Source organism: Euleptes europaea, chromosome 5 (genome assembly GCF_029931775.1).
Source record: "Euleptes europaea isolate rEulEur1 chromosome 5, rEulEur1.hap1, whole genome shotgun sequence".
Taxonomy (NCBI): Eukaryota; Metazoa; Chordata; class Lepidosauria; order Squamata; family Sphaerodactylidae; genus Euleptes; species Euleptes europaea.
This window is the reverse complement of record NC_079316.1, coordinates 9,334,191-9,386,386: the sequence shown is the minus strand read 5'-3', so window position 1 is coordinate 9,386,386 and position 52,196 is coordinate 9,334,191. Positions and strand designations below refer to the sequence as shown.

Genomic DNA, 52,196 nt, shown 5'->3' with positions numbered 1-52,196 from the left:
AGGATGGTGCTGCTGCAACCGTCTTGTCTGTGGGCTTCCTGGAGGCACCTGGTGGGCCACGGTGGGAACAGACTGCCGGGCTTGAAGGACCTTGGTCTGATCCAGCAGGGCTTTTCTTAGGTTACCAAGCTTCCAGCTGCATTCTTGCAGTGTTTGCATAGTACACTAGCATAGCCTTTTCTTGTGATGAGCTAGCTTACTACCTACAGGAAGCTTGTTTTTCTTGTGGGAGTGTTCAGAAATCGCTCCCATCCCCTGTGATGCGCACAACAGCTGTGAGTGGATGGATCACCTGGAAAGGAACAAGATTCACCTGTGCCTTCTTGATCCCCAGCAGCAGGGGGCAGAACAGATCTTGAAAAGTGGGGATGGATGTGTCCTCTGTGCCATTGCAGGCTCTTTACTGAGGGCTTTTCATGGTCAGAGAAAGAAATGAAAGCTCTTCCCATAGCAAAGGCAATGTGCTGCCCCCTGCTGGTTCAGAATCCTTCCTACAGCTGTGGCCTTTAATTCTCGCTAATAACCATTAGGAGCCCCGTGGCGCAGAGTGTTAAGCTGCAGTACTGCAGTCAAAAGCTCTGCTCACGACCTGAGTTCGATCCCGACGGAAGTTGGTTTCAGGTAGCCGGCTCAAGGTGGACTCAGCCTTCCATCCTTCCGAGGTCGGTCAAATGAGGACCCAGCTTGTTGGGGGTAAAGGGAAGATGATTGGGGAAGGCACTGGCAAACCACCCCGCAAACAAAGTCTGCCTTGGAAACGTCAGGATGTGACATCACCCCATGGGTCAGGAATGACCCGGTGCTTGCACAGGGGACCTTTACCTTTAATAACCATCACTTCCTGCTATTTATTTATTTTGCTTCATTTATATCCCTCCATTCTCCCCATTAGGGACCAAAGTGGTTTACGTTGCTGTCCTCTCCTCCTTTTTTTATCCTCACAACAACCCTATGAGGTAGGTTAGACTGAGAAAGGTAAGATTCAGGGAAGGGTGGGGATTTCATCCCAGAATCCCCTCAGTTCTAGTCTGAACAAAATTTGAGTCCAGTAGAGGGTTGCCAGGTCCCTCCTCGCCACCGGCGGGAGGTTTTTGGGGCGGAGCCTGAGGAGGGCGGGGTTTGGGGAGGGGAGGGACTTCAATGCCATAGAGTCCAATTGCCAAAGTGGCAATTTTCTCCAGGTGAACTGGCGTCTATCAGCTGGAGATCAGTTGTAATAGCAGGAGATCTCCAGCTAGTACCTGGAGGTTGGCAACCCTACTCCAGTAGCACCTTAAAGGCCAATAAAATTTCCAGGGATTAAGCTTTCATCAATTTATCCATGAGCTTTGATTCCCAAACCTTATACTCTTGGAAATCTTGTGGGTCTTTAAAGTGCACTTAAAAAAAAAAAACTCTGACGCTCCAACAAAGAAAGGAGGGACCCTTCACTTTAAAGAGACAGCTGCAATATTTGACAAGAATTCACCCCTCAGGTTTGATAAGGAGCACATACATTGTGAAGTTTGGAATATAAATTGGGTGGCCGACTCAGGGTTAGGAAATACCTGCAGATCTGGGGGTGGAGACTGGGAAGAGCAGGGTTTCGGAAGGGGAGAAAGCTCAGTGGAATTTAATGCCATAGAGGTGGTGTGTAGGACTATCAAGCCCAGGGGCTAAATTTTCCTAACTACACCAAGCTGTTTCAGATATATGCGAGTATCCCTTTCCCCTTCCCAAATCCTTTAATCCAGGCACTACTTCAGTTGTGTGTGTGTGTGTGTGTTAAGTGCCATCAAGTTGCTTCCGACTCATGGCGACCCTATGAATCAATGTCCTCTAAAATGTTCTATCCTTAACAGCCTTGCTCGGGTCTTGCAAATTTGAGGTCCCTGGCTTCCTTTATAGAGTCAATCCATCTCTTGTCGGGTCTTCCTCTTTTCCTTCTGCCTTCAACTTTTCCTAGCATGATTGTCTTTTCCAGTGACTCTTGTCTCCCCTAAATGTGACCAAAGTATGACAGCCTCAGTTTAGTCATTTTAGCTTCTATGGTCAGTTCAGGCTTGATTTGATCTATAACCAGTTACCTGCCCAAATTATCTCTCCAGGTGTATAATTCTTTATTCAAATTATTTCTAACCTGGTCTCTCAGCTGACCGATCTCCACTTTCTAGGCAACTTACAACAAACTGTAAATAAATCAAAACCATTACAGCATCAAGAACATAACATGCTCTCCTGTTTGAATAGCAGCAGCAACGATATAGTTCATTAAAGAACGAACAAAAAAAGAGGTTACTTGAAAGAGCAATTAAAAACATCAGGCAATGTATAAGCAGCAACCATTAGGTAGTAGGAACAAAATGTTAAGAGGGTACAAACAGAAAGCACATAAAATCCAGCCTGTAATGTTCAAAACACAAGACACAATGCACTTTCACAACAACCAGGTTCAACAAACACAAGCTTTAATCTGGCTCGGATAACTAGGCTATATTCAGTGCAATTCCAGTCATAGTTCCTCCAGTCTAAACCCATTGAAATCAATGGACTGAAATCTGGGAGACCCAGGTTTGAATCCCCACTCAGCTATGGATAGGGTTGCCAACCTCCAGGTACTATTCAAAAATAGTAAATTCAACTGTAAATTGGTGGTATTCAGAAACACAGATGCAGGCTAATAATTCACTTTTACTTTTTTTACTGTTATATTTCTTAGAAGGTTCCACTATTGTTTCATAGTGCCTTCTCAACCAAAAGAACTAAATATACAGAGTTATATATAACTCTGTATATTTAGTTCTTTTGGTTGAGAAGGCACTATGAAGCAATAGTGCAACCTTATAAGAAATATAACAGTAAAAAAAGTAAAGTGAATTATTAACCACCAGGTACTAGCTGGAGATCTCCTGCTATTACGAGTGATCTCCAGCCAATAGAGATCAGCTCACTTGGAGAAAATGGCCACTTTGGCAATTGGACTCTATGGCATTGAAGTCCCTCCCGTCCCCAAACCCCTTCCTCCTCAGGCTCCACCCCAAAAACCTCCCGCCAATGGCGAAGAGGGACCTGGCAACCCTAGCTTTGGAAACTCGCTGGGTGACCTTGGACTAGGGTTGCCAGGTTTCCTGCTCTGGTGGGAGACCTCCAGCCCAGCAGTCACAGCCCCCCGTGGTGGCAGGGGGAGGGAATGGAGGGAAAATCACCACTGGAATGAACCCAAAAGTGTGGAAAAAACCATAGAGTTTCAGTGGCATCCTGGAGTGACTCCCCAGTGCGATGATGGCATTTCCAGGTTCACGTTGGACATGACATTGTGCCTCAGAGTGATGGCAATTTACATATCCCCACCACCCATTGTCTCCTGCCAGTTGCCAGTGCTAAGCTGGCAATCCTACCTTGGGCCAGTTACTCTTTCTCAGGCCTCACAGGGTTGTTGTGAGGATAGAAGGGAGAAGGAATAATATAAGCCACTTTAGGTCCCCATTGAGGAGATAAGCAGAGTATAAATATCTAAATAAATAAATAAATATATAAATAAATAAATGGGCTGTGATCAAAGTACCTCTGGCCAAATCATCTTTCGCATAGAAATGCTGCCACTGGAGAGCCAACCAGAGTTTTCAGTGATGCAGCACAGAGGGGAACTGAGTAAATATGGCTCTAAAAAGTATATTAAGGGAAACTCAACCCTTCTCCAAGAGGATGATTCCTCAATCTCTGGTTGGATAGGACAAAACAAGGCCTAACAACATGTTACACCTGGTTCCGGGTCTGCCACAGGTCCTGTAGATCAAATGTGTGCTAGTAGTTCTGTGCTGAAATGGAATTCCCTGGCTGGAGGATCTGGTTTCAATGAGGATCACAGCCGGATCACCACATCCATCCCGGTTTCAATCAGGATCACCACATCCTGCCCCAGAAAGGCTTTAAGAGGGGAGTGGACATGTTTATGGAGGAGAGGGGTATCTATGGCTACTATGTCTGTGGACATGATGCATGCCTGTTCTCTACAGTATCAGAGGAGAATACCTATTATATTAGGTGCTGTGGAACACAGGCAGGGTAATGCTGCTGCAGTTGTCTTGCTTGTGGGCTTCCTAGAGGCACCTGGTTGGCCACTGTGTGAACAGACTGCTGGACTTGATGGGCCTGGGTCTGATCCAGCATGGCTTTTCTTATGTTCTTGTGTTCACGTGGAAATAGTGGGTTTAAACTTCTGCAAACACACCGTTTCCATGGCTTGACATGGTCGCAGGGTGTCATTATTTGCCCCACTGAGAAAACTTTCATTGAGCCCATCAGTAGATAGAAGTTTCTCCATCAAGGTAAATTGCAACTCCCCAGGACTCTTTGGTAAGCAGTCGGATCCCTCCTCACTCTAAGAGGTGCCATGAAGGCACGGTGGCCAAAAATTGGCATAATAGCAAGGCGCTGCTCCACACAAAACGGAGGCCTCTCAGAGAGGTTTTGGGATCCATCTTGTGTTTCTAACTTGGGCAGGAAGGCAGTTGGCCGCTGTGCTTTTCCCCTGACCCTAAGGTGTGCCTGGCTGGACAACGGGGCTAGCTAATCTCCATTCCCTCACCTTAAGGTGATTTAGTCAGCACTCTGAGCAGACCAATTATGATCACAACTGCACCCATCTCAGCAGTCAACCAGGATTCAAGAGGATAGCCCAGGCATTCCCGTGGATCCTGATGACTTATCTATCCTTTCCTGTCTTTTTGTTTGGACCCCGGTAAATCAATCCTGCCAGCATGGTGTAGAAGTAAAGAGCAGTGCTTTGCAGCGGTGGACTCTGATCTGGAGAACCGGGTTTGATTTTCCCCACTCCTCTACATGAGCAGCAGAAGGTAATCTGGTGAACCGGGTTGGTTTCCCTGCTCCCACATATGAAGCCAGCTGGGTGACTTGGACTACTCACACTCTCTCAGCCCCACCTACCTCACAGGGTGTCTGTTGTGGGGAGGGGAAGGGAAGGTGATTGTAAGCCGGTTTGATTCGTCCTTAAGTGGTAGAGAAAGTCGGCATATGAAAACCAACTCTTTTTCTTCTTCTTCTACCTCATACCGCCTCAGGATCCATTTGGGGTATAAATATTGGTCCTTTGGCCATTCATAGTATGAGTGTGTCTTGGATGCGTGCATATATTCCCCACTTGCACGTGGGTGCCTTTCTTCACTCCCAGAAATGCTGGCTGTGTCCCTCTTCGGTGCTGCTTTCTCTGGATGTCTCTTCAAGACTGGTAAATATCACCCATCCCTGAAACCCTAGCCAACTTCCACCCTTTTTCTCTTAGTTCTTGTGTGATTTGTGTGTGTGCATGTTCCATGTTTGAGAGTATATTTCTTCTTTTTATTATTATTTAATAAAACCCATTTTGATTGTACAACTGCCTGTTCATTTGAGAGTTTTCCCCAGGACTATCCTGGTATACACAGGTTGTAGATCCCGGTTCCCCCCTCTCGCTAGCTCTGTCTCCTCAGCTAATGCCCCCCACTTAAGTGCAGACTTCCTGTTGTAACACCTTCAGGGAGGGAAGTTGTAGTGGGACAGGGGTTACCTTATCAGTGTTGCACCAACACCATGATGGCACTTCCAGCGCAACCCGGAAGTGACTTCATTGCGTTGGGGTGACACTCTAGCATTCATCCAAAGTTGTGTGTTTAACCATTGAGTCTGGGGCAAATGCTAGAGCATCACCTGATTCATTGACGTCACGGTGTCAACTTGACACTAATACCTCCCTCATTGTCCCCAGTATTTTCCCTCCCCTGCCCAGCCAAGCAGAGGGTGAGAGGTCTCCCTTGTTTCAGATCAGGAAAATGGCAAAAGTGAGAGGCTTAAGACAAGCCCTCCCATACACTGCAGTGCCGAACTTGTGGTATACACAGGATGATACAATTTAAAAAGAATTAAACGTTGGAGGAAGAAGAAGAAGAGTTGGGTTTTATATGCCGACTTTCTCTACCACTTAAGGGAGATTCGAACAGGCTTACAATCACCTTCCCCTCCCCACAACAGACACCCTGTGAGGCTGACGGAGCTGAGAGCTGTGACCAGCCCAAGGTCACCCGGCTGGCTTTGTGTGGTGGAGTGGGGAATCAAACCCGGCTCTCTAGATTAAAGTCCACTGCTCCAAACCACCACTCTTAACCACTACACCACGCTGGCGGGCTGCATCCTGGTGGTGTCTGGAGAGTCGAAACTAAGTTGTGGTTGTTGTGAGATGACTGCTGGAGATGTTGCAGTCAAATTTGGCCACACTGAGAATTAGGTATTTTGAGAAACCAACTGTATAAATTCACAAGCAACTGCTATCAGTTTTTGGGGGAACCTGGAGGATCTTTCTAAGATCCCTTTATAACAGATCAGAATTGGGGGCCTCACACACTGGGGAATTCAGTTTCAGCATAGAACTCCCTGCTCACGTCTGTTCGACAAGATGTGTGGCAGACAAAGGGAAGGCCTGTAAATCAGTGCTGCAAACCCAGGTTGGGAAATTCCTGGAGATTTGGGGCTGAAGCCTGGAGAGGGTGGGGTTTGCAGAGGGGAAGCCAGCCTCCAGGTGGGACCTGCAGATCCCCTGGAATTACAGCTCATCTCCAGACTACAGAGATGAGGAAATGGGTTTTGGGAAAGGTGGACTCTATGGCATTGTACCCCACTGAGGTCCCTGTCCTCCCCAGTCTCCATCCCCAAATCTCCAGGAGTTTCTCAACCTGGATCTGGCAACCCTACCCCCCAACCCCTGCCAGTGGCCGGGGGGACCTGGCAAACCTACCCTTCAAATAAGCCATTTTCTCCAGCAACACTGATCTCTGTAGTCTGGAGATCAGTTGTAACTCCAGGAGATCTCCAGGCCCCACCTGGAGGTTGGCAACCCTCCCGTAAATAGTGGAATGTTCATTTAGGCCCACAGTTACATTACTTGCCAATTTCCTCCTGATTGCAATTCAAGCATCTGGTTCTTATCTTGAAGGCCCTTCACAGCCCAAGGACTGCCTTTCTTGACCCAAACCTGGGCAGCCCCTCAGGACTGCCCAGAATTCTCTTCTGCCATCTGCCACCTCTCTCCTCCGTGAGGAAATGGGTCTTTTCAGCCAATGTGTCGGGTGTACAGAATGACCTCCCAGAGGCTGTATGCCAAGATTCATCTCTGATGACTCACAAAAGTCTATATGAGACCACTTTGAGGCAGAGAGTTTTCGTGGACTGCCAACGTTCTTTGGTTGGGTGTGGGTACAATTCCATTTGTACAACCCATTTTTCTGCTGATCTTGCTCGACGGTTTCATCCTGACTTAACTTCTGGTTATGTTTTTTTTCCCTGTTGTTGCAATAGCAGCCCCCTTAGGCTTTCAGAAAAGTGGAATACACATTTTTAAATTGAGTAAATAAATACCCCTCTCCCAACCCTGTATCTTCCCTTCTGATATGGAATTGTAGTAATGTTCCCTCCTCACATCTCCAAAACAACGTGGATTCCTAGGTCTTCTGAGGTCGATTCTTTCAGTGTGGAACCCCTATTGGGTCCTTTAGGACATAGGGTTGCTAGCTCTGAGCTGAGAAATACCTGCAGATGTTGGGGGTGGAGCCTGAGGAAGGGCAGGGTTTGGGGAGGCGAGGGACATCCGTGGGGTATAATGCCATAGAGTGCACCTTCTGAAGCTCCCATTTTTCTGGGAAAACTGATCTCTGTCAGCTGGAGATCAGCTGTAATCCAGGAGATCTCCAGCTACCACCTGAAGGTTGGCAACCCTATTTAGGACAGGAGTGCCAGAGGAAAAATGATACGCTGTGAGAAGCAAGGAAAAGCAGGCAAAGGGAAGCTGTGGGTGGGGTTGCAGTGCCAAATAAGGTCCTCTGTGGTTTTTGAAGTGCAGTCTAGCGAGGGACTGCACAGAGCTTGTATGGATGGGGATAGACCACGGCCCCTATTACAGGTTCTGTGTTCACTTCCTCCACTCCCTCTGGCAGGCGGAAAGAAAACGCTTTCAGGAGGCATGCAAAGAAAATGAAGAGCTGAGTCCGTGCGAATATCTTCCCCACACATGACCGATCTCCTGCAGAAAGAAGAAAGAAAAAGGCAGTAAGAATCCCATACCACTAGTTCTTGGAAGGCCATTGTCGATGTCACAATTAAGAGTACGCACTGCAGGGTACCTGTGGTGTACAGTTACATCTGAATTGCCTAGATACACCTATTAATGGCACAGCACATGGACACACTGCACAGAGGTCAGACTGGATGCATGCATGCACAGTAAATCAGAAGTGTGATCAAGTCACTTCAAACGTGACCATGTACAATGCATGTGGTGTATACTCTTAATGCATATATTTATTATTAGGGTTGTGCAAAAAATTTTTTTATAAATATCAGGTTTGTTGGGCCTGATTTTTTTTTTGTAAACCCGGAATAAGCCGAATACCCATACCAGTAAAGGGGTATTTCGGCTTTATTTCCATGTTTACCCCACCACCACCACCCGAAACCGGGCCCATTATAGTCTATGGGAAATTTTTTCAAAGCTCCTGTGGAGGCATTTTTGGAGGCAGAGTCACCAAATTGGTAGCATGGCTGCAAGGGACTTTCCTTAGATGGTCACCAAGGTTTGGTGAACTTTGGGACAGGGGCCCCAATTTTATGGGCCAGCAAAAGGGTTCTCCAGGCATTTGCGAGCCAAGCTGCCCATCGATTTTCAGGTTCAGAAGTTCAGCGTTGCCGAGGACTGGCAGAAAGAGCCGATTGGCAGGCTGGCGCCTCAAAGACTGGGGGCTCCCTTCGTATCTAGGGCACATAGCATGAGGCCCATGCAAATTAGCTTCCAAACTGAGGGAAATGACTTAAATGCAAGAAAAATAAGGCACGGAAAACATTTCTTTTGGCGGCAAATGACATCCTATAAACAGTACTTTATAGTCATCAAAAATCTGATTTCAAGAGATGGTCACGGTGCAGGGAAATGAAGCCGCTTCTCAGGGCAACCTTCTTTTTGAAAGCAGGTTTTCATGGGGGGGGGGTTGTGATATTGGAGACAGCCAAAGTCTCAACAATGGGGGCTGTTCTGAAGGAGACTGTTCATTCGCACAGGTGAGGAAGTCTCCTTCGGAAACCTGGTGGTGGGAGCAGCTGTCAAAGCCGATTCTTTTTAGTTGGAGGGTGTATCCCTCTGGACACGACTGGGTAAGTCCCGTATTTTAAATTACCCTTATGCTTGATCCAGCTTAACCCACTGAATGGTGTTGGTTGGTCAGACCAAGTTGGGTCTGATTACACAACCCCTACCATAGTTGGGGCCCTAACAAAACCAATCAAAGACAGAGCGATGAGAGAAAGCACAGAGCTGTGCCTCTGAGCAAAGGCAAATAGCCAACCCCAGTTTTCAGCAATCGCTTATTTGGCTTTGGGCAGATTCCCAGGTTTTGGTATTCTTTCTACCCAAAACCCAAATATTGCCTGGTTTATTTTCGGTTCAGTTTATTTTAAAATAACTGGTTTATTTTTGGTTCGGTTTGCCCTGACCTGGATGGCCCAGGCTAGCCTGATCTCGTCAGATCTCAGAAGCTAAGCAGGGTCAGCCCTGGTTAGTATTTGGATGGGAGACACAGGGGGGGAAACATTGTGGTAAAAGTCTTCGGGAAAACAACAGAGGAAAAATTACCGAAAGACATTTCCAACACCAAACAGAGGAAAAAATGTGCAGAAATCAAAAGTAAAATGTAGCTTTTGACGGCATGAAACGTAAACCATTTGTGCAGAAAAGGCCAAAGGCTGGCATAAAAACCTGCAGTTTAAATCTGCAGGAAGATACACCGGACTTAAACCTGTTTTATATCCAATTGACCACTAGAGGGAGCAACATATGTGTGGAACTGAACCCCCTTCCCTGAAGGTTCTTCCCAAGGAGATTCATCTGTCTCCCTCTATTGTTGTCTTCCACCAGTAGGTTAAGACTTTTTTGTTTTGCTGGGCATTCCCCCTGTAACTTTTATTGACCTTCCTCCTTGGTTGTGTTGTTGTGTGTTTTTGTGTGCACTGCTTATATGTTTATACTGAACTGTTTCTTTTATATATACTTTGTTTTAAATGCTGTTTTTGTGTTGAAAGATGACAGTGCGTTTACCTGCGGCGAATGGGAAGAATTCATCTCTAATGACAAATTTCCCATCGTTATCCAAGAAGTGGTTAGGGTTGAATTTCTCAGGTGTCTCCCATTTCGTGGGATCAAGGAGGACTGAACAAAGATCTGGGAGCACAAGGGTATCCTACGAGGAAGAGAAAAACAGGATCACACAGATATAGGTAGAAAGATCAGATGTGCCTGTAGTTGTGAAGGCAACATGGCTATCAATTCATCCCAAGGTGTGTGGATTATAGCGCTGGGGTTCAAGTGGAGACTCCAATGTGCTCACACTTAGAGTTGCTCTCTGGTTTAGGACATTTCTGGAGATTTGGGGTGTAGGCTGGGGAGGACACAGTTTGGGGATGAGAGGAACATCAGAGGGGTTCACCCACCAAAGCAGGTATTTTCTCTGAGGGAACCGATCTCTGTTGTCTGGAGATCAGATGTAACTATGGGAGATCTCCAGGCACCACTAGGAGGATGGCAACCTATAAATGCTTTCACTTCCACCTACCTGGTGAGCTGTGTTCTGGGTAGAAAGGCATAGTAAAAAGCCTGAATAGAAAATACTGACCTTTATGGACTGATGGTCTGATTCAGGATAAGGCAGCTTCATGTGTTCATGTGTCAGGGATCTGGGAGGAACTTGAAAACCCCTCCCCCTCCCAAACTCTGTGTGCATATCCTTTGGGACTTACACGAAGGTTTAGCCTACCATCCTGATGCATCCAACAAGGACCTAACTACATAGGTTTGCTAACTCCAGGTTGGGAATTTCCTGGAGATATGGGGGTAGAGCCTGAGGAGAGCAGGGTTTGGGGAGGGGAGGGACCTCAGCATGGTATAAAAACATACAGCTCGCCCTCCAAAGCAGCCATTTTCTCCAGGGGGATTGGTCTCTGCCATCTGGAGGTCAATAATCATTCCAGGAGATCTCCAGGACCTAGAAGGTTGATAACCCTGTCCATGCCAACCTATTCTAGGGAAGGACTATGGGGTATGCGAGTTGTATTAAGGAATGCATTTGCTGCCCAACCAAAAGGACAGCTTTAGGGTTGCCAGATACCTCTTTACCATCAATGGAAGGTTTTTGGGGCGGAATCTCAGGAGGGCGGGGTTTGGGGAGGGGAGGGACTTCAAGGCCATCGAGTCCAATTGCCAAAGCGGTCATTTTCTCCAGGGGAACTGATCTCTATCGACTGGAGATCAGTTGGAATAGCAGGAGATCTCAAGGCAGTAACTGCAGGTTGGCAACCCTAGGCAGCATGCTGTTGCGATTCTCAGTGGTACTTACGGAAGAACTTCCTAATTTCTGGCCATTTCTGGTTGAGGACATACGACAACCGTCGGCCTCTTGCATGGAAAAGAGGGGGGGGTGTAAATCGGCCTGTACCTTTGGAATTAAATTGCCAAGGATGTTCACATTCTCTGTACACAGTTTGAGGAGTCCGAATAACTTGACGTTGCTGAAGCGCTGGACCTCGTTCAATACGGCCCGGGTATAGGGCAATGTCTTCCGGTCATCGTAGCAGACTACTTTGAAGGATTCAAGACCATTGTCTAGCTCGTCTTGGACTTTCGCTGACAAAAACAAACAAACACAAAGGGTTGCCATTCAGAGGTGGAAAAGCAGAGGTGTCCAAGCAGCCCGGTTCTCTCAAGTACCTCTCTTTTTCAGGGCTCATGTACACAATACGCCCAAAATTGTTAGATATTGAGGGCCCATGGATTGTGATTGTGGTTAGAAAGAGTCAATTCATAGCACACAATGGGCGAAAACGCATGGTCGCTTTATCCTCCTTTAATCCCTGTTTCAGCCAGGATTCAGCCAGGATTGAACGCATGCGTTTCGCCTAATGTGCGTTCAGTCCTGGCTAAAACAGGGATTAAAGGATAAGGCGACCATGCGTTTTCGCCCAATAAAACAGAGTCAAAGACTTTTTCTTAATCAAACAAAAATCCTTTACTTTCCTAAACAGGGTAGGTTACATGGGATGAAAACAAATAACAATCCTTCTATCTAGTTCCCTATAAAACTTGCTAGAGATTCCAGCAGGTACTATGGCTTAAATCCCTTTGTCTGTGTCCCAGCTCAAGAGAGCTGAAACAGGCATCGTGCATTGGTGAGATTCAAAAAGCAACTGGCTATCCTGCCCTAAACCTTTACAACCTTAACAAAGGAACAGGGCAATAAAGACAATTCTAACTCCGTGACATTCTGCACGTTTGCAATGGCGATTTGCTAGCCAATAGACTACTGACATCTGTTATCTCATCATCATCTTGAGACTATCTAAACGGTTGATATAAACAGTTATACAACTTATATATAAGTTATAACTTATATATAACAAGTTTAACTGCCTTGACAGAAATGGAACTCGCATTGAATCCCCAACAAAAATGTTGGGGTCACAGGTGTGCAAACGGACTCGCAGTCAGGGGAAGTCACATTAAACAGTGCTCGTTCACTCGGCACGGCAAGGGGGAGAAGGAGCTTCCGGCTTCCCTCCCGCCCTGCTTTTGCCAGGGGAAACAGCAAGGGGGGCTTTTCACCCTTTTTCAAATTAAGCCACAGACTCCACTCCTGGAAATGCCCTTCTGTCAATTCCTTTAAGAGGAGCCGGGGGTGGGGGGGGAGAGGAAGAAGAAGAAGAGTTGGTTTTTATCAGTCAAACCGGCTTACAGTCACCTTCCCCTCCCCACAACAGACGCCCTGTGAGGTAGGTGGGGCTGAGAGAGCGCTAAGAAAACTATGACTAGCCCAAGGTCACCCAGCTGCTTTGTGTGCAGGAGTGGGGAAACCAACCCCGTTCACCAGATTAGCCTCCGCCGCTCATGTGGAGGAGTGGGGAATCAAACCCGGTTCTCCAGATCAGAGTCCACCACTCCAAACCACCGCTTGTAACCACTACACCATGCTGGTTTGCCAGTGCCTTCCTCTGCATAGCAACCTTGGTTTTCCTTGGTGGTCTCCCATCCAAATCCTAACCAGGCCAATCCAAATACTAACCAGGGCCAACCCTGCTTAGCTTCCAAGATCTGACGAGATCGGGCTCTACCATGCTGCCTTTCCTCCTATTGTATTGTATTGTGTTACTTAAGTATTGTGTTACTTTAATAAAAATCAAGCAGCACAGAATGACTCGTCTTCTATTACACGTTGTTGCCTGTGTTTTGAGCCTCACCCTTATCATAACTGGAACTCCGTGATAATCCCTTTTTACCCAGAGCCTCACTTCTCCCAATTCCGGAACCAGCCCTAATATTCATGGAAGTATCTGTTTTTTGGGGAGGTCTCCATGAAAGGAAAAGGGACAGGCTATGAAGTCACTCTGAGACACAAAAGCCATTCCAAAGGAAAAAAATTCCCTTGCATCCATCAACTGAAATCATACCCTTTGACACCCCTCAGTTAAAATTGTAGGATTTTGTTCCTTTCCACATCGATAAAGCATAAGCCAGTGCGGTGTAGTGGTTAAGAGTGCCAGACTAGTATCTGGGAGACCTGGGTTTGAATCCCCATTCATGCCATGGAAGCTCGTGGGGCAAACTTGGGCCAGTCACAATCTATTAGCCTAACCTACCTCACAGGGTTATTGTGAGGATAAAATAGAGGCGAGGAGAATTATGTAAGCCGCCTTGGGTCCCCATTTGGGAGAAAGACAGAGCACAAATGAAGTAAATAAAATTTTAAAAAATAAGCATCCTTCATGTGTTCCATACATGCTCGTCTCACCTTGGATATCAGGATGAGCCACCATGAAGAGCAGTGCCCAGGACAGGGTAGCGGCTGTGGTATCCGTGCCCGCGATGAAGAAGTCGGCAACGCTTTGTACCAGGTTGTCGTCATTAAATGTAGAATCGAAGTCGGGTTTCTCCTGTGGGTGGTAGTTGGAAATACAACAGGACAACCCAGGATCATTCAGCTGGTGCCGGCTGAACTGGAGCCATTGACTCTTGCCCTCCAAAAGAATGATTTTTAAAGCTTTGCTGCATGGCATGTTTGCATTGCTTCCCAAGTTTCCAGACAATCCAGGAGCCCCATGGCACAGAGTGGAAAGCTGCAGTACTGCAATCAGAAACTCTTCTTATGACCTGAGTTCAATCCCGACAGAGTTGGGTTCAAGTAACCAGCTCAAGTTTGACTCAGCCTTCCGTCCTTCTGAGGTCAGTAAAATGAGTACCCAGCTTGCTGGGGGTAAAATGTAGATGACTGGGGAAGGCACTGGCAAACCACCCCGTAAATACAGTCTGCGTAGTAAAAGTCAGGATGTGACGTCACCCCATGGGTCAATAATGACCCCATGTTTGTACAGGGAACCTTGCCTTGAGATGACAGACAGTCAGACAGACAGAGAGAGAGAGAGAGAGAGAGATGTGGAAAGGTATAGTATAGCCCGATGACATCAGATCTCGGAAGCTAAACTGGGTTGGTCCTTGGAAGGGAGACCTCCAACGAAGGTAATTGCAAACCACCTCTGCTTAATCACTTGCCTTGAAAACCCCACCACCACCAGGGGTTCACAGTGTAATAAAATATGCATAATTGTCTTGACTGAATTAAAATTACAGGGGCATAATCTGGCCTCTACAGGTATATGCTGAAATCTCCCACCGAGCATAGCCGACAGAAAGGCATTAAATCGGGCTCTTGAAAAGGCCCATCGAAAACTAGAAAATGTAACTGTTGTTAAATAAGGAACACAAGACAAACCTTCCCAGCTCTTTCATGATTTATAATGTCTTGGGAGAACAGCCAACTCATTTTGTAATTCGATATCTATGAGTCGTTGCTTAACCAGAATTTTGCTCTGTTTAAGCCTATAGAGGGAAGTTTATCCATTATCCTTTCGCTCCAAGAGACCTGAAGCTGCCTTATACTGAATCAGACCCTTGATCCATCAAAGTCAGTATTGTCTACTCAGACCAGCAGCGGCTCTCCAGGGTCTCAAGCAGAGGTCTTTCACACCACCTACTCGCCTGGTCCCTTTAACTGGAGATGCGGGGATTGAACCTGGGACCTTCTCCATGCCAAGCAGATGCTCTACCACTGAGCCACAGCCCCTCCCCTAACTTGTGGGTTAGATAGTAGTAAATAGGGTATCAGTCCACCAAGCTGAAGATGAATTTTTAGCCAGTAATTAAATATTATTATCCACGCCCTGATCTCAACTTTTAATAACCCAGCCTCCTGTCGGAGCACCACATTAGACATACACTTTGGAGCCTTAAATAAGGCTCTAAGAAAACTTGGTTGTAGACTCTCTAAAGGTAAAGGTCTCCTGTGCAAGCACCGGGTCATTCCTGACCCATGGGGTGATGTCACATCCCAACGTTTATTAAGCAGACTGTGTTTACGGGGTGGTTTGCCAGTGCCTTCCCCAATCATCTTCCCTTTACCCCCAGCAAGCTGGGTCCTCATTTCACCGACCTCGGAAGGATGGAAGGCTGAGTCGACCTTGAGCCGGCTACCTGAAACCAACTTCCATTGGGATAGAACTCAGATCATGAGCAGAGCTTGGACTGCAGTACTGCAGCTTACCACTCTGCGCCACGGGGCTCTCCAGGGGAGCATAATTAGTATAAGGGCCTAGTTGGGCACCATATATGAGTAGGGTTGCCAGGTCCCTCATCACCACCGGCTGGAGGTTTTTGGGGCAGAGCCTAAGGAGGGCGGCGTTTGGGGAGAGGAGGGACTTCAATGCCATAGAGTCCAATTGCCAAAGCGTCCATTTTCTCCAGGGGAACTGATCTCTATCAGCTGATCAGTTGTATTAGCAGCAGTTCTCCAGCTAATACCTGGAGGTTGGCAACCCTATATATGAGTTGTGCTAAGGATTTGGCCAAGAATAGCTTAATTGGCCAAATCTCCAGGAATTTCCTCACCTGGGGCTGGCAGCTCTACTTACAGGTCTGGGGTCATCTGAATGAATGAGCCCAAGAGCCATGTGAATCTCAGGGCAGCTCAACGATCCAAGTCATGGCCTGGTCCCATTCATGTCCCAATCTTCAGATTCGCATCCAGTCTTAGGGCTTATCCCATATGCCATTCAGTCAGAGACTCCAGATGTACAAGTTACAGGGTGCTCCTCACCCACATCTCCCCAGCTGAAAATCATGGGCTATGGCCAAGTGTTAATCTTTCTCCACCCCCTCACTGGCTACTGCTTGGGGGAGGGGATTTAGGATTGCCAACGAAAGGCTGAGGAATTGCTGGAGATTTGAGGGTTGATCCTGGAAAGGGGAGATTTTGGGGAAGGAGGGACCTTAGCAGGACACAATTCCATAGAGTCCACACTAGGGTTGCCAGGTGCCCGCTAGTGGCGGGCAAACCCCCGGTAATGTGCCCCTCTGCCCACCAACCAACTGAGGGCCAGCGGGCAATCGTGCATGCACATGCCGCCTCGCGAGCAGGCTCCTTGAGAGGTGGCACTTCCGGTTGTAAACTGGAAGTGTCACGTCGGCGCATGCGCACACACAAGAACTGCACAGAAGCCTCCCGCCGAAGGTGAGTGGGGACCTGGCAACCCTAACCCACACACGAACTGGCGACCACCAAATGGCAGCAAAGTAACCATTTTCTCCAGGGGAATTGATCTCTGTCATCTGGAGATCCGCCGTAATCCTGGGAGATCTCCTGGCCCCATCTAGAGGTTGGAAACCCTTGGTAATATGACATCACATCATTTTATTTTTCCAGTTATACATTGTTGGTAATGCCCACAATTCTTCCGCTAGTGTACTGTTCAGGCCTCCAACACTTTCCCTGAAAGTTAGCATCCATCTTACCATGACCATAAAAAGCTGCCAAACTGCTCTTTTTGCAGTGGGGTGCCAGGACATCTCAAAGGAACCAGATCCACATGTTACAAAACAGAAACTTACTATTTTCATATGAGCCAAATAGAAATCAACATAGCCCTTGCGCTCATGGGGAGGCCCGTTCTTCTTATGGTTTTCTACCTCCTTCCGGACAAAGGACCGTATAAATTCACAGGAGTTTATCGCTGTCTGGTGTGGTCCAGGGATGTATCTCATCAGTGAAGGAACCATGTTATATAACTGCAGGAAAGACAAAAGACAATGTATCTGAACTTTAAAGCTTCGGCAATCTAATCCTGAGTCACCACTGAGGGGCTCCCATTTCCATATTATGGTTTAGGATTGATAGGGTTTCCAGGTCCCTCTTTGCCACCAGCCGGAGGTTTTTGGGGTGGAGCCTGAGGAGGGCAGGGTTTGGGGAGGGGAGGGATTTCAATGCCATAGAGTCCAATTGCCAACACAGCCATTTTCTCCAGGTGAACTGATCTCTATCGGCTGGAGATCAGTTGTAATAGCAGGAACTCTCCAGCTAGAACCTGGTGGTTGGCAACCCTAAGGATGGATAATCCCCAGGCTTGGTCTAATAAAGCAGGTAGGCAGTCCCTGGCAACCGGCAGAAGGGTTGTGGGCGAGGGAGAAAACATTTTAAATAATACAACCTTATGTGTTTATTGCAAGATCATAGAGGAAGTGACAAAGGGTAGCTCTAGGAATCACTGGAAACTCTATGGTAAAACCATAGTGTTTCCGGTAATTCCTAGAGCTTTCCTTTGTGACTTCCTTATGAACTTCCAGTAAGCACATGAGGCTGCTTTTGGTCATTGGAGATCTGATTCGCTGTTCAGATTTTTTTTTTTAATTGCTTCAGCAGCAGCTGCCACCACAGCACAAGGATCTTCACTGCATTATTGTGTGTGTATGCAAGAAAATCTTTTAAACCATATGTTCATTTTAAAAGGCATACAGTTGAACAGTGCTTTTGTCTGAAATGTTGAAGACCTGCTATTATGGTTATGCATAACCTCACTCCCTGACATTTTGTGGTTGGCTCTGCCTCCTGCAGCAGCTATTTTGTGGCTGGTCCCACTTTCTGCGGTGGCCATTTTGTAGTTGTGCCCACCACCCTGTACCAGAATTCCAAAGAGGCCTGCAGGCTCAAAAAGATTAGGGACCCCTGACCCATACTATGTACTGAAACCCATCCCACGTATTGAAACATTTGTAATGTCCTGCATTAATGTTTTGCATCACTTTATATTTTATCCTCTATACTCTCTGTGGAAGACTGCATTCCTCCGTTGTTATGTGTACTTGAAAAGCTTTTGCTTCGTGAATTAAAGGGCTTTTCCGCATTCTCTTTTTCTTCATCTCCAAGTTCCTGTTCCGTCGGTGTTTTGGAAAAGTTTTGCATGTGTTTTGCTCCCTCTAGTGGAAGATTCGATATCACACCCAATTTTATCTAGAGTAAAAAGCTGCTGCTTAAATCAGCGGGGAAATGAACTAGGATTAATCTTCTGCTATGTCGAATCAACCACTAGAGGGAGTAAAACACTTGCGGAACTTTAAAAAGAAACACACCAGAGAAACAGGAACTTCCAGACGAGAAAAAAGAGAATGCGGAAAAGGCCAAAGTTGAGGGCGGAGATTCTGATGTCACACTTCATGGCATAGGTAGGCTTCAGTGGACAAAGGACAGATCTCAGCTGCCCCTAACTCGATGGCCTGGCTTGTATTATGCAGCATTGCTTACCTGTTGGAAAAGAAGAGGGGATCGACGACTACTCACCAGAACTCCAGGAGAGCCCCCGAACTTTGTAATGGTATTAATATGTTCCGTCAGCGTGTGCAAGGCTTCATTCTCGATGGGAAAAGGGTGCCCAAACGCAGCAGCGCAAATCATTTTGGAGACAGAATGCAAGATATGCCACGAAGGGTCCATGGGTTCCCCTGCAGACATAACAGCAGTCAGTCATAATCTCATCTTTCATTCCCTTCCTGTTCCCAGGGCATAAGGGGCATATAGGGACATTCACAGATCATCTTAGGGCCAGCGTGGTGTACTGGTTAAGAGCGGTGGTTTGGAGCAGTGTTCTCTGATCTGGAGAACCGGGTTTGATTCCCCCACTCTTCCACATGAGTGGCAGAGGCTAATCTGGTGAACTGGTTTTGTTTCCCCACCCCTACACATGAAGCCAGCTGAGTGACCTTGGGCTAGTCACACTCTCTCAGCCCCACCTATCTCACAGGGTGTCTGTTGTGGGGAGGGGAAAGGAAGGTGATTGTAAGCTGGTTTGATTCTTCCTTAAGTGGTAGAGAAAAACTGGCATATAAAAAAACAACTCTTCTTTTTATTCTTCTTCTTCAGTTCACGCATACAAGGGGAACTTATTTTCATCTGCCAATCTATACTTATGCAGAGGAATGTGTGGAGAAAGCCATGAAGCTGCCTTGGGGAGAAGAAAGACATCAATGCCATAGAGTCCAATTGCCAAAGCAGCCATTTTCTCCAGGCGAACTGATCTCTATCTGATGGCGATCAGTTGTAATAGCAGGAGATCTCCAGCTTGTACCTGGAGGTTTGCAATGCTAGGAGCAGCCTGAGGAGGGTGGGGTTTGGGGAGGGACTTCAATGCCACAGAGTCCAATTGCAAAAGTGGCCATTACCTCCAGAGGAACTGATCTCTATCAGCTGGAGATCAGTTGTTGTAGCAGGAGATCTCCAGCTAGTACCAGGAGGTTGGCGACCCTACTCTGCAGTCACAGCTCAACTCTCCTTTTAAAACTCCCTCCTCTCAGTTTCTAATCAATCAGACGTCAGCTGAAGAGGTCAAGATTAAAGAGGGGAGGGGGAGAAAGAGAGATGGGGGAATATCGCCCTAGTAGAGTAGGGGGAGAAATATGGGGAGTGATTGATGGAGAAGGGGGAGAGAAAGAGAGGTGGGTAAGATTGTCAGGGAAGAGGAGGGGGAGAAAGAGGGTGTGGAAGATTATTTGAGAAGTGGGAGAGGGAAGGGAGCATAGGCAGGGGGTGGTGACAGTATGAGAAAATATATATTATGTAGTAAAATGGTAACATGTAGAAAAAGGAGCAAGAAAAGATTCTTAAGGATGTGTCTCACTGTCAACCAAGATCAAATTTATTCATGCTGTCGTATTCACTATTACTACGTATGGGTGTGAAAGCTGGACAGTGAAGAAAGCTGACAGGAAGAAAATAGGTTGCTTTGAAATGTGATGTTGGAGGAGAGAGTCACAGGTACCGTGGACTGCCAACAAAACAAATCAGTGGGTTATAGATCAAATCAAGTCTGAACTGACCCTAGAAGCGCCAGTCTACGTGGCTGGAGGCAGTCAGAGGCAAGTTGGCTGGAATGGGCTTTTCCCCTCAATCGGCCCTGGAAATGGGATATGATCAGGCGAGGCAAATTATAAAAAAAAGGATACTGGATACGGAGCGCCAAAAAGATCTTGAGAATAGGGCTGTCAATTCGGTTCGGTCCGAACTGAAAATCAACCGAATTTCCTCTGATTCGGTGATTTTCTGTTCGGACGGATCCGAACACAAAACTGGCGGGCAACCGGGGGGGCCGAATTCAGCGAGTTCGGGAGTTCGCGAATAAATTCGGCCAATTCGGCCCCCCTTCAGGGGAGCCCGCTGAAAGGCGCGGGCTGCCCTTTAAACTGATCTGAGCCTCTCAGCTGGGAGGCGCAGGTCAGTTTAAAGGGCAGCCCGCCCCCCTTCAGCGGGCTCTGCTGGAGAGGCACGGGCTGCCCTTTAAACTGACCTGCGCCTCCCAGCTGGGAGGCTCAGATCAGTTTAAAGGGCAGCCCGAGCCTCTCCAGCGGAGCCCGCTGAAGGGGGGCGGGCTGCCCTTTAAACTCATCTGCGCCTCCCGGCCGGGAGGCACAGATGAGTTTAAAGGGCAGCCGCGCCTCTCCAGTGGGCTCCGCTGGAGAGGCGCGGCTGTCATTTAAACTCATCTGCGCCTCCCGGCCGGGAGGCACAGATGAGTTTAAAGGGCAGCCGCGCCTCTCCAGCGGACTCCGCTGGAGAGGCGCGGCTGTCCTTTAAACTCATTTGTGCCTCCCGGCCGGGAGGCACAGATGAATTTAAAGGGCAGCCCGCCCCCCTGCAGCGGAGCCCGCTGAAGGGGGGCGGGCTGCCCTTTAAACTCATCTGAGCCTCCCAGCTGGGAGGCGCAGATGAATTTAAATGACAGCCCGCGCCTCTCCAGCGGAGCCCGCTGAAGGGGGGTGGGCTGCCCTTTAAACTGATCTGCGCCTCCCAGCTGGGAGGCGCAGATCAGTTTAAAGGGCCCCCGCGCGCCTTCAGGGAATCCCTGAAGGCGCGCTTCGGCCGAATTTTCCCCCGAACTCCGGATCCCCCCGAATTACCGGGGATCCGAAGCGGGGGAGTTCGGACTTCGGCACGTACCGAACCCACAAGGGTCAAATTCGGCCGAATCCGAACTGTACCGAATTTTTTTTTTGACAGCCCTACTTGAGAAGGCACCGACTTTTCTTTCAGCAGAACAGTCCAGATTTGTAGCCTCTCCTGCCACCTACCTCTCCCAATTAAAAATCTTCAGATAAAGGAAAGCATTCACCCTTGCTAGATGCCAAGCTCTTCCCTCGGCAGTTTTGGATGGGAGATATAGAAAGGTTCCCTTGGAGGATAGGGTATGTCCCTGTGCTTTAAAGGAAATTGAAACAACGGAGCACGTTCTACTGCGCTGTCCACTATACCAAGAGGTCCGTTCTAAGTTTATCTTCCCCTGGTTTAGTCGGCATCCCAGCCATTCAGGTCCGGGGTATACTAAAATGTTGCTTATAGATGAAAATCCACAGGTTACAGTAGGAACGGCAAAGTTTTGTGCAGTGGCCTGTAGAATCCGCCAGACGCTGCTGAGAACATCGGTATGCCAATAATTTTAATGGGTAGTATATATAGTTTGCAAATTGTGCAAATAACATTTTTACTATTTGTATAAACCTGTGGGTAGAGTGTAATACTAAGGGTTTCAGAGGTAAGTTGTGAAGAGCTGTGCTGGTCTATGAATGTTTTTAATAAAGATTGATTGATTGATTGATTGACCGTAGAGGCTAAAATGACTAAACTGAGACTGTCGTACTTTGGTCACATTATGAGAAGGCAAGAGTCCCTGGAAAAGACAATCCTGCTAGGAAAAGTTGAGGGCAGCAGGAAAAGAGGAAGAACCAACAAGAGATGGATGGACTCTATCAAGGAAGCCGCAGCCCTCAGTTTGCAAGACCTGAGCAAGGCTGTTAAAGATAGGACGTTTTGAAGGACACTAATTCATGAGTTGGAAACAACTTGACGGCACTTATCACACACACATGACTGCTCTCCATACTTACAAACAAACCAACAAACAAGAATTGTGTAGCACCACAAAAATGAACAGATTATAGCAATGGTAATTTATGAAAAAAATAATTGCTGGATTCGGATTTAACAGTTGATTTAATTGTATTAACCAGTTTTCAAACAATCACTGAAAATGGTAGCTGTGCTTATCATGAAGTTTTGAGCGTGGCTTAGAAATGACCCAAATAACAACTCCTGCATTGCATGGCCTTTGCAAATGAATGTTCCCAATTATTTTCCATGTGTGCAGCTGTATCTGCTGACCAAGAATTCACTTCATGCACCTGATGAAATAGGCTCCAGACATTGCAAACTCAAACCACATCAAAAGTATAATTATGAACAGAGTTACACCCTCCAAAGCCCATTAAATTCAGCGGGCTTCAAAGAATGTAACTCCGGTTAGGAATGCACTGGGAATCTGTTATCCTTTAAGGTAGCACACGATTCCTTTTTGGTTTTGCCGCACTCGACTAACATGTCTAGAGTTTGTCGGAACTGATTAGTTTGCACCAAAATGCCACCAGGATTTATTCCAGGAGTTTGTTTTCTAGAGTAGGGCTAAGTCTTGGACGAAAAATACCTCTGTAGATGTACAGAATGCCTTTCCCTCAACACTGAATAACAGCAGCCTAATTTCTCCCCACGCACTTAATAACTCCGGAGCATACTTGAAGATGTAGAGAAAGCAGTGTGTGAGAAGGGTCACTGAATTATATTTTTAAAACCCTCTGTAAAAATGAGGGTAGGGTAACTACATTAATTGTAACTTGCATAAGAATAAAGGGTGTGCATTTGGCTAAAGCTGAACTGAACCCCCCCCCCTGAAAAATATTGATAAGGTATTTTTTGGCGGTGTTTTAACCACAAAAATGGCAGCAGTTAAAGGAAGCCGAAAAGCTGATCCCAAATAATACTGAATCTTTTCGGCATTATTCAGGGCTGCTTTGGCCCCACCACTATTTTTAACCCCCTTTCCCTCCCTAGCTCTCCCCTTCATCTGCTGGCAGGGTCTGCCAGCTCCAAAGTACACATGGACTTCGGAGGCAGCAGCACAGAGCTGATCACTGGGCTCAACTGAGCCCAGGTTCAGCTCTGTGCCACGTTTTTTTCAGGTTTAATAAACCCCCAAATTTTCAAAAATCAGAGGAAAGCCGAAATTGCCATTTGGCTTTTTTCTGATTTTTCAAAAAAAATTCGGGTCTATTAAACTTGAACCTGAAAAAACACCAGGGAGAAAATGGCGCACAGCCCTAATAAGAATAAAAAGCCCTGCTAGAGTGGCAGTGGCTCAGTGGTAGAGCTTCTGCTTGTCATGCAGACTGTCCAAGGCTCAATCCCCCGGTATCGCCACTTAAAAAGTTCAAACAGTAGATGGTCTGAAAGACCTCTGCCTGAGACCCTGGAGAGCTGCTGCTGGTCTGAGTAGACAATACTGACTTTGATGGGGAGGATTGGGGTCACTGGGGATGTGGGGGGAAGGTAGTTGTTAATTTCCTGCATTGTGCAGGGGGTTGGACTAGATGACCCTGGTGGTCCCTTCCAACTCTATAATTCTATGACTCTGTGATTCTATACAGACTGTCCAAGGCTCAATCCCCCACTATCGCCACTTAAAAAGTTCAGGCAGTAGGTGGTGTGAAAGACCTCTGCCTGAGACCCTGGAGAGCTGCTGCCAGCCTGAGGAGACAATACTGACTTTGATGGACTGAGGGTCTGGTTCAGTATAAGACAGCTTCATGGGTTCATGTGTTCATGTGACCATCCAATCCAACATCCTATTTCCCACAGTGGCCAGCTAAATGCTTCCAGGAAGCACACAAGTAGATAGCCTCCTCACAAGTTTCCCCCAAATGACAGGCCTTGAGAGGTATATTTCCTCTGAACATGGTGGTTCTATTTAGCCATCACTGCTATTATCCGCTGACAGACCTGTCCACCTCCACGCATCTGTCTAATCCCTTTTAAAGTCATCCATGACAGCAGCCGTTGCATCTCACGGTAGTTAATTCCATAAAATGATTATGCACCGTGTGATCGAGGACTTCCTTTCCTGAACTTACTACCAATCAAGTTCATTATGGGTGACCAAAGGCTGTAGTATGGAGGCAGAAAAAAATTCTCTTCATTTTCTCTGTATCATGTATCGGTCCCAACCCAATCCAATGACTGTTCCTTCGGCCATTGTCATGAACAGAATCAGGTCAAACAAACCAGGCAGGTGGCTCCTTAAATATGCTGCACTACAACCACCATCAAATATTTGGCAACCTATACAGTAACTTGGTTTTCTGCATCTCTTAATAACCAAGAAATTTTCTCATCCAGCTCCAAGTAATGGGAGAATTAGCTTTGGACTTAAATACGAAAATACAGGAGAATTGAAAACTGTATAAACCTGGTTGGCCACTGTGTGAAAGGGCTGCTGGACTTGATGGACTTGGGTCTGATCCAGCATGACCTTTCTTATGTTCTTATACAGTCTTTAGAATCTATTCTACCTGAACACCAGGTACGTAATCTGTTGGGAAATGGTATACCTTTGTATAGTCCCATTAAATCTGCAGACAGCAATACATTTAACCGTGCTAACATAAATGCCCTTCTACACCTAGCGTGGTGTAGTGGTTAAAATGTCGGACTAGCCAGCATGATGTAGTGGTTAAGAGCAGAAGTTTGGAGCAGTGGACTCTAATCTGGAGAAGAGAGTTGGTTTCCTCACTCCTGCACATGAAGCTAGTTGGGTGACCTTGGGCCAGTCATAGCTCTCTTAGAGCTCTCTCAGCCCCACCTACCTCTCTCAGTCCCACCTCTCTCAGCCCCACCTACTCACCACCTGTCTGTTGTGGGGAGGGGAAGGGAAGGTGATTGTAAGCCAGTTTGAGTCTTCCTTAAGTGGCAGAGAAAGTTGGCATATAAAAACCAACTCTTCTTCTAGCATCTGGGAAACCCAGGTTTGAATCCCCACTCTGCCGTGGAAACTTGCTGGGTGACCTTGGGCCAGTCCCACACTTTCAGCCTCGACCCTGGCAAGTATTTGGATGGGAGACCTCCAAGGAATACCAGGGGCATGACACGGAGGCAGGCAATGGCAAACCACCTCTGAATATCTCTTGCCTTGAATACCCTGCGGGATCGCCATAAGTCAGCTATGACTTGATGGCAAAAAAAACCCTAGAAAAAATATTTTGGCATTTTAATAAGAACACAAGAAAAGCCCTGCTGGATCAGACCAAGGCCCATCAAGTCCAGCAGTCTGTTCACACACTGGCCAACCAGGTGGGGGAATGCCAATAGTAAAAGGAGAACACACTCTACGGGCTCCAATGGTCACGCTTCTGTAATCTAAGCCCTTCAGACGGCATTTTATCAAATTGCTTCATTCCAGTTTTCCTGGGACAACCATCATTTCATTTGTTATATTCAAATATAACAGTTTCCTCTTCACCATCCTGTCCCAACTGGATTTATAAGGACCACTTCTAACTATAGTCTGTTTCACTAATTAGATTTTAAAATATTGATTTTTAAATGACGTGCTCTCTGCCATACTCTAGCCTCCAAAAACATTTTTCCTAGTTCTGCATGCAACACTATGCCAGCGACACATTTTGGGGCTCCCAGAACGCAGCATAAAAAGCTTAACAAAGGGTGGACAATATTTTCTGTTACTGCATTAATCCAAACGTTGGCTGCATGTAATAAATGCCTAGAAGCCTCAGCATTGAAGCCGCAAATTGCGACTGGAGCTTCTTGCCCTCCTTCTTTCCCTGGTCTGGAGACCAAGTCCTATGAGGAAAGGTTGAAGGAGCTGGGTATGTTTAGCCTGAAAAGGAGAAGACTGAGAGGGGATATGATAACCATCTTCAAGTACTTGAAGGGCTGTCATATAGAGGAGGGTGCCAAGTTTTTTTCTGTTGCCCCAGAAGGTCGGACCAGAACTAACGGGTTGACATTAAATCAAAAGAGTTTCCGTCTAGACATTAGGAAGAATTTTCTAACAGTTAGAGTGGTTCCTCAGTGGAAGAGGCTTCCTCGGGAGGTGGTAAGCTCTCCTTCCATGGAGGTTTTTAAGAAGAGGTTAGATGGCCAGCTGTCAGCAATGCTGATTCTGTGACCTTAGGCAGATGATGAGGGAGGGCATCTTGGCCATCTTCTGGTCACTAGGGAAGTGGGGGGGGGGAGGTAGTTGTGAAATCCCTGCATTGTGCAGGGGGTTGGACTTGATGACCCTGGTGGTCCCTTCCAACTCTATGATTCTATGATCCCGCAGAATTAAAAAAAACTTGTAATGGCTGTAGCTGAACTAGAGGCCGTTCTCATTACCAAACTCAGATGCATCTTCCAGGACAGATTAGCCTGAAACATTCCTCCCAGATATCTAAACTACTCAACTCGGTCAATATTATGACCAGCAGTTGACCATTTGTACTTTCTGACCATTGTACTTTCTGTCCCCTCATTTCTATTTAAAAAAGGATAACTTTAGATTTCAAGTAATTAATAACTTTGGAGCGGTAATCTGAGAAGGAATGTAAGAGTCTACGCATTCCCACTACCAATCTTGCAAGCAATGCAGTATCTATGGCTGTTGAAAACAAAACAAAATCAGTTTAATTCGGTTCTGGGTTTAAATGGCCTTTTTTTATTCGGGAAAATCCGAATGCCGAATTCCCCTATGCCGGTATGGGTGGGAATTCAGCTTTAAATTCGGTATTCCCGAATAATTCGGCCATTTAAACACTTTAATGCATTTCACAGTTTTCGCGGCTCCTGTGGGAGCATTTTTGCAGGTAGAGGTTCCACATTTTCAGGGTAGCTATAAGGGACTTTCCTTGCAAGAACCCCCAGGTTTGGTAAAGATTGGGTCAGGGGGTCCGGAGTTACGGGGTCTGGAAGGGGTTGCCCCATCCTCCTCCATTCAAATGCATTGGCAGACTCTTTAATGTGATGTTTGCAATGTATCTGATTGGAGAAGCCGGGCTTTAAAAGATGGGTGGGAAAGTTTGCCCAGTGCCTTCATAGAGATACAATGTGATACACTTTGTCTCTTTGGAGGTGTGGGGTGAACTTACCCACCGTTTAAAGCCCAGCTTCTCCATTCAGATACATTGCAAATATCACATTAAAGAGTCTGAACACAGCCACTTTGCCAATGCATTTGAATGGAGGAGGATGGGGGCGACCCCTTCCAGGCCCCATAACTCTGGACCACCTGACCCAATCTTTACCAATCTTTACCAAACTAGCACGTGCAGAGGAGAGCGAGGATGATCAGGGGCCTGGAGACGAGGATGATCAGGGGCCTGGAGACCAAGCCCTACGAGGAAAGGCTAAGGGAGTTGGGAATGTTTAGTCTGGGGAAGAGGAGGTTGAGGGGGGACATGATTTCTCTCTTGAAGTATTTGAAAGGCTGTCACTTAGAGGAGGGCAGGGAGCTGTTCCTGTTGGCAGTAGAGGATAGGACTCACTATAATGGGTTTAAATTTTGGGCAGAAAGGTACCGGCTGGATATTAGGAAAAATATTTTACAGTAAGAGTTGTTTGACAGTGGAATCTGCTATCTAGGGAGGTGGCGAGCTCCCCCTCACTGGTAGTCTTTAAGCAGAGGCTGGACAAACACTTGTCAGGTATGTTCTAGGCTTATCCTGCACTGAGCAGGGGGTTGGACTAGAGGGCCTCTATGGCCCCTTCCAACTCTATGAATCTATTATTCTAATAGGATGGTAATTATGTGGATCCAAAGGATCACCGTTTTTATAGATTGGCACAAATATCGCACGGGGCCATATCCTAGGCATTATCCTAATCTCATTGATCTGGGTAAAAATAGGTGCCAGAATTTCTGCCCAGAAAAAATTATCTTCATTTTCTTCATATCATGTATTGGTTTATAAGCCTTCATAATTGTGTAAGAGATGAAGGTCAGATTTCCGCACCTTTCACAAGCCAAGCTGTACACACACATACCCATACATGTGAACACGTCTACCAGTATAGTATCCTTGTTTTTCCCCCTCTAATGGGGTAATAGACCAATCCTATCCACAATTTACCTGGGAGTAAGTGCCATTGAATACAGGACATTTGCTTCTGAGTAAGCCTAAGTAGGGCTTGCAACGTGACATAGCTGTCTCTCTGGAATTTATTCCTCTTTGAGCTCCATCGTGTGCATGATTACACAGAAGTAAGCCCCATTAAGTGCCATGGGCTTCCTTTGAAATAAGCCTGAGTACAGTTACAAAAGCAATTTCCTGTTGGCCGAATGCCCACACACACTCTCCTTTTTAGCCTGGGGGAGGTCATAATCAGACAGGAATCTCAGATTCCTTGCTGTCTTCTTTCTGTAGAGAAACGTGGAGCAGCTGTTGTGCAGAACTATGAGCAAAAAGGGTGGTGAAGGGTTCCTCAGGGTAAGGACGGGAGGGAGGCTGTTGTTCTGTGGAGATTTTTGTCTTCATCACGAACCTGTTCTCCCCTTGGGAATGAGCAGGGAGAAAGTCTCTCCCTTGCCTTGTTAAAATCCTTTGCATTCCTCTCAAGGAGACCCTCAGAAAGGGGACGGAGCCTCATAAGAACATAAGAAAAGCCATGCTAGATCAGACCAAGGTCCATCAAGTCCAGCAGTCTGTTCACACAGTGGCCAACCAGGGACCTCTAGGAAGCCCACAAACAAGATGATTGCAGCAGCACCATCCTGCCTGGTTTCCACCGCACCCAAAATAATAGGCATGCTCCTCTGATACTAGAGAGAATAGGCATGCATCAATACTACTATCCATTTTTACTAGTAGCCATGAATAGCTCTCTCCTCTATGAACATGTCCACTGCACTTTTAAAGCCTTCCAAGTTGGCAGCTGTCACCACATCCTGGGGCAGGGAGTTCCACAATTTAGCTATGCGTTATGTGAAGAAGTACTTCCTTTTATCAGTTTTGAATCCCTCACCCTCCAGCTTCAGCAGATGACCCCACGTTCTAGTATTATGAGAGATGGAGAAAAGCTTCTCCCTGTCCACTCTCTCCAGACTATGCACCACACACACACACTGGTTGGACATCAAACAGCCCCCTGCCTTCAGAAAAGCCCCTTTCTCTCTGCTGGAAAAAAGTCTTTGAAGATGCCCAAGTTCCCAACCACCACTAGTCTCCTTCCAAATCTTGGAGACCTCAATGTCCCAACCCACCTCCCCAAGAAGTTGTTTAGTCATTGGGAGCCCCCCTTCTCTAGGGTTGCCAGGTCCCTCTTCACCACCGGCGGGAGATTTTGGGGGCGGAGCAACCAACCCCCATGCCTCGCCACCTGGTTTCCCACCCAGTCTTCTAACAGGTAGGGTTGCCAGGTCACTTAGATTGGTGGGCAATTGCCTGCCAAGCCAGTGCCCGGCTTGGAAGCGGGGATCATGTGCACACACGGCTGCACCAACGCAATCACATCACTTCAGATTTACGCCTGGAAGCGCCGCATGCAGCACTTCCGAATGTAAACTGGAAGTGACACAATCACGTTGGCAAGGTCGTGCATGATCTTTGCCTCACCTCTGCCCCCAAAACCTCCCGCCGGAGCCAATGAGGGACCTGGCAACCCTACTAACAGGAGAGGGTTTATGGAGGGGAGGGACATCAGCAGGGAATCATGCTATAGAGTCCAACCTCCAAAGCAGCCATTTTTTCGGGGAACTGTAGTCTGGAGATCAGTTGTAATTCCAGAAGATCTCCAGATCCCACCCGGAGGTTGGGAACCCTACCACCAAGCATTTCCAGCGGGGGAGGGAGGGGCCATGCCAGTGTGGCAAGAGGGGGAGTAGTGGAAGCGTGGAAGTGTCTCTGGCGGTGCCCCAGGACTCTCTGGGAACACGCACACTTTTGTGGATATTCTGGTGTAAGTTGGAGCTGCGTCACATGCCAAGAATATTTTTCAGTTCCCATCATGGGCTAAAATGAAGCCGTAGAAGTCATCACTCAGAAAAATGAACCCCTTCAGCTGCTGAGTAATGCCGAGTGGGGTAGGAACGGCTGCTGCAGATCACTTTTCACAACTCTTAAAGCTCTTACCTACCCTTTTCATTTGCAAAGGCCTCCACCAGCTGCCGGCCCTCCTCTCCTATTTGATGCTCCAGATCTTTCTTCTCGATCACCAGCTTCTGTAGAATAGCTTGTCCAAAATGTCTCTGCTGCCACCAAGTTTCACCATTGGAAAACATAATACCTGTGGCAATCAAGAAGCAGCTGTATGATATTGATAGGGTTGTCAGCTCAGGGTTGGGAAATACCTGGAGTTCTATGGGGCGGAGCATGAGGAGGACGGGGTTTGGGGAGGGGAGGGACTTCAATGCCATAGAGTCCAACTGCCATAGCAGCCATTTTCTCCAGGGGAACTGATCTCTATCAGCTGGAGATCAGTTGTAATAGCGGGAGATCTCCAGCTAGTACCTGGAGGTTGGAAACCCTGGATATTGGGGATGGTGAAGCTGACAACTAGACCTGGTCCTCAAACCAATTTTATCTGGGTGAAAACCATGACCAGCTTTTATCAAATACCATAACGGTATTTATAAAACAGTATTTATAAAACTCACCAACCCTCGTGTCTACGGGAGGGGGGATCCCCACCCAAAAGCATATGATTGAAAAGGGACAAAAGTATCCTTGACCAAAGCTTACCCTTTTCATTTCCCAGAACCTTAAAAAAGGGGATCAGTGGTCGCCCAGACAGTGCATCAGAATTGCTAACCAGTGCATCTTCCACAGCTTCGTATCCAGACACCACAACCACGGGGGTGTGCCCTACCCACAGGGTGAAAACGTTTCCATAACTGCTAGCGAGCTGCAAATGTGGATCAAAGCAGATAAGACAGATTGACTTTTGATTGAAGAAAGGTTAACAACACAAGCTGTGACATCCATATAAGCCCATCAGCGAAGCTACAGTAAATCTGTGAAAGCCAGTGTGGCATAGTGGTTAAAGTGTTGGACTAGGATCTGGGAAATCTAGGTTCGAATCCCCACTCCGCCATGGAAACTTGCTGGGTGACCTTGGGCCTATCACACACTCTCAGCCTTGGTCCTGGCTAGCATTTGGGTGGGAGACCTCCAAGGAATACCAGGGGTGGGACATGGAGGCAGGCAATGGCAAACCACCTCCAAATGTCTCTTGCCATGAAAACCATACAGGGTCACCATGGCCGTTTATGCATGGGAGTTTTACCTGAGGTTTGCCGCTCGCTGGACCCACACTTTCCAGTTGGGAGTCTATGCACCAGCAGTCTCCAAGCTCAAATCAGGAAGCATTGGAGTCAGTGCCTCTGTAGCGACTTAAAAATCAGTCCCTTCTCTTTCGATTAGTACTCTCATTGGAAGGAAGCCACCCAGAAACAAAGAGGGCTACTCTTACAAATGTAAAGCTGGCATTCCTTTTTGTGGTCCCTTGAGATGATGGGATAATCATGTGGAGGTTTGCTTCTGATCAGTTGTGTGTGACATGCACAAGGCACCGTCAGACTCAAGGATATAATCAACGAACACGGAGAACCTCCTATACCTCATGATCTTTAATCTTTATATAATCTTTAAGCCTTGTTCCACCCCCTCACCATGCCGTCAACGCCCTTATTCCTTGCTGGTGTGGCAAGGAGAATTCTTGTGATACCAAAAGAGGAACAAACAAAATGTGAGAGATCTGGGGGGGGGTGTGTGCAGGGACTCCAGCTGACTGTGGTACCACTCAGAATCTACAGCTGCTACAGACAGGCAGAGGCTTCTGACACCATGCAAGCCGGGGTGTTTTTATTGTTGTTTTGGGTGTCCTGGTCTGGATCCCCTGGAGCTTTTCTGCAAATGGAAGGATTTCCACCTACAGAACGTGACTTTTTCATTTCCCCCCTCCCAGTGGCAGATCGACTATGAAGCAAATGAAGCTAAAGCTTCAGGGCCCCTAATCTCAGAGGGGCCTATGAAATGTGGTGTTGGAGGAGAGTGTCACGGATCCCGTGGACTGCCCAAAAAACAAACCAGTGGGTTATAGATCAGATCAAGCCGGAACTGACCCTAGAAGCTAAAATGACTAAACTGAGGCTATCGTATTTTGGTCACATTATGAGAAGGCAAGAGTCACTAGAAAAGACTGTCATGCTAGGAAAAGTTGAGGGCAGCAGGAAAAGAGGAAGACCCAACAAGAGATGGATTGACTCAATAAAGGAAGCCACAGCCCTCAATTTGCAAGATCTGAGCCAGGCTGTCAAAGATAGGACATTTTGGAGGACGTTGATTCATAGGGTCGCCATGAGTCGGAAGCGACTTGACGGCACTTAACACACACACGCAATCTCAGAGGGGTCTTGAAACAACTTTTTTTTTTAATGAATGGATTTTTCAACAAAATCAATGGAGCTTTCCAAAGTGTTTGTTATTAAAATAAGGCTATTTTAGTGAAGGAATCATAAGCCAATGGATTGAAGTACTTAATATTGACCTTAGAATATGCTCTAATACCCATTTCATATGGCCTCAAAATGTCCCTGTCGTTGGTCAGATTTCAAAATTTTCTCGGGGGTTTGCAGCACCCGAACCACCAGCTGTACGGGCTTGCTGTTTGCCAGAATCTATTCATAGCCTAAATTTTGGCAGCTGGATCCTCAAATCCTTCATTGTTGCACAGCTTAACAGTTCTATAGCTCAGCCCTTAGGCTAGAGCCAATTGGAACCATAAAAAGATATCTGAATTCTCAATTCAGGCTGCATTCGTCTCGCTTGTGCGTTTTAACACCCAAAATCAGATGTTCACCACTTTGTCCTAACGTGAACCAGCTCCCAAGTGTCTTTACTTTGCATGTGTATTGCATTGAATGCAGCTGGATTTTATGTGGCTCAATTTTGCATTCAATTATATAGGTTGACCTGTTGCGATCTGAACTATTTCTAAGGCTTTTCTCCTTTTTGAACTGGAACCTTCACAATTAGGGTTGCCAGGTCCCTCTTTGCCACCGGCAGGAGGTTTTTGGGGTGAAGCCTAAGGAGGGCAAGGTTTGGGGAGGGGAGGGGTTTCAATGCCATAGAGTCCAATTGCCAAAACTTCCATTTTCTCCCAGGGAAATGATCTCTGTCAGCTGGAGATCAATTGTAATAGCGGGAGATCCCCAGCTAGTACCGGGAGGTTGGCACCCCTATTCACAATAGACTCCACCTGTCCCCATTTCCTGGTTATCTCTTTCCTTTTCACTTTCCATCTTTTGACTTTGGGGGCAATTTCAGGGATGCCCCTTTTAAAAAATCCGTGGACGTTGCTGAAGTTCTTGTTCTTAAGGTTGCAGCCCCATTTCTCAAGAGTTCCAGAAGTTAACTCATGGGGTATGGTAGTTCTGTTTTGTTTCTGTTGCACACAGACTTCACGGCATACCTAATGTGAGCCAGCATGGCATAGTAGTTAAGAGCGGCAGACTCTAATCTGGAGAACCAGGTTTGATTCCCCACTCCTCCTCATGAAGTCTGCTGGGTGAACTTGGGCCAGTCACTAGGGTTGACAGGCCCCTCTTTGCCACCGGTGGGAGGTTTTTGGGGCAGAGCCTGAGGAGAGCAGAGTTTGGGTGGGGACTTCAATGCCATAGAGTCCAATTGCCAAAGCGGCAATTTCTCCAGGTGGCCTGATCCCTATCGGCTGGAGATCACTTATAATAGCAGGAGATCTCCAGTTAGTACCTGGAGGTTGGCAACCCTACCAGTCACAGTGCTCCCCAACTCTCTCAGCCCACGCAGAGGCAAGCAATGGCAAACCACCTCTGAACATCTGCCTTGAAAACCCTACAGGGTGGCCAGAAGTCAGCTGTGACTTGACAGCACACACGCATGCACGCGTGCGCACACACACACAGACACAATGCACTTAACCTGAAGTTCCAGATCCTACAGCTGGTATTGCTGGTAAGATATAATACATCAGTTACTTTTTTTCCTAGGGTAACCTTTAATGTTTAATGCCCTCTTTTATACCACATCAGGGCTGGTAATTGCAGGGTAAATTAATTTGTCATTCAGTATGCAGAGAAGAGGCGTCCACAATGTATAGGGCCTGATTTACAGTGAGGTAGCAATGCATGAGGCCAGACCATGCGGTAAAATGCTGAGGAATAGAATAGACCAGGGGGGCTGCAAGACTCATGGGAGGAATCCCATCCTCCCCACATGCATGCTGAGCCCAGGTGTGGCTCTAGGGTTGACAAGTTCCTCTTCGCCACCAGCAGGAGATTTTTGGGGCAGAGCCTGAGGAGGGTGGGGCTTGGGGAGGGGAGGGACTTCAATGACATAGAGTCCAATTGCCAAAGCGGCCATTTTCTCCAGGTGAATTGATCTCTACTGGCTGGAGATCAGTTGTAATAGCAGATCTCCGGCTAGTACTTGGAGGTTGGCAACCTTATGTGGCTCCCTGTCACACACACACACACACACACACACACACTGTTGCCAAGCCTGGCACTGTCCCAGGCCTCCACAGCTGCCTCCAGGCCTAGCCGTGGTAGCAGTGGTATCTGTGGGAGCTGCTCCAGACCTGGAGCAGGAAGCATTTGAATCCCTGCCTCTTTACACACTACTTTGTAATTGGCTGTGAGAGAAACCAAGCTTGCGTGTCCCACACTTTGCCTTGTACATGGGGATTTCACCTGAGCTGAGCTCAGCGGAGAGGGAAGAATTGGGTTAACAGAGGAACGGGAAGTCCCTGGATTTGTGAGGGCTGGCAGCGAGGTCATGTGTGATGGACGGAAAACTCATGCATAACTCCAAGGAACGACCAAGACAGACCGGGGGCAAACGTGAGTGAAAGTATTCATGCATAAATGACCTTAGATATCCGAAGATTGGGCCACACTTGACTATTAGAATATAAGATTGAACCACGTCATTGTATAGTCGGTGGGTCATATTTTGAAATGTTCACCTATATTTAAAAACAAACAAACCTGCAAATAAGAAAAATAGCAATGCAAGCAAAGGGACAAAATAAAAATTCCCTTCCAGCTGAGATAGTTTTGCAATTGCACTGAGATTTTACTGCAAAGGAGTATTTTGAACTGGAATCCACCCCCTTCTGCCTACAGTAGGGCAATCAATTTTACATTGTCAACATTATATGACCACATTCTCCTGAATGTGTAAACCAGGCCCTCAGAAGTGGGTGTGGGAGGGGTAGGAAATCACACCAAGCATCGGAATGACAGAGTTTCAAGGAGTGTCCCAGTTTTGATCAATGAAATGTCGGGGTATATTTTGGACAGAGCTCTGGAATGTGTTTGGCTGTAGAGTTCTGAAAGAACAGTCCCGAATTTTCCAGATAGCACAGCAAGTTGTGAAGGAAAATAGGTCCTTTGCCAAAGCCGGAAGGATTAGCCGCGTACCGTCTGTCATAGTGAAACAAAGAAAATGTATTGTGACCCCTTGAACATAACAGATTTCGTAAAGGGGAGAGGTAATTCCACTTTGCTCTGATCCGGGTGGCCCAGGCTGGCTTCATCTTGCCAGCTCTCAGAAGCTAAGCACGGTGGAGTTCCTACATTTTTGGGACCCTGAAGCTTGATCTGTTATGGGGCCCCCTTCGCAACCAGCAACAATAGGGCAACATCCAACAAGGTCCAAAGGGCCTTGCTGCCCTTGCAAGGACCTCGAGGCCCAAATGGCGGAGAACAGGTGGTGGGGTGGAGTCCTTGAAAATGGGCGATACAGTGAGCCCCTTCCCACTCAATGAGGTCTGGGTAACCACCGTTATCTTCTTCAGTGGGGTTGTCTATGGCAGATGTACTGGTTCATTCTCTCATAGAGAGGTAGAATGTCATCCGAGGGGGCTTGTTAGGGTAAAGAGGTGAAAAACTGATTTTGGGTGTTAAAACGCACAAGCGAGACGAATGCAGCCTGAATTGAGAATTCAGATGTCTTTTTATGGTTCTGATTGGCTCTAACCCAAGGGCTGAACTACAGAACTATTGAGCTGTGTGCCAACGAAGGATTTGAGGATCCAGCTGCCAAAATGTAGGGAATAGGGGCCCTGAAGCTGAAGCTTCATTGGTTTCATAGTAGATCCACCACTGGCTAAGCAGGGTTGGCTTTGGTTAGTACTTGGATGGGCGACCACCAAGGAAGTCCAGGGTGGCTACGCAGAGGCAGGCAATGGCAAACCACCTTTGTTCGTTTCTTGCCTTGAAACCCCTACGGGGGGAGGCATGGTCTAATTATTGTAGAAATGAACTTAAGTGTGATATTAACAAACATATTTTGATCTAATTCAGAGCGGATGTATTGGATACGGATGTTTCTGTTATAATTGAATTAGATAAATAATACAAAGAGAGAAACAACGTAAATTAAAGGATCAGAGGAGGGGAGAGGGGAAGTTAAGAATTATACTTTTTAATATGTGAAATAGAATGTATAATGGTTCTTGTAGGTTATCCGGGCTGTGTAACCGTGGTCTTCCAAGACCACGGTTACACAGCCCGGATAACCTACAAGAACCAATGAACTCTGACCGTGAAAGCCTTCGACAATAGAATGTATAATGATTTGGAAAAAATAAAAAAAAATATTAAAAAGAAAAAAAAAACCCTATGGGGTCGCCGTGAGTCAGCTGCAACTTGACAGCACTTTGCACACAGAGAGGTACTTTGCACATATTCACGTAATTCTTCTGTGTCATAATTTCTTGAATTTCCTGTCTGGATAGGGCTGCCAAGTCCCCCCTGGCCACCAGCAAAGGAGGGCCTTGGCAGAGGACACAAGGGGTTGGATTAGGGTTGCCAGGTCCCTCTTCGGCACCGGTGGGCAGTTTTGGGGGTGGAGCCTAAGGAGGGCGGGGTTTGAAGAGGGGAGGGACTTCAATGCCACAGAGGCCAATCACCAGAGCAAGCCATTTTCTCCAGGGGAACTGATCTCTATCGGCTGGAGATCAGTTGTAATAGCAGGAGATCTCCAGCTAGTACCTGGAGGTTAGGAAAACAGCACAGGAGAATATGTTTACAAGAGTAGCAAAAATCTTATTGAGTGCTTACACATGATTGACGAAACAATAATGGAATACATAAACATGAACTACTCAACTACTGATATATACAATATATACAAAGTATGTATGATGCAGTCTCTATGCAACAGAAGTCTTCTTGGTGTATATTCTTCTTGATATTGAGAAGTTATTGAAATAATCCAATAAATGGTATATAATCAGAGTAATCCCAATAACACAATTAATGGGAAAATCTTTTCCCATTAATTGTGTTATTGGGATTACTCTGATTATATACCATTTATTGGATTATATACCATTTATTGGATTATTGTGTTATTGGGATTACTCTGATTATATACCATTTATTGGATTATTTTAATTAATGGGGAAATCTTTTCCCATTAATTGTGTTATTGGGATTACTCTGATTATATACCATTTATCGGATTATTTTAATTTATGGGAAAATCTTTTCCCATTAATTGTGTTATTGGGATTACTCTGATTATATACCATTTATCGGATTATTTTAATTAATGGTTATATACCATTAATTGATTATATACCATTAATTGGATTATTTTAATAACCTCAATATCAAGGAGAATATACACCAATAAGACCTCTGTTGCATAGAGACTGCATCATACATACTTTGTATATATTGTATATATCAGTAGTTGAGTAGTTCATGTTTATGTATCCCATTATTGTTTCGTCAATCATGTCTAAGCACTCAATAAGATTTTTGCTTATTGCGTATTCTCCTGTGCTGTTTTCCTAACCTATTCGGTACAGGCACGGAGTGGAGGTGCCCCTTTCTTTTGACTAGTACCTGGAGACTGGCAACCCTAGGTTGTATCCTAAGGAGGACTTCTGATCATGAAATGTGGGGACCATTTTCACCGGTTCTCCCTTTCTTGCAGAAGGCCTCCTTTCTTTGGTGAATATTTGTAGCAAGCCAGAGGGTAAGGCTAAGCAGGGATTCCTAATAAGGGCCACACCTCCCCGCCGGGAGTGTACAAATCCTAGGGGCATTCAGAAAGTTTGTGAGCGAATGGGGTGGGATGTGAGATATCAGGCAACCCTCCTCCCCACCTGCAACTTTTCCCGACAACAATTAAAGGAGCAGGAAACCCCAGGAAGCTTTAGCAGGCGAGGACGTGCGACTGGCCCAAGGTCGCCCAGCAAGTTTAAATAGCAGGGTCAGGATTTGTCATCTGAGTCTCCCAACTCCTTCTCCAACACTCTGACCACTACACAACCCCGCCTTAAATAGAGACGTAAAGTTGCACGCCTTGTCAGCGGGGCTGTTTTAATGTCTTCATTATTCGTGGTTTGGGGGATATTTAATGTTTAGTCTTATGTATTTTTCACACAGTAGTGAGTTAAAGATAGGAACCTCAGCTCTAATGGACACTGATCCAAAATAAAGATCTCTGGTGTAGTGGTTAAGAGCGGCGGACTCTAATCTAGAGAACCGGGTTCGATTCCTGACTCCTCCACATGAAGCCTGATGGGTGACCTTGGGCTAGTGACGGTTCTCTCTGAACTCTCTCAGCCTCACCTACCTCATAAGGTGTTTGTTGTGGGGAGTGGAAGACGATTGTAAGCAGCTCTTAGACTCTTAATGGTAGAGAAAAGCAGAGTATGAAAACCAGCTCTTCTTCTTCCTTTCTATTACTGCTTTCCATTCTTTCTTGCCCCTTTCTCTAACCTCTCTCACACATGAACATACATGAAGCTGCCTTATACTGAATCAGACCCTTGGTCCATCAAAGCCAGTATTGTCTACTCAGATCGGCAGCAGTTCTCCAGGGTCTCAGGCAGAGGTCTTTCACATCACCTATTTGCCTAGTCCCTTTAACTGGAGATGCTGGGGACTGAACCTGGGACCTTCTGCATGCCCAGCAGATTCTCCACCACTGAGCCACAGCCCTTCCCACCCATAGCCTCTTCTCCATCTCCTTCTTCTCCCACACCCTCTTTGTTCCCTGTGCTCTTTGCTTGTGGGCCTCCTACATCACATCTCTCATAGGGTTGCCAACCTCACAAGACAATACGCACACCGTAAGCAAAAAGTCCTTCCCTCACTTCCTTCTCCCCAGTTGGAGCTGAACACATTGCATGCCGAAGAATGTGCCCGATTACAAACAAGCCTATTGTCACCTCAGGTAATTTAGTCATTAGACACAGTTGCCCCAAACTAAGTCTCTCCCACAAACATGTGCTCATAATTGTAACAAACATAACCAATGAGGGAGCAAAGAAAGCAATATCGGGGAAGAAGAAGAAGAAGAAGAAGAAGAAGAAGAAGAAGAAGAAGAAGAAGAAGAAGAAGAAGAAGAAGAAGAAGAAGAAGAAGAGTGGGGCTGAGAGTGTGTGACTAGCCCAAGGTCACCCAACTGGCTTCATATGGAGGAGTGGGAAACAAATCCAGTTCACCAGATTAGCTTATGCCGCTCATGTGGAGGAGTGGGGAATCAAACCCGGTACTCCAGATCAGAGTCCACCGCTCCAAACCACGGCTCTTCAGCCACTACACCACGCTGGCTCTCCAGGGATGGAGAGGAGGGATGGAGGGGAGCACCGGGCAGAGGATCTAAACAGTGCAGAGGGAGCCAGTCTCCCACTGAGGAGCACATCGGGATTACATTCGACTTCATTCCCAATCTGCTCCCATCCCCACATCAAGAGCCTTCCCCATCCCTGAAGCAGCTCCATGCTTCTCCTTAGTGGAGATGATTTTACTGCCCCACACTTCACATAGGCTTGCCAACTCCAGGTTGGGAAATTCCTGGAGATTCCTGGGAAGGGCAAAGCTTGGGGAGGGGAGGGACCTCCGCGGTGTATAACGCCATACGGTCCACCCTCCGAAGCTGCCATTTTCCTCCAGGGAAACTGAATGCTGGTAGCCTGGAGACAAGATGTAATTCCAGGCAATCCCCAGGGCCCCCCTGGAGGTTGGCCACCTTCACTTCATACCTGTCATAGCCGACAGCAGGCTGGCAGGGAAGCGAGGGGGTGCCATGCGTTGGCAGGCCCCAGGGCCATTTGGGGACCACTGCGCAACACATTACCAAAGCGAGCAGGGGGGGGGGGAAACACACACATACATTTATTGTTACGGCCATTGGCCAGCATAGGCTGCAGCCCTGCTATCTTTCTGGTGATGCATAGGCCGTTCTCAAGACCCACTCCCACAATGCTGGGCTCCCTCACGGGAGAGGTGCCGCCTCTGCAGGAATTACCACTGAGGAAAATGTTTCTCCAAGCATAGCAAGGGAGCCAGCATGGTGTAGTGGTTAAGAGCGGTGGTTTGGCGTGGTTGAGTCTGATCTGGGGAACCAGGTTTGATTCCCCGCTCCGTCACATGAGCAGCGGAGGCTAACCTGGTGAACTGGATTTGTTTCCCCACTCCTCCACACAGAGCCAGCTGGGTGACCTTGGGCTAGTCACAGTTCTCTTAGCGCTCTCTCAGCCCCACCTCCCTCACAAGGTGTCTGTTGCGGGGAGGGGAAGGTGATTGGAAGCGGGTTTGAGATCTCCTGCTACCTGCTACCAACTCTTCTTCTTCTCCTAACAGTGTTTCACCGCTCTAGTCGTCCGACGTAGGGTTCCTCCCCATTTCCCAACGTTGTTATTGCTTCTTTTTTACAAGGGGGAAAAATACCTTCAAGAGAACATCCCGGCGAAACTTCCAGCCGACCTTCCAGAGGCTCCCAATGAGAGGGAACGGGATAGGTCCAGAGGGATACTGGCGGCGCATCCAGAGCAGCTTCAGAAACTGCATAATCAGCAAACAGATGATGAGAGCAAGCAGAAATTCCCGTATCCCCATCATCGTCCCACCGCTTTTGACTTTGTCTTCCAGCCACCCGCCGGGCGGACAGTTTTGTTTCGGGCCCGACTTCCTGTTCCTCGCCGAGGCTCCACGGTCCTCCTTGACTCCCTTTTTATATTCCGCGGCGCCGCAGAGCAGCGATGCCAGCCGGAGATATGCGGTAATTAACGCAGGCCAAGCAATCAAGTGTCTTGGCATCGTTTCAGCCTCATTTGCAACCCAGGAACGTGATCCTCCTCGTATAGCGCAGTTGATCCTTCAACACGTGCTGCTACCTCTTCGGGGAGAATGGTTAGATGTTTAGATAAAGGCGGGCAGATCCTAATCACCCCTGGGGCATGTGAGGGACTGAAAGGAAAAGATAATGAGTAAAGAATGTTCTTTGCTTATGTAATTGGGGCCTCTCTTTTTTCAGTTTTTTGAACAGGCTGGCCCTCGATGGCGCAGGGTTGCCAACCTCCAGGTACTTAGTAAAAATAGGACACCTCTGCGTTCAGACCAAAGTTACAAAGAACTCGAACACAGATTGGCATGCAATGGCTGCAGCTCAATGATATTTTGCCTTGTATGGTCTCACGTGAATCCTACAAAATCACATACCATCGATCAGTTCATATCAAAGAATCTCAACAAAGGCCAAAATAACACTCTCTAAATGCAGAGCCAAAACAACACTCTCTAAATGCAAAGTCAACGACTTAATAGTCCCGTTCTGTTCATCTTTTCATTCCATAGGAGTACATTGGTGAAATCAAAAGGAACAGTTCAATTTCTCATTCTGTGGGAGTTGCACTGACGTATTCCAGAGGAAAGAAGACTGTTCTCTCGAGTTACTCCGTTTCGATGTCCTTCATCAGTTCCGCTTCATAAAGCTCCCCTTAGTCTTTAACATTCATTTCTCAAAGTGCAGGGTACTGCCTCCTCTATGCTTGCTCTGTTCCCCTCCCACCGGTGGCAAAGAGGGACCTGGCAACCCTATTGATGGGAATTCTGTGGGTACCTGGATACAGGGTTGGATCCATTGCTCTATCGGCAGAAGACATGGGTCTATGTGGATCTTGACCAACCAGTCCATTCTGACCCCAGGAATGTGGATTCCCACGACATGGTTCAGAGAGCTGAAGTACGCAATGGGGAAGGGTGGGGGGAATCAGACTTTCGTACCTATTTTGTCAATGGATTTGCATGGATGGAAGAGGGAAGAGAGAGTGATTTCATCCCCTTCCGCAGTACTGACCCAACCCACATGTCTATGTGGGTTCTCATGGGTCTCATGATTCCAGGAATCAGCTTTGCCAGGGTTGGAAAGGACAACTGAGAAGAGGAAAAAACCATGATCCCTGCACCCACAGATCACTGGATCCTAGGGTTGCCAACCTCCAGGTGGGAGCTGGAGTTCTCCCAGGATTACAACTGGTTCCCCTAGAGAAAACAGCAGCTTCACAGGGTGGACTCTATGGTATCACATCCCCTTTTTGCTTCATCTCCTCTCCTCCCCCTGCCCTCCCCAGGCTCCCCCCCCCAAAAAATCTCCAGGAATTTCCCAACCTGGAGTTGGCAACCCTACTGGATCCAGCTCATTCTGTGACCAGGGAGCCTGTTTGGGGAGGTCATTGCAAGTTAATTTGAAATGGCAAAAGCCTACCGTATCATCTGTCTAATCTAATCTAATGTAATGTATCTTTGTCGAATGTCATCTTAACATATTAAATCATTTAAATCATTCAGAGTATTAACATGTTTTGAAGGCCAAGGACCATGGGATTCAAGTCCTTTCAGGAGAATATGCCCTTTCTTTTGTTTTTGGTCTTTACTGTTCTGTTCCTTTTCATTTCATCTAGGGTTGCCAACCTCCAGGTACTAGCTGGAGATCTCCTGCTATTACAACTGATCTCCAGCCGACAGAGATCAGTTCCCCTGGAGAAAGTGGCCGCTTTGGCAATTGGACTCTATGGCACTGAAGTCCCTCCCCTCCCTAAACCCCGCCCTCCTCAGGCTCTGCCCCAAAAATCTTCTACTGGCGGCAAAGAGGGACCTGGCAACCCTAATTTCACCTGTTATTTCCATTGCTGGTATTCCCAATTACCCTGTTGCCTCATTTCCAAATGCCATTTATATGTGATCGATGCCAAATCAGGTATCTGTTTTAATTGTAATAATTCCATCAAAATTATTTCAATTTTTTAATCTGAAAAAAAATGATAGAACTATTACCATTAAAACTGATTAAAAAATACATTACAGGTTATTACTCTTAATGCACGGCCAAGCTGACATTTTGCTGAAATATGGAAACAAACAAAAAAGCACCAACGAAGCAGGATTGGTTAATTAAGAGCAAAGAATTATATATTTTAATTAGACTTATACATTTTAATTAGACTAGTACATTTTAATTATACTTACTTTAGAGTTAGTGATGTGGAGACATTGATATATTACTGTATTCAGTGCTCCAAGATATAGGAAGCAGCTATGGTAGAGGTATGAAATGTTCCGATTAAATTTTGTATTTAGAAATTATCATTATCCATATTTCAGTACATAATAATAGCTTATACTACTTTATAGTGTTGTGTATTTTTCTCTTGTTATAAATAATTAGCATTTTAATAATTCTAGCAAAATTTGGTAGTATTGTTGGAGGGGATGGGTACAGTTTCTTCCCATACAACAACCTCTTACATTCAATTATTTTTTTAAAAAAATCTAGTTATGATATGAGTACAAATAATTTGGCTTTCTTTTTTGTCTCCCTTTTCTTGTGGTTTTCCATTTTCAGATAAAAACATCTCACAAGGTTTATTTCCGGATGTGTTTTTATAACTTTCTGTATTTATGACCCTTGAGGAAGGCCTAGCGTCTGGTCTAGCATTGGACATTTACACTGATTGTGTATCAACTGCTTATAAGAATATAGTATAGTTTCTATAAGAGTATAGTTTGTAGCTCAGCCTTTGAAGCTCTCTCTACAGTAGGGTTGCCAGGTCCCTCTTCACCATTGGCGGGAGGTTTTTGGGGTGGAGCCTGAGGAGGGTGGAGTTTGGGGAGGGGAGGGACTGCAATGCCATAAAGTCCAATTGCCAAAGTGGCCATTTTCTCCAGGGGAAATGATCTCTAACGGCTGGAGATCACTTGTAATAGCAGGAGATCTCCAGCTAGTACCTGGAGGTTAGCAACCCTACTCTACAGTTTCTTCCTAAGAGAATAGGATCACCAACCTTAAGGTGGATCTGAAGGGGCGAAAACGCGTGGTCGCTTTAGCCTCCTTTATTCCCTGTTTCAGCCAGGATTTAGCCAGGATCGAATGCACGTTTGGCGAAACGCATGCATTCTATCCTGGCTGAATCCTGGCTGAAACACGGAATAAAGGAGGCTAAAGCAACCATGTGTTTTCGCCCAAGATCTCCCAGAATTTACAGCTGATCTCCAAACTACAGGGATCAGTTCCCCTGGAGGAAATGGCAGCTTTGGAGGGCAACGTCTATGGCATGACAACTAGGGTTGCCAGGTCCCTCTTCACCACCGGTGGGAGGATTTTGGGGTGGAGCCTGAGGAGGGTGGGGTTTGGGGAGGGGGAGGGACTGTAATGCCATAGATTCCAATTGCCAAAGCGGCCATTTTCTCCAGGTGAACTGATCTCTATCGGCTAGAGATCACTTGTAATAGCAGGAGATCTCCAGCTAGTACCTGGAAGTTAACAAACAACAACAAGCACTGACGGCAGACAACTTATATAATGGTATAGGTACAAGGTCCCATACAAAATATAACAATATACAGAACAACCATATAGTCCCAAGAAAATCTGTGATGATTACAGTCGAAGCGAAGGCAAAGCGGAGCTCCGTAGTAGGTAGGTGGAAAACCCAGATAAGAGTTCCGTAGTGCAAAACACGAACGTGTGTCAGCGTGTTCAATAATGTGGAATTCATCTAAATGAGCCGCAATTATGGCATAATTCTACTTCATCCCGAGATGGGAGACTGGTAAAACCCATTTCGCCATGGCTTTATCCATCAGGGAAGTATGGCATAGCGAGAGATGACTATCTATCTCTGTAATAACAAAATACAGTTTAAATGGGACTCATAAATATTTATAACTAAACTTATTCATGCTAATATTGAGAAGAAGTGAGTATTACATACCAAACACTGAGAAGCATGTAGTTTACAGATCGAAGGATGGCTAATAGCGATCTTGCAACAGTAACATTCAGCCTGATTTTTATGTGTACTATTTGGCTACAGGTGTGATTGCAAGAACTAGTCTTAAAGGAATATACAGTATATAAAAAAGAACACTACAAGAAAGGCATTATAAAGGTGACCACATTATAAATACCTTACATGTAATAATCAGTATTTACAGAAAACAAGTATAATCAGAAGCTGAATTCAGTCCATTGGGAGATAAAGTATTAAAAAGAAAAATGAAACGTGATTCCTGCTGGGAAAGAATTCTATCAATATTTTGTTTTGAGTGCAGTTTGGATCTATATTGCCAGATTACAAAAAATTGTATTTCCGTGTCCAGATGATGTAAGGCTTGATAATGTGAAACTAAGGGGGCTTCAAACACGTGATTCCGAATGCATGATCTGTGTTCACCCACTCTTAATTTAATGTGCCTCCTCGTTTTGCCCACATATAAGAGCCCACAGGGGCATCTGAGAATGTAAATCAGATTTTTGCTAGTGCAGTTAGAAAATTGTCTCAGTTTAAACACAAAATTGGAGCTGGGGCTCCTAAACTCTTTCACTGGTAAAGTGAAAGGACACATGTTGTATTCTCCACAACGAAAATGGCCCAAAGGCATGTTGGAAGTGTGTTTGGGCAAAATATCTGAGTGTGTGAGATAGTCCCTGAGAGATCTAGTTTTGCGATATCCAAAACGGGGCGTGTTATCACAGCCCGGCAGTCCCCTAACTAAGTGCCAGTGTTTTAAAATAATATTTTGGATATCTCTCATATAGCTGGTAAATTCCAGCGAAGATGTAATGCCTGTAAAAGAAGGGTGTTGTTTATGGGCAAATAATTGAGAACGATCTATAGTATCTACTCTGGTTCTAGCACGTTGGATTACTCCCTGTGGATAGCCCCTTGTCTCCAAGGTTCTAGATAAAGATGCTGCCGCTGTTACATAATGCGCTTGTTGTGTGGCATTTCTTTTAAGCCTGAGAAGCTGTCCATACGGTGTTTTTTCTTAAGTGTATGGGATGAAAAGAATTAAAGTGGAGAAGAGCCCCTTTATCGGTAATCTTTTTGTAAGGTGTTACAATAAGCTTCTTAGAGCTGTCAACAACCACCGTTAAATCCAAAAAATTCACTTGTGTGGGATGGGCTGTGCCTACAAATTTAATGTTGGGATTTCTGGAATTGAGCCATACACTAAGCTCTTGGAAATTAAGCATACTTTCTACCACCATAAAGGCGTCATCAATGAAATGTTTGTAGACTAATATGTGCTATAGATATGGATTATTATTGTAAATGTGCAATTTTTCAAAGGCGATCATAAATGTATTAGTGATTGAGGGCGCACAGGTCCCTCTTTGCCATCGGCAGGAGGTATTCGTAGTGGAGCCATGGGAGGGCGGGGTTTGGGGAGGGGAGGGACTTCAATGCCATAGAGTCCAATGGCCAAAGCAGCCATTTTCTCGAGATGAACTGATCTCTATCGGCTGGAGATCAGTTGTAACAGCAGGAGATCTCCAGCTAATACTTGGAGGTTGGCCATCCTACAAGAAAGAGGCTCAAAGTCCTTGCTGCAAAGCTGTTCTTTATGAGGACGGTCGCCTGTGTGGGAGAAGTCTTGGCATGAACACATCCCATGAAACCCACAGGTGTGGGTTCGAGCGTACTAATGCACCCACAATGACTCAAAGTACATATTTTGCATGTAGATCTCATGTTCAATCCCTGGCATCACCAGTTAAAAGCATCAGAGAGTGAGTGATGTGTAAGACCCCTGTGTGAGTCTCTGGAAAGCCACTGCCAGTCAGAATAGGCAGTAGTGACTTTGAGAAACAAATGATTTGGCTTAGTACAAGGCATTTTCATGTATGAACTGTGTGGGCATAGAGTGAACATAAGAACATAAGAAAGGCCCTGCTGGATCAGACCAAGGCCCATCAAGTCCAGCAGTCTGTTCACACAGTGGCCAACCAGATGCCTCTAGGAAGCCACTAACAAGACGAGTGCAGCAGCACCATCCTGCCCGTGATCCACCGCACCCAAAATAATAGGCATGCTCCTCTGATACTAGAGAGAACACGTATGCAGCATGACTAGTATCCATTCTAACTAACAGCCATGAATACCCCTCTCCTCCATGAATATGTTCACTTCCCTCTTAAAGCCCTCCAACCTGGCAGCCATCACCACATCCTGGGGCAGGGAGTTCCACAATTTGACTATGCGCTGTGTGAAAAAATACTTCCTTTTATCTGTTTTGAATCTCTCACCTCCAGCTTTAGCAGATGACCCCGTGTTCTAGTATTATGAGAGAGGGAGAAAAACTTCTCCCTGTCCACTCTCTCCAAACCATGCATAATTTTATAGACCTCTATCATGTCTCCCCTCAGCCGCCTTCTTTCCAAGCTAAACAGCCCTAAGCGTCTTAACCACTCCCCATAGGACAGTTGCTCTAGTCCCCTAGTCATTTTGGTTGCTCTTTTCTGCACCTTCTCAAGCTCTGTAATATCCTTTTTTAGGTGTGGTGACCACAACTGGACACAGTATTCCAAGTGTGGTCTCACCATAGATTTGTACAAGGGCAGTATGACAGCAGCAGTTGTATTTTCCATTCCTTGTCTAATTATGGCCAGCATGGAATTTGCCTTTTTTACAGCTGCCGCACTCTGGGTAGACATCTTCATTGAGCTATCCACTACCACCCCAAGATCCCTTTCTTGGTCTGTCGCTGCCAGCACAGATCCCATCAGTGTATATGTGAAGTTGGGATTTTTTGTGCCGTCAAATCATGCTCAACTTATGGTGACTCAAGCAAGGAGCTTTCAAGGCAAGTAAGAAGTGGAGGTGGTTGGCTATTGCCTTCCTCTGCAGAGCCTTGCTTGGTGGTCTCTCATCCAAGTACCGACCCTGCTTAGTTTCTGAGATCTGACGACATCGAGCTATACTGTACCATTCCACATCCATGTATGAACTAGGCCCCCATAATCTCTCTGCAGCAGTGGGTGTGCTGAATGATTTGCAGTGGGGTCTTGATTGATATCATTTAATGATTCGTGGCTAGCCCAGTGCTTCATATCCAGCGAGGTGTAGTGGTTAAGAGCGGTGGACTCTAATCTGGAGAACCGGGTTTGATTCCCCACTCTACACATGAGTGGCAGACTCTAATCTGGTGAACCAAGTGGGTTTCCCCACTCCTACACATGGAGCCTGCTGGGTGACCTCGGGCTAGTCACAGCTCTCTCAGAGCTCTCTCAGCCCCATGTAACTAACAGGGTGTCTGTTGTAGGGAAGGGAAGGGAAGGAGATTGTAAGCCAGTTTGATTCTCCTTAAATGGTAGAGAAAGTCGATATATAAAAACCAACTCTTCTTCTTCTTCCTTTTCTTCTTCTTCCTTTTCTCCTTCTTTTTTTACATTAACATAATAATCAGACAAACACCCTCTGAGACTGGAGCTTCCTGGAAAAGATTAAGTTGCTTCTGGCTGGCAGATGTAACTTTTGAGATATGTGGAATCCCCCACTGAGGTTTCTTTGATACCAGTAACCCTCCATCACCATGGAAACTGTGCTTGCTTCCCATTTGTTCAACCTAAACCTCTGTAATTAATTTAAATGCCATAAGGACATCACAGCTGTCTCCTTGCAAAGGAAGTGTGCCTGTAAAAAGGCTTCCCTTGATTTTCCCTTTGCTTGGAGAAGAGGAGGGAACACGAAGCCATATTTTTATGTCTTATGCACGATCCAGTCCTCCAGCTACTTCTGTTGGCAAGATGGCATTTTTGTTCAGGTGAGTGAGTCACAGCCAGACAATTCTGCCCCGTGCCTCAAGGCTTGCCTGAAACCCCTCTAGATGCCTTGAATTTTCCGGCACTAACAAGTACCAGTGATAGGAAGGATGACCTATGATTGACATAAATTATCCTGCTGGATCTAGCATCCTGTTTCCCACACCAGCTCGTTGCCACCAGGTAGCTCACAGCAACAGTTCTCACCGCTGTTTGCCTTCCGGCAGCCAGTATCCAGAGTTATATAGCCTCTAGGGACGTAGAAGAGCTCCTCATGTTTGCTGGTCTATCAAAAACATGTTGCAAATAACCAGCTGTCAAACACATCCAACCCCAAGTTCAAAAGAACAAAGAATAATCCATTTCAAAAGTCCTAACAGAATAAAGATGTCTATTTTAAATGGACTGTTATAAGATATGCTGGATCAGACCAAGGCCCATCAAGTCCAGCAGTCTGTTCACACAGTGGCCAAGCAGGTGCCTCCAGGAAGCCTACAAACAAGACGACTGCAACAGCATTGTCCTGCCTATGTTCCACAGAACCTAATATAATAGGCATGCTCCTCTGATCCTGGAGAGAACAGGAATGCAACATGAACATAAGAAAGGCCATGCTGGATCAGACCAAGGTCCATCAAGTCCAGCAGTCTGTTCACACAGTGGTCAATCAGGTGCCTTTAGGAAGCTCACAAACAAGACAACTGCAGAAGTATTATCCTGCCTGTGTTCCACAGCACCTAATATAATAGGCCTGCTCCTCTGATCCTGGAAAGAATAGGTATGCATTATGAATAGTATTTGTTTTGACTAGTAGCCGTGGATAGCCCTCTCCTCCGTGAGCATGTCCACTCTCCTCTTAAAGCCTCTTAAAGTTGGCAGCCATCAACCACATCCTGGGGCAGGGAGTTCCACAGTTTAACTATGCGTTGTGTGGATTCTATCATCTTTTTAAAAAAATATCCCTCTTCTAACGTTCCTTCACTGTTTTTGTGGCAATGACCAATGATCCTTTTTACCATTTTACATACACCTCAAGCTAGTTAGTACTGCAATCCACCCCTCTTTTGAAACACAAAGCATCCTGCTTTGTCTGTTGAGCTGCCATCCCACAATGAAAATTTGTTGGTGAAAGATAAAATTGCACCGCATGCACATAGCCTTCAACCACCCACAAGGAGGAACTGCTGCTTACAGCAATGTCAGTCCGGTTGATTAGTATAAACCTTTGGGGCCTGCCAGGTGAAAGAAACATCCCATTATGTTTTTAAAAGTTGCAAATTCTGAAAGCAAGGAAAACAAATAGGAAATAATCAAAAAAGGCAAGAGTCCAGTAGCACCTTAAAGACTAACAAAAATATTTTCTGGTAGGGTATGAGCTTTCGTGAGCCACAGCTCACTTCTTCAGATACCTGTGGCTCACGAAAGCTCATACCCTACCAGAAAATATTTTTGTTAGTCTTTAAGGTGCTACTGGACTCTTGCCCTTTTTGACTACTGCAAACAGACTAACACGGCTACCCACTGTGAAATAGGAAATAAGTGAAGAATGACATAGAAACATTCACTTTGACTGGAAGGGAACACTCATTTTCCATGACAGAAATAATATCCATTAGCACCAAGAGGAGAAGAGAGCAAGGAGGAAAGGCTGATGGATTTGGGAATATTTAGTCTGGAGAAGAGGAGATTGAAGAGGGACATGATGGAAGCATTTTTTCCTAATTAGACATTAGGAAGAATTTTCTATCGGTTAGAGCGGTTCCTCAGTGAACAGGCTTCCTCGGGAGGTGGTAAGCTCTCCTTCCCTGGAGGTTTTTAAGAAGAGGTTAGATGGCCATCTGTCAGCAATGCTGATTCTGGGACCTTAGGCAGATGATGAGAGGGAGGGCATCTTGGCCATCTTCTGGTCACTAGGGGTGTGGAGGGGGGAGGTAGTTGTGAATTTCCTGCATTGAGCAGGGGGTTGGACTTGATGGCCCTGGTGGTCCCTTCCAACTCTAGGATGGCTCTCTTGAAGGATTTGAAGGGCTGTCACTTAGAGGAGGGCAGGGAGCTGTTCCTGTTGGCAGCAGATGGAAGAACTCGTAATAATAGGCATAAATTGCAAGCGGAAAGGTACCGACTGGATATTAGGGTGGAATTTTTTTCCAGTAAGAGTCTTCAGCAGTGGGATGCCTTGGGAGGCGGTGAGCTCCCCCTCTCTGGCAGTCTTCAAGTAGTGGCTGGACAAACACTTGTCAGGGATGCTTTGGGCTGGTCCTGCATTGAGCAGGGGGTTGGACTAGATGGCCAGAATGACCCCTTCCATTTCTATGATTCCATAATTCTTCTAACCCAGGAGAAATTAAAATTCCTTCTTTTAGCTTATTATAGGGTGGGAAACCACAGCAACACATAGGGTTGCCAGCTCTGGATTGAGAAAAACCTGGAGATTTTTGGGGTGGAACCTGAAGAAAGCAGGGTTTGGGGAGGGGAGGGGCTTCGATGGGGTATAATGCCATAGAGTCCTCCTTCCAAAGTGGCCATTTTCTGCAGGTGAACTGATCTCTGGGGCTTACCGCCCTTTGTATTTCCAGCGATGTATTAAGAGCTTGGAAATGTTGTAAACAAATCTGTTCGCACTTTCAGTGTTTTCCCACCGATTTATTAAGAGTTTGAAAGTGTTTTAAAAAATGGTGTTCGCACTTACTTTGGCCCCTTCAGCTGTGAAGACGTCTTCCAACCGTTTATTGGCCGTGGTATCCAAAACCCCTTTACAAGCGGTGTATTGGTTTGCTCCGTTTAAGTGAAGTCACTAATAATGGGGTCTACTCCCACTTTTCCCATGTGCCCCGTGTAACGACCCGGGGCGCTTCTCGGCGTGGCGGCAGGACCCGCGAGTCCGGCGAGAAGCCCTCCCACCCACCCCCATCGCAGCCAGCCGTGATGGAGTAGAAGAGTGCAGTAGGGAACACATCAGAAACTATTTATTATATAACGTTGTCCAACTTTAAAAAATCCCCTAGAAGGCTGAGTGCTGTAAGGCCCTCTGTTGCCTGGAGATCAGTTGTAATAGAAG

General features: G+C 46.4%; 1 protein-coding gene across 1 annotated transcript; it reads right to left on the bottom strand.

Annotated features, from left to right (window-relative positions):
- Positions 1-7,868: 7,868 nt before the first annotated feature.
- Positions 7,869-41,160, bottom strand: LOC130477964 (cytochrome P450 2J5-like). The gene is made up of 9 exons (XM_056850060.1): positions 40,984-41,160; positions 30,989-31,151; positions 30,384-30,533; positions 18,723-18,883; positions 17,000-17,176; positions 13,851-13,992; positions 11,505-11,692; positions 10,112-10,253; positions 7,869-8,047 (listed from the first exon to the last, which is right to left on the bottom strand). The coding sequence occupies exons 1-9, from the start codon at positions 41,152-41,154 to the stop codon at positions 7,869-7,871; spliced, it is 1,473 nt and encodes a 490-aa protein (XP_056706038.1). The 5' UTR covers positions 41,155-41,160.
- Positions 41,161-52,196: the final 11,036 nt, after the last annotated feature.

Bases quoted from the DNA above. Each gene is read 5' to 3' on its own strand.
- LOC130477964 (XM_056850060.1), bottom strand. From the start codon at position 41,154: ATGATGGGGATACGGGAATTTCTGCTTGCTCTCATCATCTGTTTGCTG. The intron at 30,534-30,988 runs GTAAGCTTTGGT...TGATTGCCACAG, and splicing joins GGTTCTGGGAAATGAAAAGG to GTATTATGTTTTCCAATGGT. The intron at 13,993-16,999 runs GTAAGTTTCTGT...TACCACCCACAG, and splicing joins ATTTGGCTCATATGAAAATA to GAGAAACCCGACTTCGATTC.